This window comes from Oxyura jamaicensis, chromosome 22, assembly GCF_011077185.1.
Source record: "Oxyura jamaicensis isolate SHBP4307 breed ruddy duck chromosome 22, BPBGC_Ojam_1.0, whole genome shotgun sequence".
NCBI lineage: Eukaryota > Metazoa > Chordata > Aves > Anseriformes > Anatidae > Oxyura > Oxyura jamaicensis.
The window spans coordinates 2,439,076-2,500,023 of NC_048914.1; the positions used below are offsets into that span (position 1 = coordinate 2,439,076).

A 60,948-nucleotide genomic window follows, 5' to 3' on the forward strand; every position below is an offset into this window, starting at 1 on the left:
CTTTTCCGGCATTCAGCAGCGTGGCTGCTGCAAGTTTAGTAGAGGAAAGGACAGAAGGCACCCAACTCAAAGCGAAGATGTGGGATGGCAGGGCATTACAGAGCTGGCCCAGAGCCTGGGAAAGCTTGGTCTCTGTCAACAGACAAGCTTTAGGGAGGGGAGGAGAGCAAAGGGGAGCAAACCACAGGGGTTCCTGTAGAGTCCTCTGGTCAACCCACAGCTCTGGGTCCCAGCCCTGACATGCTCAGCTAGGCTGAGTCCTCTGGGGTTTCACGTTTCTCTTTGACCGAGAGGTAACATGAAATGGCGCAGAAAGGAAGGCCACATCTAACCCCACAGTGATCCCACTCTTGACAATACTGCACAAAATTCCTGGGAAGTGGCAAGCTTTTGGAGCCAACAACCTGCATGTAGCTGATGAGCTGTGACACCTGAATGCCATCTAGGCCCAGCCCAGTCCCCAGTTCCTGTTTGTGCTGGCAGCAGACTTCTCCCTGTCCCAGCCAGGCAACACTGCACCAAGGTGACATCCACCTCCAAACATCTCCCATCCTGTCTGCCTTTGTCCTACAGGAAGAGAAAGCCACAGATAGATCCATAAATAAAACAGTGCATTTTTCTGCTTACTTGATGTCATTAAGGGAGAGAAATTTCATCACTTTTTGACGATCAGGTAACAAAAATCTTGCAAGAATCTGCAGAAAAAGCCTACAGGGTGAATCTGACTGAGCTGTCAGGAAATCACTAACAAACTATGCCTTTGATGCAGAACTTTGCATATGAATTTAAAAATGCAGTGAAAAATGCATGATTCCCTATCACGGATGTTTTTAATTTAAAAAAGAGATTATTTCCATTGTGTATGAAATTGAAATGCATCTACGTAATCAAGGACAAAGAAAAACATGGAAGTTTTTGGTGCTGAAAAGCATAACAGACAATACAAATGCCAAACCCTGCGTACTTTCTGTTTAAGTAGGTCTGCATCTGTATGTGGAGCAAGTAATGCAAACAGGAGGAGGAAATAGGCTCAAGGAATCAGGAGAAATGCAGCCTCTAAGTGTGTATCTGATGCCCTCTTGTGGAACTGCTCCTCTTCAAAAGAAAGGCTCAAATGCTCAGTAGCTTTATAAGCCTCTGGAACAGGGATTTTCTTTTTGGACTTACAATAGGACTCATAATTATAGGAAATAAGAGATCAGTTAGAAATCTAGCTAACCATTTTCCTACCATGTAATTTCATAAATTAGCAAGTGGGCCAGTTCTGTCATTATTTGAGTAGCTGTGGTAGTCACCCCCCAGTGCCACACCACCTAACTGTTAATGCACGAGACCGCACCGCGGCTGCGTGCTCTGGTTGCTGCTGGGTATTTTAGGGACTGATGGAGGAAGACGTGGCTGTCGCACAAGCAGGAATGAAAGTGGAATCTAAGTGTGGGAGCTCAGGAAGGTTTATCAACACCTGTCTCTGAAATAAATGAAATAAAAGCAGAAAATAGGACGGTTATGCTTTGGAACTGAAATTCAGAAGGCAGAACAAGCTACCACCTGGCAAAGCTGCCTAGTGAACACAGCTCTCTGACCTGTTGTGTTTAGTCTTGCATTTGCACTATTTAATATTGCAACTTGTAAAAGGTCCAAGGCAAAATGAGGCTCTTCGTTTTCTCTCTTACAAACAGAAATCCATAGCCAAAGCCTGAAGAAGGCAGGCTCATCGGTCAGATCCTTCCAGTTTTAGAGGCGTTATGAATCCTGTATTAGTGATACAGTCTTGCAGCAATTTGCTCTGGTGTGACTGTAACTCAGGAAGATGAATAGCCAAGGGTCAGCAAGGGGAAGGCATCGCTGCCTTCATCAGCACACACCAGGCTGGTTAGGCTTATAAATAAAATAAATTTGCGTGATTTTGGTTGCAGATGTATTGCTCTCAGCACTCAGCAGGACGTGCTGCATCTCTGCTGCAGGTCGTGGCAGGATGGGGAGTGGAAAGAAGCCAGAGCCCCACTTTCAGCTCAGCTGCTGAGCCACCCGGTTTCAAACAGTGCTGCGACCCCAAAGAACAGGCCCACGTAGGGCTTAGGGGGATCTTTGTTCTACTGTGGGAAGACGTTATAGGAACTGCTGGAGAGAAATGCAAGGCAGGCCAATTCACAGCAGAAATGGGGAGAAAATTAACCATGAAGATGGTTAGCCCATGGAATAAAGGAGCAAAGGGTTTTCTGCCATTCGAGGCTTCACAAGTCAGCACTGACAGACTCACTCTAGGGCATTTGCCAAGTCTGACTGGTTAATAGCTGAAAAAAAAAAAAAAAAAAAAAAAAAAAGGCTTGTGGAAAGAACACCACACTCAAGAACCCAGTGGTAAATCCACAGTTAGAGTGCCAAGGCTGCAAGTCCATCACAACCTAGCAGGGAGCAAAGGGCAACTTCTCTGGCCTGTTATATGGGAGAAGAGCAGATACTTTCCTCTGACCGTGGAGCGGTTAACTGGCAAAGTTTGCACTTTCACAAGAAAAAGAGCAATTGGAGGGGCAATAGGAAAGAGGGAGATGATTCCCCTGCAGGTATTAGCCAGCAGCTAGCTCTTGGAAAGAGAAAGGGGCACAGCTTAGCCCTGAACAGAATTAGTTTTGCTTATTTTCAAGAAAGAGTTTGTTTTTCTCTGGCTGGTGTTTTTATTTTGTTTTCTTGGGGGAAGGGAGTGCTTTTGCTGCTACTGGTAAAAACAACACAGAACAAAATTCTGCATATTTTTCAGGTCAGAAAGGAGGAATCCGTAGGGCTTTTCTCCTCAATGAGAAATGAGTGGGACAACTAACATGATAAACCAAACAATTGCTCATACTTGCCCCCTTACTCCTTCCAAACCAGGAGTTTCTTTTGCAGGGAACAACTGCATAAAGCCAAAACAAAACAAAACAAAACAAAACAAAAGCTGTTAGCCATAGAAGAAGGGCAGGAAATGGCAAGGAAGAAACAGAACCATTCCACAGGAAGGCAAATCCTGCCATCTCTTCAACTCTACCTTGTCTCTGCTTTTGGACACCACAGTTTTGTAAAGAAAAGACAGTGTCTGTTTAAAAAAATAGGCTGTTTTTGTTTGTTTGTGTTGTAACTAGATTAATAGATAACGTTTATGGCTCACTCCGTATTTTATTACAGGAGGATGTCCTGAGAATACATTCATATCCCTTTAACATTGAAATGCTATCTGATAATATAATAGAGAGGATATATGAATATGTCATCTCTGTGTCACAGTAATCACAAGCCCTGTGCATGCTCTACATTTATTACATCCTCCATCATTCCTAAAATGATCCATGTGCCTCTAGGGAGCTAGATTTTTATTTTTGTGTGTCCTGCTGCCACCTAATGGTAGTGAGCTAAACTGTCACATTTTGTGTTAAAAACAGGAGAAAACCGCTTTGACCCTACAGCCTGCACCAGAGGAGATCAAGCAGGTTTAATTTTTAAAATGTTTAAAAAGTCATAAAAATCTTGGGAAATTTAAGTGAATTAAACTTAGTGTTAATTATTTTTGTCCTGGAAAAGCTACCTAGAGTCATAAATAGTACCTCAGTTAGGGGCATGAGACTGAGACTGCTGTCAGGAGCTGCAGTGCCAAAGAGCCCCGGGGCCTATGCACTCAGACACCTCCAATTACTGTGGTGGAAGGTATTAAGCTGCAGAAACACTGCTTTTAGCCTGCAGGAAATACAAAATAGCACAAATTAAGCTTGTCTGCTGCAAAACTGGTTCGGTCAGAGAGCAGCACACGGATGTGCTTCTATGTGTGTAGATATAAAGGAGCCCTGGGTCACTGAAGCTTTGGTTTGGAAAATCCTGGGGCAGGTCCTGGTACACGCTGAAGCAGTGCAAGGACTGGTGACAACTCCTGCTCCCAGCCACCCTTCCACTAAGCAATAAATCAAGCCCCAGTGTCCTCAGCACTGATAACCCATCTCTCCTCGCTAGCTGACAGCTACTTTTCCAGGTCACTAAGTTAAATTCATCTTCCACTTCCTTTCTTCTGCTTTTAGCCACTAATTCTGTTCCAACTTCAAGCTCAGATTAGCCCTGTATTTGGTCCTATACGCATGGCTGCAGACCAGTCTATGGGAGGCCTGCAAGGAACCAAATTAGTGCATACCTAATGAGCTGGATCTCAGTGCTGCCAGCGTAAGGAATTACCTGGATTAATGAGTTGATGAAATGCAGCTATTCCTGTGCTCTTCTGCAGCAGCAAAGCAGCATGGCCCCACTGACCTGAATCTCTCTCTGTGATGTCTGACTGCCTCTGCTCCTCAGAACATGTTAAGATCTGGCTGTTGATTGCTTCTTCCTGACCTCAAAAACTCTACGTTTCAGTTGGTTTTTCCCCATTCTGATGCTGCTGCTCTTGCACTGAGTCCTGCTCAATCACAGACTGGGTTCACTGGGTCCCTGGATCTGATTTCCTGGGGAAGACCTTTCTTTCTTCCACTTGAGTCTGGAGGAAGAAATAAAGATAGAATAAAAACAAATGGAATCTCCGTAGATGTGTATTAACTAAACATCAGTGCCTTAATGTATGTGCTAACATCTAAATAGGCAATTAATTGCTTGTCATTGGTAACGGAGTCAGGATCCCATGCTAATTAAAGTATTTTATTGGTGGATGACCACTGCCGTGTGTTTCTCATTAAATACCAACCAAAACTTTGTTCCACTTGTTGGCCGGCTGGTGGGTGTCCTTCCAATTTGGCAAAACTTGGTAAAATCCTACATTCATCAACATCCATAACTCAGAATCATAACCCTTGAGCTCAGCCTGCCTCAGCTATCCCACGGTGCTGCAGAGGCCATCGCTGCGCTCAGCGATGCAATTTTCTAGTGAGGACTTAGCCCACAGCTCCTCTTCCCAGAGGAAAATTGAAAAGCTGCTATCCCTTCTGAGCAGATCAACTGGAAACGCTCTTAAAACTTTGCACTGGACAAAACTAACAGATTTAAAGCTGTGTGGAGAAAGCTCATTGCATTTAACCATTTGGTCGTAGGCTCCAGCCGTGCTCAGATTCGGGGGAAGACCACCGAGGGGGTTGTCCTTGTGGATGTATGGATGCAGCAACCAGCAGTGTGAGCGGCTGGCTGTGACATTGGCTGGTTCTGAGACCTTCCCACGAAGGAGATCTCCATCCCAGCAGCTCTGCGGCAGTGTAAAAGCCAACCACTACAACTGAAAGTGTCACTGGCATTCTTCCAGCCAGCTCTCACACTCCCCATTCAGTTAGCTGTGTGTGGCTTCTATTTGAGGCTCTACTTTCTCGCCCTGCCTCCACCGCTGTTATGAGGGTTCAAGTAGAAACACATGGGAGGGCTGAGGACTATGCCAATCGTTTTAGCTTCTTTTGCGTGCCTTTCATCAGTGATCTCTGCTTTAACCACGCAAGGTAGAGCCGGGAGCTTACAGGCAAATGTGTCTGCTTTGCCAAATGCTGCCTTAAGGAAAAAGCTTCCCTGAGAAGAGGCTTGGTCTCTCTCTCCTCAGAAGGAAACTACATTATGGACCATCAATTCCTCTTTACTATCGTCACCTTCCAAGGAAGCTCTGCTACTGTATATCTCACTCCTACACAGGACTATCATCAGCCTACGTTAGCAGTGATCTGAGAGCCCAGGCTGCTCTTAGCTGTTGAAGGCACCAGCCAAGGTATGCAGTTACACACAACACGTATCGCCTCGAGACACAGATGCACCTAGTGAAACAACAACATTTTGTCTTTATTAGGAGTTCCCATGGTAATATAACACAGAGTTCTTAAGGAATAAAACACAAGACTTGGGGTTGGGGTGGGGTTTTTTTTTGCCATTGAGACAATGGTCAAATATCAGTACTTCTTGTTGTCTACACACATGATCAGCTTTAGCACTTACAGCTCCTCCACTCATGGTTCACAATCACAAATCCAAGGGTTAAATCCAGCTAGTATTAAATCCTACTTCTTTTTTTTTATTATTTTTTAGAGCTTCAAGTCACTGCGGTTAATTAATTAAGTCATCGTCTTTTTTCTTTAAGCATTTACATATGACATTCATTAAACAGACACAAAGCGGACGAGCTCTCACAGGAAAAAACATGCTTACATAGCCTGCAAAAATCTTTTTTTGTGATTTTTTTTTTCCTTTTGAAGAACAAATTAAAACTAAAAAGTCATCATGAGTCAGTGAAGGAAAAAAAAAGGAAGACTTAAGTGAATACTGAAGAGCCGCAAGTGTTTCGTAGAATTGAAACGGATCTGCATTTCTTTTTTTTTCTCCCCAACTCGTTCAAATTGATTTTAACATACAGGTGAAAATAAAATGAAAGTAGCTGCAATATATATTACGTTCACGGATTACTTCACAAACAAAGTGCAAACTCTTTTATGCAAAACTAAAGAGCCAGGAGTTAAACCTAAACGCAAGATGCATGGATGAGGATGGCAATGTTTTCCTGAACTTTTATGTTCAAAGGGGCCTAAAGGAATCAGGTGCTGAAGCTGGGAGCGTTTGGGTACCTACAGAGCTTCCAGATCCTTTGAAAATCCCAGCGTTGATACGTCACAACAACAAATTTGGTAGTTGCTTCTTAAAAGCCTTCATATACATAGTTTTTCCTTAAAAGAACCTGTAAACACCATGTAAAAATACTCACAAATACGGCAAAACAAGGTCAATGTACGTGGTGAAGTACAAACAGAAGAGAAAGCAGAAGATGCAGCCAAGTGCCAGGGCGTACAGACAGTGGAGGTAATGCTGTGTTAACTGTGGGTGGAAAAGCTCTCTGTGCTAAGAGACAGCCCGAGTCCTCGGGACTGCCGAGCCCTGCAGCTAAGTGTAAGTGGGACTCTAATGGTGCAGATTTATTCTCCGTGTCCTGAAAACGTGAGCCTCCAATACTAGGGCTAAAAGACCTTCAGACCTGGAAGATATTTAAGTGCCCAGATCCCGCTGACTGCTGCAGAAGCTGCGGCACCTAAGTTCATTCCAGGATCACTCCATGCCCTGTGGTTTCGCAAACCTGAGGCAACAGGAGTCTGAGGAACGGCGGGGAACGACCAGGCCTTCGTATGAATATTTACACAAATGCAGATTCCTGAAGGAGTGAGGGACTGTGAAATTTGCACCGTGGATGAGAGATTCTCAGCTGCTGTTGACCCATCGAGCTGCTCTGAGGCTCCCGGTTACAACAGCTGGGCATCTGGACTCTAATTGGAATTGCCACGGATGCTCAGGCACGCACTCACCCGACCGGCCTTTCGACGAGAGCTAAAGATAAGCTCTCGTAAAGTTTTAAATAACCACTCATAGATGGCCAGGCAAGGGGACGTGGCTGCTACAGAAATCTCCCAGGCAAAGTATTGCTTTGCCTGTGGCCCCCTGCTCATTGATGGCCACCTCCAGGAACAAAAGACTAACTGCTCAAAGCTCCTCAAGAGACTGTCCCAGCTCCTCAGCCGGCATCTAGCCCTGTTGTTTGCACCAGCTCAAGACCCAGTATACTGAAGTGAAGATCATAGCTTATGAACCTGCTTCGCGACCTCCTATTGCAGCTAAGTGGCAAGCATTAGCTGGAACGGAACCTGGGGACACCCGAAGTACCAGGGTGGCAGTGACATTGGCGGGGTCTGTAACTTGAATGAGACTTGGGAAGGACCGGGGAGAACTGGGAGATGCCCAGTTCTGAGATAAGGCTTCGTAAACACAATGATACAAACATATTAATAACATACACAAATGTTAAAAAAAAAAAACCCTCAAGGACCTAACTTGCAGCAAAATCCAGAAGGAAAATAAAAAGGAAAAAAAAATAAAACTAAACAGAACGAAAAGTCCCCAACAATTCTAGCTCACCCGATGGGAGGGTGCGATGCGTATTCCTAGCGCTGGGTCCTGTTTCTCTCTCTTGGCAGCAGACAGCTACTCAGGGACCTGAAGGCGGTGGTGGGGAATGGTTACTTGCTGAGACTCGTGCCCCTCCGTGCTCGCCTAGCTATTCTGCTGGAACACAGAACCCTAAAGAATATCCAGTTTAAAACCCTTGAACTACTCTTCTGCATGACATTGGAAAAAAAAAAAAAAAAAAGCTATTTTTTTTTACATTTATTTATTCCTTTTTTGTCTGTGTCTTAAAGGCAGCTCCCGGGAAATTCACTTTATCCTTCCTTCATTAAAAGAAAGATGCTGAATGGGACTGAGGCCACATATCTCAAACATCCTCTTTACATTTACTTTTGCATGTCAGAGGTGTCAAAACAGGGTTTGTTTCTTTAAATGTGTAGGGGCTGATGGGGAAGTGAGAGGGGTTGGTGAAGATGAGGAGGGAATCTGAGGGGACTGAAAGAGGCGCCTTACTTCAGCCCCCCCTCACTGGTTGCCCGCAGTAACTGTCACAGGCTCTAAAAGAATCAAAAAGGGTCTCCAGGTGCCCCCGTCCCCTCCCCTGGTCCGCTAGGCGGGCACAGAAGGGGTCCTTAGCCCAAGCTGGTGATGTTGGCACGTCCACCGGGCGGTGCCACGATGCGCTGAGTCGTGCGGCGTGGGATGTTGTCGTCGATCTGTGCGCCTGAGGGAGAGAGAAGCGATGTCAGTGAACACAAGCACCCTGTCCTCTACAGATCAGTGGCTTTCCCTGAGCGAGCCTTTTGCTGTTTTCTTCACACACTTCCAGCTATGCTTTTTGCTGAGACCCTCGCCCTGCCACACTCGGTTTTCTGATTCCAGTTGTCCTGGCTCTGTTCAGATCCTTGTGCCAGCCGTAGCTGCTGAGCCCATCCACACCACTCCTCATTGCAGTGAAAAGGCACGCTGTGAAATAAATCTGCTGCATACCGGGTCTGCAGCTGGTCTCAGCTGGCAAAGTTCCACTGGTGTTGGTGCAACGTGCCCTGTTCAGACACCCGGTTGAGGATTGAGCCTTGGGGTAACTCAGTGTTCATGACACGGCATGAAAATAAGCAGGACTCTGTGATAGCTCCTACGCTGTTCTTCCTTTCTAAAGGAAAAACCTCCAAGCTACGAACACCCCACAATCTCTCACCGCCTTCCAACTTCAGCAGAATTCAGAGTACGGGAGCATAAAGAAGACACGATTTCAAGGTACTACAGCCCCACAAAAGTACGTACCAGACAAGCTAAACCCAGACTGGTGCAGGTTCCTCACAGGTGGGGCCTGCTGTTTGGCAGGAGATGTCTTAGCTGAAGACGCCGGTGTGACGGTCTTCGGCGTCACCGATACTTCGCAGACAGGCCCATCGTAGAGGCCTCGAGGCACACCCCGCAGCTCAGCCAGCTGCAACACACAGAAGCAGGGAAGCCCTCAGGGTGAAAACAGCCTTCAAAACAGACCTAGACAGCTGGCCTGATGCTGCTAAGCCAAAAACACACATCTCAAGATTCATCTTTAGCGAGAGGATGTGGAAGCACACAAAACCTCCTCCGGGCTGGTCCCTGGGTGGTAGCTGGCCTCTTAAGCAGCGTGGCTAAAAGGAAAGATGTTTGGCACTGTTGTGGCCCCAGCTCAGTGGTGTTTGCAGCCTACAGACAGCCCCAGCTCTTCCCCTGCACCTCCACTTCTTGCCTTTAATGATCTCAGCCTACCTGTTGCTGTATTAAAGGCTCCTGACAACTCTCAAATGAATCTTATTACTCACACCCCAAAAGGAAAATGATGCTGACCCAGAGCCAAGGCTGCACAAACAAGAATCGGGCTAGCCTCACACCTCTGGCTTCAGAGCTTTAGATTGGGTTCAATGCAATTATTCCAGCTGAGATGCTGCCCAATTGGATTTATAGGTCAGAGACACTGTTCTGCGGGAGGCCAGGACACAACAGAAACCACGGAGCTGTTCTCTGCAGTGCTAAATGATTTGTGTTTCTAACACTGGTAACTTGTAATTTCCTCAGGAGAACAATTACGGAAAGATCATTTGCAAGGGACGTGTCGGCTACCTATGGTCAACAGAACTGGAACTGCTCTGGTTTTCTCCAGGAGAGGGCAACAGCGCAGACATCAAAACATCTTTCTCCTCAGGAATCTGGCTTCATCTGGAAATAAACTTCTTAAATCCTCTGCAGCTAAGTTGCAGCCAAGTTCGGCATCACCTTCTCTCTCATCTTTTTACCAACTAAAGGCATTTCAAAATGCGGTTTCTGTTTTGATTGGGTGTATTTTACCAAAATGCTCTTCCGGCAACTTTAGCCTCTTAAAAATAGAAACATTCCCACTTTCATCCAGGCAGTGGGCCGTGCCTCTGACTCACCAGTCACCAGCCAAGAGCATCTGACAGAAGGGAAAGCAGCCTAATACATCTTTAACAATAAATGACAATTCTAAGCTGTTGCTGAGAGGTTTGATGTATAACTGCTATCGGTGAGTTCTCTTGGTGCTCCTGTGGGAGGAGAAGCCTGCTGGGTTATCTGCAGATTGACTCACGTCTAAACCAGACAGTTCTCACTCTGTCCAGGTGCCACCAAGATACAGCACAATTACAGAGCAGAAGAAGAAAATCTGCAGCAAAACCACGCTCAAGACAAAGCATACTCCTGTAATGACTCAAGCGAATAGCAAAAATGAAAGAGGAATGAGATAAACGTGGCTCCTATCCAGGGAACATTTTCTGGTGCCGAAGTGTGTGTGTTCTGCGAGCCAGGGGACAGCATCTGTTTTCCACCCACTTTAACTCAGGAGTTTCAGAGAGACTACAAATGTGTATCCAACCATTTATACTCACCCTGCTCCTTGCTTTGATGCGCTTGTAAACGAAGTCAGGGAAGGGTTTCCTGGGGATATACCGCCCAGAGCCCTCGGTCACGTGGAGATTCCCGTCCTCCAGCACGATCTTCCCCTGGCTGATAACCACCAGGGGCGACCCACGGCACTCCATGCCCTCAAAGATATTGTACTCCAGAGACTGGAACAGACAAGAAGGCAACGTGATGCAAACATGCACGCCAGCAAAACCTGCCGCGCTTTAACTAGCCATCACCAGCCCTGCTAATTCCCCAAGTTTTGAGAATAGATGCAAGCAAACCCAATAGCGCTTAAAGTTACTGAGGATTTACTCATGCAAAACGTTCTTTGTGAGGATCCTTACAGAGCAAATCCAGTTTCAAATGCAAATACTTTGAACCGTACCTGTCGAAATGGATTTAGGCACCTATCCTTCCTGAGAGGCATGGGATTTAAGAGCCAAATAAAGCTTTATCTGAGTTTCATACTAAAAGTTACGGTAATTTTTTTTAAAATGTATTTCAAATGTTGTCAAGAGTTGGACTTGATGATCCTTAAGGGTCCCTTCCAACTCAGGATATTCTATGATTCTATGAAATAAGCATTTTGCTGACGGGTCAGGGACCAGGCCAATCTTGTTTTACTCTGATGGGATTGCTCATCCTCAATTAATAGGATTTGAAACGTCACCGCATGGAAAAAAAGAGAAGTTTGAAAGGAACGGCGGGTCAATGTCCCACCCAGGAACATCCTGCAATGAGATGCACTCCGACCGTGTTATTTGGGGACTCGTACTCTGGTGCTCAGCTCTGAGACAAACCCAGGTCCTTTTTACTGAGTTAATGACAGAGTTTGATCTTGAAGTGTGTTATAAGTACGGGTAGGCTTGACTGCAGATTTACAGTTAGCTAGAATGGCGGTTAAACCAACAGCAAACCGGGTCCAGCAAGAAAAAAGCTGTGGTGGCAGAGGAGGAGGTTTGGTTAGGAACTTATGAATTAGGCTGTTCCAAGAACAACACCGTCTCCCTCTCCAGCTCCTCATGTTTCCTTGCCAGACAGTGGCAACAGCGGTGTGAATTCTTGGAAAATGTTCACATGTTGCTCTAGCATTTAAAAATGTTACAATCATCTGATGCCACATAATCAGTACGTAGCCCTGTGTCGTAGCAACCGCTCCGCCTGCCTTTCAAAGGGCCTTTTGTTTTCTTCTTGATCAAAGGAGGATGCCCTGACTCTCTTGGCATCCCTTGTATCCATTTCTTCTGTGATACAAGGCTCACGTGCAGTGTGAGACACAGAAACACCCCAACAGGTGCAATGCCAGGTGTAACAGGCAATGCAGTGAGAGAGGTGAAGAGGTGAAAAGCTGGACCTGTAAGAAAAAAGTTGCTGCTTGTTCAACAGCCCTTCAGGCTCTAACAAACCACTTGAAAGAGAGCTCTTCATCCTCCCCAGTCTTGGCACCATGTTTGAACTTGCAGGAGCCCCAGCGGAATTGCAGTCTTTAGCCTAAAACCGTTTCTGAGCAGTGACTCCAGGGTGGATCCAGCCATCCTTCAGCCTAGCTCTGAGACCTATGGCAAAACCTGGAGAGGGCACACAGCCAGTCCTGACTGTACCGGGGCACACCCCATCGATAAGGGCTCTTTGAGCTGGTCAGTTCCCGTAAGCACAAACCCAGGTTTAGACGCTAAATTCAGCACCTCAGAGCAAACAATTCAGCTTCCTCTGCTAACGAGCAAGCCATTCCTTTCCAGACAGAGGTGCTTCCAGACTCATCACCTCCAAAGGTGATTAAAGCAACCAGACTTCTCCGTTTGGATGCCTCTGCTCAAAGTCTAAGCACGGGCAGGATGAATCCAGGCCATCTGTGACCAATTCTGACCCAGAGTTAAGTCACAGGGAAGAGAACCAAACCTTTTAAAAAAAAAGTTTCTTTGTGAATGTGCCCAGGGATCCAAAGTGTGGAAGAAAATTGTGCTCCTTCAGCTCCAGAGTGAATGAAAGCATTCATGGAAAACAGAACAAGGAGTTTTTTCCAGGGAAACATTCCATAGGTTCATGGCCAGCAGTGAAACAAGTTGTCAACAAACGCAAACAGAGGTTGCTTTCTCTGAGACAGTCCTAGAATGGCACGGGGAGGCTCCAACCAGCCCTTTGTGCCGGGACCTTTCTGCTATTTCACACAGGGTGGGAAGGCTTTTATCTGGAGGAGCCAGGTGTAAAGGGCTGGGACACTGCTGGGGACCACAGGCAAACAGTGTCTCTAACAGTGCTGCCACAAAGCCATAAAAGAAAGAGGGTCCGATTAGTGTGGGAGCTGCCCTGTGCCAGCTAACATTGGGATGATAATCAGTAAAATCCTGCCTGATTCCACGCACGTACCCCTGTGGATTCACTCAGCTAACAGCACCTGCAGCAGGTATTTCTCTGCCTCCCTTCTCCTCGTGGTTGTCACCAACTCCTGGGCCTCCATCACCCAACTAATCCTGCTCCTCACCACTGCCAGGGGGCAGGACATCTGCAGCAAAGCCTGAACATTGCCACAGGCCTGGAGCAATCAGGGCAGATCAGTACATGGTGTAAATCTACTCAGACTCACTGACCTGGATCAAATCTCCAGCTAAGGTGTCCAGAAGCTGGCATGCTTCACTAACTCCAACGAGAAAAGGCACAGTCCCATTCCCACTGCTAGTGAGCCAAAAGGTCATAAATGACACGTCGTGATAGGCCTCTTGGCATTTTAAGAGATTTGACGAGCTCTCTCCGTGCTCAGATCTGCACGTCTAACACTCAGGAAGAGCCAACAATCTCTTTGCTCCGAGGGAAATATCTGGGTGTTCATGTGATTGCAGCTGTGGACTCAGTCACCTCTGCGTCTGCACAGAACTGAGCTGTGCCGGGTGTAAGACCAGACAGGGCTTGGGGCATGGGGAAAAAAAAACCCTCAGCTGTCACAAGCTCTGGTTCTTGTCAGCATAGTCTAAAGGAAGACAGGAGGAAATGAGCAGCAGAGCTCATATCATAAAAAACATCCTTACTATGTTATGAGTCTTGGCAGAGATTGTCTTGACACTGTCAGGATCCCAGATAACCAAATCAGCGTCAGAGCCCACTGCGATACGGCCCTTCCGCGGGTACAGGTTGAAGATTTTAGCTGCGTTTGTGCTGGTCACAGCAACAAACTGGTTCTCATCCATCTTGCCAGTCACCTGGAGAAAGACAAAAGGAGGCACTGCATTAGCCAGATGGGGACCACTCCGAAAAGCCGATAGCAGGACCATCAAAAGTACATTCCCAACAAGCTCTGTGGGAGCAAAAAGCTCAAGTAAAGGGACCGAGCTTTTGCAAGGAGGTAATGACACACTGCTGCAGCTCTTTCAGATCTGAATGTTTGCTTGCAGAGAAGGAACTTGTCTCACTCACCCAGCCAGCTGCGGTGCAGCAGGGACCAGAACCAAACCCCCCTTTCATTACTCTACCCACTTGGCCACACCACTTTAACTCGAGAGAGTGACAACTCCTGCTCAATCTGTTTAGCAACAATATTTTACAGGTACCAGAAGAGATAACTGAACATACACAGACAGACTTCCAACTCCTCCTCACCAGACTGGTAATTTTAGGTCCGAAAGGAGACATGACACACACACACACAAAAAGGGAAGATCCAGACCTGGCACACAGCACTCTCCACTCCATTACCATTCTGCTACTGGCATAGAGGTTCAACCATTCACCATTTAAGTGAACATTTGCTCTATGCCTGCATGCTTTATAAGCTGGATTTTCAAGTCTGCAGAATCGTAGGTGGAAGGGTGGCTTAAGCTAAAGACGTTTCAGGGCTTGCAAGAGCTCCTCTGGCCACAACGCAACCAGCCCAGGACATACCACAGCCTTATCCCAGATGATGGACATCCTCTCTTCAGTCCCGTTGGTTCCTTCAGGGATCAGGGTGAAGTTGTCCTTCCCAACAGCTTTCTGAGCAGTGTTGAAGGTGCAGTGGGCACTGCCAGTAACTTGGAGGTCTCCACTGGAAACAGACATTGACAGCTTTTTAAGGTATCTTATTGTCACAGGTTTACCACTGAAGACAAAACGCTCTTTTGCTAGCTGCCAACAACAGCTAGTGTTTTTATAACCCACTTGTCTCAGGATGAAACATGTCTTGTAAGAACACAAAGAGCTCTACTCACCAGGACAGTAGTGAGTTGAGAAAATCAGGAGTGGTCGGGTCAGGACTCAGCGGTGGGGAAGTGACAAAAGCTGCTGCCTTGGCCCAATTCTTGCTCCAGTAATGGGATCCGTCAGTACCCAAGCTGGCTGTGATGGGCTCCCCGTACACCACAGTGCCTACAGGAGGGGGGGGGACACAAGCAGACCCATTGTGAGCACCAAGCAATGTCCAAAGATTCACTGTATTGGATCCTGGGCTAAGAACCTCATGGAAGAGCCTGAGGGGAACTGTAAGAGAATGAGGAGACACAGCATGGTCCAGAGGAAAAGGAAGAAAAGGAACGAACAAAAAAGGCACCTGCAGTATTTTTATAAACGTACAGCCATGAAGGATCTACCAAGGCTGGGTGGTTTTGGAGCAGGCTCTGTGCACAGACCAGATGCAACTCCTACATGGGAAGTTTACTGCCTGCAGAGAACACACCACTGAGAGGAAACGGCAGCGTTTCTGGTTCACAAATGCAGCTCAGGGAAGCTGAGTGATTTCCCCAAGGGTTCATGGTAAATCTGTGGCAGGACTAGGAAATGAACTCACATCTTCTGACTCGCTGTCCAGTCCACTAACCACCAGTGCATCCTTCCTCTTTATTAGCATTTTTGGAACCACATGAAGGAAGAGCCGATCCTTAAGGCCACGATGCTTTGCATGCTGGAATGCACCAGCAACATCTGCACACCAAGCAGCTGCAAGATGCTGCAACTTCAAAAGCGGTGCAGGCTGGCAGCCCCGCAGATCTGCTCACCAAATGAAACGCTCCCCAAATCGCCGTTAGGGGCCTGCCCAGCTGGCTTCTGAGCCCAGCCGCTCTGTGTACGCCTAACTGCCTGGAAAAAGGGTGGGTAGTTAAAATATTACTGCTAAATGCTTCAAAAGGAAAAGACTGGCAAAGGCAACGCAAGAGCCAGCCAACAGGGCCTTACCTCGCCATGCAGAGTACAGAAACAGGACTTTTCACCACCATGTTCAAACTCCTGCTATGTCTACAGGCTCTCAAGCAAGCTGGGAAAGAGTGTGTTTGGTGAGGCAGAACTGGCTCCATCACCGGGCTGCACGCTGCTTCCAGGACCACACCGAAGCAGGAGATGTCGGAGCAGCTTTATCGGAGGGGATCCACCAGCAGAGGAAGAGGCCGTGTGACATCACTTGCCACAAATAGGGTTATGAAATCAGAACAAGGCAAAACACACGCTGGCTATTAATGGGAGGCCTGTTGTGGGCCAATACATTGGGAGGATTGTTCTGCAGGGAGCAATGTTTTGAGCTCCCAGATCTGCCAATGACAGGGCCTGCAGGGAATCTCCTCCATACAAATGCCACTGGGAACATCTGGCTTTAAATAACAGTCGCTCTTTTCCATTTAGCAAATCAATTCGGTTTTGTTTTTGCTTTGGATGCCTTCAGCTCTGTTTCCTCTGTTGCCTGGGAGGGCAAGGATAGTGTGTGTGGCCCTCCTGGGCTACCCAGTTGGGTAATGCACAGCATTTAAATTGAATTACTTAAATAAAGGAGCAGAGAATGGTGTGCCATTTATACCCCAAATTCTCCTTATAAGGAGAAAATGCAATCTGAATGAGAACTGCACACACTAGTTCACTCAGGAAGCTAAGTGAAGTGAGCTCTGTGGTCAGTCATCTGGGACCATCCCAGCACCTCTCATCAGGCCAACCCCCAGCCACGTCAGATTGTTTTATGGTTTTCGTGATGAAAGTGTGCGGTCCCTTACCCTACGACTTCTCTCAAGCTAGTGGTCTCAGGACAGTGAGCACAGAAAGGTATTCTTGATGCCACATCTCTGTGGCGCTTGCGTCTCCAGTCCTTTATCTAGAAAAACAAAAGGATGCTTCCCTGGCTTATGGGATTAAGTTGTGCTGCAGCATCAAGTTGTTTGCAGGGGCAGTGCACCATGCAGCCACTTCGCCGTGTCAACACATCTCGTTTCAGCATCATCTCCGCTAACGGAGCTAGCAGAGGACAGTTTATCCCAAGCAGCTTGAGCTGCTTCCACACCACGAACAGAAAGAGATGCCTCGGAGATCGCTTTCCCTTACCAGCTCTGAACTCACTTAACAGGAATTATGGGATCAAAACACTTCTGAGCTAATACACAAACACGAGTCTGTTTGCTGCAGTAGGAAATTAGCTCTTCTAGCACCAAACGCTCAGATGGAAAGTGATGTCATTTGTGTATCTATTCAGGCTTATTTAGACTGCACCGAATTAAATACAACCCTTCTGTGGAAAGGAGGGGGGAAATGATCCCTCCTGCTTACTCACCCACCCAGAGCACTTTAAATAGAAATGAAGGGTTTAGTCACAGAAGTAGGGAGACAGGCGCTCTCTGTGCTTTGTAACCCTCGTTTCTTGGGGGCAAGACAGCACAGTCAGGACCTGGGAGAAGTTACTGCATCATTTAGAGTTACGCAGCTCCTTCAGACCTGACTGAGAGAGAGGAGACACGAGGCAGCAGCATCCAAGGCAGGTCTGAGTCTTGCTTCTTACAGCATCCTCAGGCAGAGTTTTCAGAAGCAATTAAAATTCTCAGCCAAACCCAGGTTAACGACCCTAATTCCTGCCGGGATGCCAGGCTGAGTTACAGCACAGTATCCATTGCACAAGCAGGGAGCACGGTGGACAGCTGGAACCAGTAACCACTTCAGCTCCTCCAACTAACCCCAGCAGGGCTCGTGAGCCAAAGACCTCAGTCAGGACTCTTAGGATCACTTCTGACCCTGGGAGCAGTTCAGCTCTTCCAAAGGAAGACCACAGCAGCTGGACAGAGGACACTGCTTGCAGCCTCCATGGAGATTTGTTAAGTGGAGACAGCAGGGAATTGCTCCGCGATAACACGAAGGCGCATGGCTCGATGTAGCGGGTGTGAAGAGAGAGCCTCCAGGGTGAACAAAAGGAACAGCTCCTGGCACCGATACAGCCACTGTCTGGGGGAGATGAGACAGAAGCACTCGTTCGGGACCTTTTGAAAAAGAGCCTGGACATAACACTGGAAAAAGAAACCTCTCCTGTAGGGATGAAGCTTATGTTGGCAAGGAGTTGAACAGAATGAGCGAGTAGGGTGCTTCCACCCAGGGGAATTAGCTTACCCTTTTTCCTGGCCTGAGCAATGACATCAGCGGCACTTTTGCTCATCACCTTGGTGATATACAGGGGGCAGTTGGTCTGGTTGGCGATGGTTATTGCCCGGTTCACAGCTTCTGCCTCCACCTGCGAAACAAAGTCAGCAGCAAGTCAGTGGTAGCATCCTCCTAACTCCCCCAATTCTCCATCCTCCTCCACGGGGTCACACCTTGTGCTTTCATGGGAAAACAGGGTGTGCAGGGTGAGAGGAGAGTTTCCACCTCTCCAAATCTAAGCTGGAAAAATGTTCAGTGTAATTAGGATAATTAAAATGGCAGCGAGCTACAGTCCTGTCTCTCTACTACCTTTTCTCCCACGCTGCTTCAGAGATTCCCTGCAAGCAGTCTAAGCCCTAAAATAACGCTCCAGGTGCTCGGGGTCAGTCTGATGAAGCCCCTTCCTTAACCTAGGCAAAAATAAACAACTAAATGTTAACTCAGCAGAACTATTTGTGTTCCAGCCCGCACGGAAGGGAGATGCTGTACCATTCTGGTAAGCCACGCTTGCAAACAAGCCCTCTAAATTGTACCCTCCACCACAGCATCTGGCTTGGGATCTGACAGAGTGTGAGCCACCCCATAAATCAACTATTTTTTCTTGCACGTGTAGAGAGAGAGCCTCAGCAAGACTGAGACACTGCTTTCTAGCTAGTCTTCGAATGAACAGGATCAGGACTTTCGGAGATCACATCTAATCAAAGCCGTCCAGCTGATGAATTTACCAAGGGAGTAATGCTCATCATGCCTGTTGCTATGAAGAGCTGCAGTACCACAGACGTCTTTCGAGAGAACAACAAAGGCAACTGAACCTCCAAGCCATCAGCCACCCGATTTCCAAAAGCAGGAGGTTACCAGCACCTCCCACAGGCCTGGCACAGCCTCAGCACTTCTGAAATCTGCTCTGCAGTGACTTATCTCAGGCCAAGTGAAGCAAACCAGCACCAGTCCCAGGATCAGGACGCGCTGACTGCTGGCTCCTAGCTTGGTGTGCTGCAGGAACACCTGAAATGAAGGACCTGTCATCTTAGGACACCGCACTTGGCACACAGATGCCCAAGTGCCCAGAACAGCTCTGCTCCCACCTGGTACTGCTCTGCTGGCAGCAGAGGAAAAGAAAACAACACAAGGACTGGGAGGGTTTAGAAGAAAACCAGCCCCCAAACCCAGCAGGTTGGTTTCAAGCTCCAAAAGGGTTAAAACCCTAGCCTGTCACCACCCCGGGGCTTGTGACTAACCCTCCCCAGGCAGTGGGGACGTGCCACTGCCAAAATGGGGACATTTTCTGGCCCAGCTGCCCCACCCAAGTGGAAAAGGCTGCAAGGAAGGGAGTTACTCCAGGTTTGACTGCAGCAAGCCACAGTCAGCAGCACTTGCAGGAAAGAGGGAGGCTGAAGGGAAGAGCCAAGAAAAGCAAAATTGTCCCTCCTGAGCGGCGAGGAGAGAAGTCAGCTGGGGAAACGTTTCCAGGCAATGGCATCAGTTTGCCAGCTGCCCATGTAAAGCAGGCACACGCAGCTCTGGCCATTTCCACATCATGCCTTCGTTTCCTCACCTCCAAAGCAGGGATAGAACAGTCTGCATCTCCAGGCTTTTGCCCAAAATGCCTTTAAGCAACTGCTATAGCAGGAAAAGAATATTTTCTGTGCAGAAGGAGGCTGCTGAATTCATGCCTTGTGCCCAGATGCTATGGTGACAGGCACATAACAATAACCCAAGGACGAGTCCGAAGGGGAATGTTTGCAATTACCAGCATGCATCAGAAGCCCTAGCACAGCAGTTCTCTTGGAAAAAAAAAGACGTTTCCTGGAGCACTTGGACTGCTCGGGCTTTCAGCGTTTTTGTGGCTAAAATAAAAACAAAAAAAAAAATGACGGATCACGCTGAAAAGTCATCACAGAACGATCTGTGCAATGAGGGGGAGTTTTACAGCAAGCCATGGGTGATGCTGCCTTGAGATGGTGGCCTAAGACAGCCTTCCTTTGCTGGCTGGGACCAAGTGCTGAATGCTGTCACCTTGGCTAAACCCAGGTTACTGAGGTGAGGTGAGGCAGCAGTGAAACGTAGCCTGAATTCAGGCCTTCTGCTCAACCCAGCAGTTAGAAGATGTGCACGCTCCGAGTGAGACACAGACGTGGCCAGACACGGCATGCTTCACTCGGACACGCATCTCGCTGCATTCGGCGGGGGGGTTGATTTAATCAACGTCTTGGTTTTGTTCAACACGGCCCGGACGCAGAGCTCTGCAGAGGCAGTGGGAGCAACTCCTGCTGCTGCGCTGTAGGGGAAGCTCTGAAGGAAGTGCATCTTTAGTAAGACGACAACCACCATGAAGTCCTTAGGACGGGCTTTACATGCCGTAAGGGGCAGTGTGACAAGCCAATTTAGTGTGTAACAAGACTCCAGAGGAACAGCAAGAAACATCGACTCCTCCTGAAGGTAAGAGGAGTGATGGAGCTGCTGCCGCCCTCAGAATCTGCCCTTTGTCATCAGCCAGCTTGAACAGAACTGCGTGGTTTTAAAAACACGATGTTACTCCTGCGTCGGGGAAAAGGAGGAGAGGGAACCAGATGACATCGTTTCCTGCTCTGTTTCCTGTGACTTTAAAGGAGGAGAATTTGGACCAAGTGCTTCCACTCCGGGCAGACAGCACAGCTGAGTTCAGCTGCACCGCGGCTGCCCAGCGACACTGCCAGAGGCTCCCCTGATCCTCACCACGTGTCCTCAGGCAGCCTTGCTACGTCCATGGTGAAAGAACACATTTCTGCCCAGTGCAGGAGACAGATGGGACAAACAAACAAAGCCAGGGAACCGCACAGTTCGCTCTTTAAAGCTCCCGCTCCGCTAATGACGATCTTTGATGGAGCCAGACAAGACTCGGCTAATTTGACAGCCAGACCCTTCAAGACAAGGAGCAGCTTTTCTTTGAAGTCCATGAAAGTTTAGGGGTGCTCCACAGATGAGCCCCGAGCGGCTAAGCGCCGTCTGTTCCTGCTCTCCTGCTGCATGCCGAAATGTCTGACAATAAAAACGCGGGGGTAGGTGGGGGGAAGGCTCCGTGCAAGTGTTCGCTTGCAACTTCCAGGAAGCAAAAACTCCCAGCTCCTGCAGCCAAACACAACTTCTGTGAGGATTCGCACACTGCCCAAGCCAAGCAGGCTTTTTTTTTTCTTTCTGCCTGCAGCAACGGAATGATTTATACTCCTACTGAAACGTCTCTGGATGCTGCTTGTCTGAATCAAGGGGAGGAAACGGAGAGGGAGCATGAAGGGCATGTGCGAATGATCTCACGCACTCAGCTTCCAGCAGGACCACATCTGGCAGTCAGCACAGCCCCGGGATCTTAGAGGAACAAGAGTAATTTCTTGTACATAACGGATGGACTTCACAAACTCGTGGTGCCACGGTGAGATGTCTAGCTCAAAGATACCGAAAGACAAGATACGAAGAATGCCGTGGGAACCAATCTCAAAGTTTTGAGCTCGTTCTTACTCGCAGGGTTCTTTTTAAGGGCTCAGGAGTAAGATAAATGAGCTAGGGGCACTTGACCATGGAGAAATTAATGGAAAGGATGGAGGTTAGGTATACTGAAATAATAGCCTAGGAGCTGGGAATTAGCTCCCCTCTCTGGTACACATCTTCTGTGCCTTCAGCAAATCATTCAGTCAAAAATTCAAAATTCACCAACTGTTCATCAAATGACCAAATACAATGGAAAGTACATAAGCACCTCAAACAGAATGTCAGGATTTGGGCATATATAAAAATCTTCCACTGATTCAGAGGAAACCTTGATAAGATAAGGACTAAGAGAAAACCAAGAGATGGAATCTAGGAAATAAAGTGGCAGAATCCTGCCTACGTAAACCCACATTCTGAAGTCTTTACTCATGCAAAACACTAAAAGTGATGGAAACTCCAAGAATTTTACAGTCTAGCTCTGTAAAAACCAAACCATCAGAACACGAAGTTCTTCAGGGACCCCAGCTGAGAGTGCTCAGTTTACCAGCTGAATCAAGGAACTGGGGATTCAGGCAGACTGTGGTCTTCCTGCTGCCATGTCTGCACCCAGGGGATCTAGGACAACATTTTCTACGCCCCCTAATGTACAAGTCCACTTTGAGCTATCAAAGGGCTGAACTGAAGATGTGCTAAGTACAACAGCTCTCTGTGTTTTGAGGACTCATGGGCTCTGTAACTCAAATTAACCTCTTTTTATTTTAGGTATCAGACGTGCAAGCAAAGACACACCCTTCTCCAACAACCAGCAGAAAGAGATGTCCATCTCCAGAGGATAAATGAAATCTTAGGGTGGAAAACTTACTTCCTGAACGCGTCCCTCTCTCCAGCAGAGAAGCCGAGGGGGTTCCTCAATTACTTAGAAGTAGCCATAGTGGTTACGTCTCTAGAATAGTTACTACTCAGTCCCTAGAAGTGTCTTAGCCTCTTCTCTTACCCCATGCAGCAACGCTGTTTACAGCCAGGATGAAATCCTGTTTCTGCACAAATTCATCCCAGTAGGAACTACCTGGTGGCAACACGGGAATGATACAAACTGGGGAGTAAATGTGAAGGCATTCTCACCTCTTCAGGTCTGCTCAACACATGCCCTTCAGGGCCTGTGATTCCCAGTTCCAGGATCCTTTGCTGCTCCTAAGGCAGAGAGAAAAAAGAGCAGAAGAGAAGATTTAAAGAAGCGTGTATTTTTCTTGCAGCAAACACAGCTGTTTGTAAGAGGTACAAGTGAGATCCTAGGCATCTGCGCTCGCTGACGGTCACATGGGGCTTTACATAAGGGCCTTAAAACCGGAGTTCTGTCCAACTTCCACGGCTGAGAATAACCAGAGCTCTACAGAACCCTTGCTGATTTGTTCACAGGAGGTCAGGGAAGCCTTTTATTTTGATTTGTTTCACATTGGGTTCATAGCCCCTCAACTTTCACTCCTCATTTGTGTCTATAAAATAATCTCTAAGATGCAGAAAAACAGTATCTCCTGAAAAGATCACCCTGCAACTGCAGGCAACTGGGCTCAAAGACTCAGGTGGTCTTTTCACCAGGCAGACGATGAAGAAATCCTTTGCAACACCAAGCTGTGCATGCTTGAGGCATAATGCATAAAATGATCTGGAGATCAGATTAAATCCCAATACCATATTAACATTCCTCATTGCTGTTTGAAGCATCCCAAACTCAGCATCCCCGATATTGTAGGAAGTTATTTTCCTTCCCACTCCCCTTGCTCTAAGTTACTGCCGAACATTTTTCTGCACGCAGTGGCAGTTGCACCCAGGCACAGACTTTCAGTTATGGACAGAGAGACAGAGAGGGTGATAGCCACCATAGGCTGAAAGCTGCCACAAAAACCTGAATTATGACTGCCAGTGAAGGGGATGACATTTGATGCACTGCTCTGCTTGCATCCTTGACACTGCTGCGCTGTGCTTTTAAATGTCTCCGAGATTTTCTGTTTGCAAAAAGGGATCCAGTGTTTAAACCCCTCCCAGCACTTTGAAGTTAACAATCCACAGAATAAACACGACATACCTCAGCAATGATGTCACCATTCTCAGCATGCACTTGAGCTGTCGCACCAATATCCCGAATTACGCTCAGGACCTCGTATATCTGGAAGACAGAAAATACACATCACAATATACACCCAGTGCACACTCAGGTCTCTACACCCATATATCTGATCTCCTTTAGCATACAGAATTGTGCAGAATAGAAAAGAGAAAGGGAAGCATTAAGATAAGATTGTTTGCTGGATAGTTATGATCCATGTTCCCCCCTACAACTGGATTTCCCCATCTTTGTGGTCAGATACTATTGATATAGCAAGAAGCACTATTCAAAACAGGATTTGTTTTTTTTCTAGCACACACACTGGAGAAAGAAACAGCAATTGTACAGGAGTGATCTTAAGGAGCTCACAGTGTTTTACTTGTTTCAAGCCTTCGTTTACTGGTGCCCAGCATGGAAAAATCCCTTGTGTCTGATTTCTATGAAGAACCTGTGCCCACCCTGCTCACTGCTGGGGTAGGCACTGATTTCCCACTCCAACAACCAGGTTGAGAGGACTCAGGTTGACAAACCCACAACCGATGCCTGCTCAGTCAATGGTCGCTCATTTAAATGCCTACCAGAGTCATTAGAGATAACTGCCACCGCCTCCCACGCTGCTCCAAATGGCTCCCAGGCATTCCTCTCCTCCCACCACATTTAGAAACATAAACTACCCATCTAAACAATTAAACGTGCTCAGATGTAGCCACTAGAGGAGCAAACAGGAGGGCAATTCCTTTTTAAAAGTCCCAGTGATTCTAAGGCTAAAGCCAGAACCCCTCTTTCTGGACCAGGCTCAGTTTCAGCTTACAAACACAAAGACAACTTATGCCAGAGATCTCTGGCTTGCCCTGTGTCAAGGCATAAAGCAGCAATGTATCAAACTGCCATTGCTTCCACACGAAAGGAGCTGGAATAAAACCTTAGCTCCCTCCAAGTGAGAGTTTTACCATTACTCTCCCCAGCCAAGACTTTCAGGGTTTTTTTGTTTCTTGTTTAAAAGAGTTCTTGGAGGCAGAGCTCTGGATACTGTTACAAGCCTTCGGTACTGTTACACATGCAAAGATTGAAACCAGAAGAGAATGTCAGATCCAAATACACTGAATGTAAACCCTTCTGTGGGACTAATGCACAGCTTTCGGCGACAGAAGGATGTGAACGTTAAGCCTTCCTACCTGAGAATCAGTTAGCTGAAAGCGATCTTTGAAAGCCATGTAAACCAAAAAGGAATTCACACCTGGTAGAAAGAGAGCAAAGGAATTATCTTTGACATACAAATTGCAGGCACACACAGACTACCCAACACCCCATTTCCCACAGAAAGGAGACATTTCCTCAATCAGCCCCCCAGCAAGCCGTCATGATAGGTAGACAAATAAATTACTTTAATCTGCTGCGAAATGTATACATATATGTGCACATGGCTAGATGCACACAGTGCTAACGAATCGCAGCGTCAAGCCAGGACCTCCCCAGCCAGCTGGCATTTATTAACACAACCGATGGGAACGGTGCAGCTCGTGGGGACAGCTAAACCCCTCGGCTTCCACTTAACACTGAAATTGGAATAATTCTGTGGATTCAGCACTGTGGGAGGCTGAGGAAAAAAAATAAACAAAATGCCTTGCACACAAAAGCAGAGACGGGGCATGTCTGTAAGATCTCCCACTCCCTCCTGCACCACGTTTGTACTGACCGCGACAAGGGGACTTCCCCCATGTCAGCTTTCCCTCTCCTGCCTTCTGTAGCACATGAACCCGTAAAAGCTCTTACCTGGCACTTATGGGAAAACGCTCGTTAGGATGTAAAAGGTTGGTTGGTTTTTTTTTTTTAAGCTACAAACAGGATGGAAAATTACTCTAGCCTAAGGATGAAACGTCAAGGAAATTAAAGAGGGGAAAAACCTATGAGGTCATTTTATTAAGCTCTTCTCCACCGTTAGTGACCGGCGCTGGCTTGTTCTTTCTGTGCCTGATTCTTCCCGTTTACAGCAGTTTAATGTCTGAAGCTATCACCTCCCTGCACTGATGAAAATCGAGCCCTCCACGTCAAGTCCTAGCTGGCAGGTCTCCACTGAACAAAGGGGCTTCCCTGCATGAGATTCACCTCTGTAAATCAATGCTCCTCCATCTAACAGGCTGCATCCCCCAAAGCCTTCTAAAATCGACTGTCCAAACTTTAACAAGAAGCCAGAGTGGGGCAAGATAACGGCAGGGCCCAAACACCTTTATCAGGAGGTAAGAATAAAATACCTCTGAGAGATCTGGTCTTGAAAAATAAGGGAGGTAACCCTAAAAAAATGAGGAAGGGAAAGGCTTCCTTGAGCTTTCTCTAACCGAACTTACCATGATCTTTAACCAGAGCTTCCATCTCCTCCTGGACGCCTTTATGCCACTCGGTGATATCCACATGCAGCGAGTAGTCGCAGCAGGACTTGCTGTCTGCCCATTCTCGCCACTGGTCAAATGCAGTCAGCAAACTGGTCCCCGGCTCCGGAACCACGTGGTCGACTGGGAAAGACAACAGAAGCATTGGTCAGGCTGGCTTGGGATCTTTCTGGGGTGTTTAAGGCTGAAAACGTGCTTTGCAGGAGCTGCTGCTGGAATAAAAGATATCCCCTTCACCTTAAAATAGTTTGAAGGACCTGGTCCTGGTTTCCAAAGCCCCACCTCTGAGATCGCAGCAAGGAAGCTGACCACAAAGCAGGAGCTGAAGGGAACAGTTCCATCCACAGCTTGTTAGCCTGCAATTGTTTCTAAATGAAGCAAATGGAATTCCTAAGGCAGCAAACACACAAAGCGCTGCCAGAGCTCCATAAACACCCTCCCCTCCTACCTAGCAGGGTGACAAATAAACAATGACACGGGCAAGATCCCCCGTGAGGATCCGCCAGCAGCTTTCAGTGCTCAGCGCCTCGTATCCAAGCAGTGCCTTTGTCTGTTCCTCTGCAGATGCTACGAAAGGTACCCAGAGTGCCAGGACACATTGCTGCTGGCCATAGAGTGGCCACCAAAGCCTCTGTGATTTCGTCCTACGCATCCCAAACAAAAGACTAACGCATCAGTCTAACAGCAACGGGGTTCATAAGCAGCTGAAGAATATCGCCACCAGTACTACAGACGCAGAACAGCACGTGGTTGTGAGATCTGTACCTGTAGGTTTGTTGTTCATCCCAATAATCTGGGCAATAGTCAAATTATTTGAATGCATGGGATCTCTGAGATCTCCACCAGCCATGGCGAAATAAAAGAACCAAGGCAGCACCTGAGGCACTGAACGTCTGCTGGGAGAGTAGGGAACGTCTGCAAGACTTCACGGGTCATTGGGCAGACACTGTCAGGGAGGAGGAGAGCCCTGGAGCCCTGGCTTAAATTTTATATCATATCACCCAAAAAAAAAAAAGCTTCAATTATTGAACAAGAAATTCAAGCCATTCTGGGCTGCCAGCAGCTCAGCAATTAGCTTTACATCTCCACTAGGATAAGAGACAGAGTCCTTGAGCCCTACTCACTTTCCAAGCTTTGTGCCTCCCCCACGCAGATGTGTCGGCCGAGATTTACTGGCTTTGCACCACCGTGAGAAACAGATTTGCACTGGGAGCTCTTGGACTGCTGCAAAAGCAGTCCTGCTCTCCTGAAATACCCGTGGGCTTCAGCCACCTGGGTCACTAACAGCACCTCTGGTGTCTGAGGTGTGCAGAAACCATACCAAGGGAAGAGGATTACCCAAACCATCCTGCAAAGCTCTGCCCACCCCCTCTGGCTGGCACCAGAGCAGGGATGAGGTTTTCACCACCCTCGGGAAAAGCAAGCTGAATTCCACCAGCCGATCAACTGTCCTGTTCGCCAAAAAAACCATCCCCTTGCTCCTCCATGAGCTGTAACGGTCAGGAACCTTCCGCTGGCTTCCAGGCTGAATTGTTTCTTGGCCAGGACGCAGCCCATTGTCACCCTGCCAAAGTTAATCTTTAGCTTACACAGTATGAACAACAAGAAGAATAACATTCTTGCTGCGTTACCAAAGGGACACGGAGAAAACCCAGGTTTTCGGGAATGGCCCTAACACAAGAGCTGTCTTCCTCACTATTTAAGAAGCCCCCAAATCCCCTTTAATCTCTATCACACCATGGTCATAAATCCATCTCGGTTTAGACAAAAGGTGCCAGAAGAGCTCCAAAAAAACCAAGCCGGCGCGTGGCTGGTTGGCATCGGGGAACTCTGCCTAAAGACACCGAGGGGTTAAGGAGCCCCAGGAATGACTCCGGTTTTTAGGAGCAGAGCTCTCTAAGCCCCCCCCCATTTCATGCGCTGCCCAAGGATGACTAATGGGAGTTTGTGGGAGTGGGAGAGGGGTAAGGGAGCTCTATCAGATCTCTGACAAAGTCAACCCACAGCTGGTTATAATAAGGATAAGGACGGAGGTAGTGGTGCATATGTGCCTGAAAGCCGGCTCTGGGGATTAGGGATATCTCATATGGAAGCTGTGCTGCCGACACAGCTCAGCACAGCTCCCTCGAGCTCCCCGAGAGCCAAATCGCCCATCAGCCCCGTCCAAGCAGGACACAGCAGCTCTCTGCCAGGGAAGTATTACTAACCGACCCCGTCAACGTATCCACCTGGGAGGACTCAGCAAGAAGGCGGCCCGAACGTGCACCCCCAGCCTTCAAAAACGTGGGATTTCACTAGTCCAGAGAGAGCCGGGGCAGCAGCGCCAGGGCAGAGCAAACCAGGGGTGCCCGAAGCCAGAGAGAAGCTGGGCTGCTGCAGGAGAGGCAGCAGAAGCAGCAGATGCTGAGCACATCCCCATTCCTCCTGTCCTGTAAGCCCAAAATACCAGTCCAGAGGTAACTCAGACATGTGTAATGCCTCCTCCATGTTACCACCGCTTGTCAGAATGGAAGGGGTCAACTACAGCGCAAGAGCATGGCCTACATCCCTACATCCCTACGTGCTAGGGCTCATGAAAGGGGTGGGCTTTTCATTCATTATATTTTAGTGAAAATGTAATAGCCACAGCCCAGATAAGCAACAGTGAGGCTGGATCCTCTAAAGGACAAGAGTCAAGCCTGATTCTTGGCCTGCTGTTAAAACAACCGAGCGTTTTAACTCCTTCTGCTTGGTGCTAGGGGTAGGAATCGCCCACGCGCAGCTTAGAGGAAGTTCTCCTTCCAGCCCTCAGGCACAGCTCAAGAGCTCGAAGTAAAACAAAAAGCTTTTTCTTTATGTCCCCGTGCTTCAGAGCGCTACAAAGCAGCCGATGAGAGCTCCATCCACTAGGTTCCCACAGCCCGAGGCTCCCCAGATGACCCCTGGGCATCATCTGCCACAGGACCACGGCCACGAGGTCTTCTGAGAGCCTCCGGAGCACGCAGCGGTCCCAGCCGTGCACATTACCCTAGAGGTTTCCCACGTGAAAAGCAGCCGTGCTATCCTGACCTCGCCAATCTGCCTTCTCCCTAGGGAAGCCCACGGCTTGCTGCCCCGCGTTGCGTTCCTTCCTCTCCCAAATCAAACCGCTCGGCTCCTGCGGCAGATGGAGTGGCCTCAGCCCTGCGGGACGCGCTCGAGACAAGCCGGGGCGAGGCAGACTGGTGTCACCCCTCCGCTCTCCAGCCCCCCACAGCCTTGAGCTCGTCCTGCTTCCAAGCCCAGATGTTTTCTTCCTGTTGTTGATTATCGTTGTGCAAATGATGTCAGCTGCCGAGGTCTGAAAAGGAAGTTGCCAACTCATTTTAAGCTCAAAGCTTGCTCCAAAAAAAGAAACAAAAGGAATAAAAAGACAGAAAAGGAAAAGATCATTTAAGTATCACTTCATCAGTGCTGAAACCTTCAAAGGAGGAATTAAATAGCTGTGGTCCTTGTAGCAGCTCCCTGAATCTCACTGAATTTCGGGCTTAATCCTAGTGTTTCTCTTTATTTAAAATACGCTCTCAGCAAGCTAAAAGGCAAAGCTGAGGTCAGGATTACAGTGGTTTCTCAGCTATGAACAGCAAGGATTCGCAGATTTATCTTCTAACCTTCTGAGATACAGGATCCAAAATGCAACGGCCTACAGCTTAGAAGGTAGCAAGCTGGTTTCCATCAGGAAAATAGCTGCTTCGTGGGAAAAAAAAAGGAGGATGCATTTTACAAATCTAATTTTCCCCTCGGTAAGAAGCTGATGAGATTCCCAAATTACTGGATAGCCTGTTTGTCCTTTTGCCAGCCAAACCAAGAGCTCACCACCCTCTGGAGCGCAGCGGGATCTGAGCACCTGGGTGCCCACGTGCCAGGACTGTTCCAACCACCAGCAGCAAGATTTCGTCACCTCGCTGCTGTGCCTGCTTTTGCTCTCCCATCATTACACACAGCTTCACGTTGCTCACCAGGTGCATCTGTGCTCACTTCCAAACATTTCAGCTCCCACCAACCTGTCATCCGTGGCTGTTTTACTGTCCCTCACGACCCTTCGCTGCTCCTCAGGCAGATTAAAGAGCTCGAGATTAGAAGCAGAAGAAGCCGAGGTGAGCCACCGCCACCGACCACTGCTGGCTTATCTGCGTGGCTGTAACAGAGCAGGGCTGGCGTTCAGCCACGCCAAAACGCTGCACGTCCTACAAGCCCAAGAGGCTGCATAGGGCAGGGAAGGGAGAACCACCGGTCAGGCACTCCATGCGAAGTGAAAGGGGAAGGCAGAAACTTGGAGGAATTGATTTAAAGGGAACTTTCCCAGCAGAGGGGAAAACAGAGCTGTGCTGGTTTAATGTACGCTTGAAAACCTAAGTCGGGTAGAAGTGACAGCATCACTTTCATAAGGCGTGAGCATTTGCTACCGATACCGCTGGTCAGTGCAGGTATTAAGGGCTGCCTTTAAAAATACCTTTGCTCTTAATTCAGCTCCTGCATCCTCCCGCTGACCCTGAAGCCGTATCAGGCCACCAGCTAGCAGCACAGCACGCTTAAAATGGAGCCGATCGCAGCTTTGCACAGTGGCTTTGTTAAATGTTGCATCATTTCTTGGCTTCCTCTTCCAAACTCCGATGAGCTGTGGCTTTTTGGTCCTTAAGAGCTTCTGCAAAGCAGGGGGATGCCTGCAGCTCCTGCCCAGGCTCGGAACAAGTGCCAGGTTTGAGAACAGAAGCAGCTATGCTGCATGAGCACCAACGTGCAGACCAGCACGATTTAACCAACAGCCTACAGGGTGCTGCGAGACTGAAGCTATGAAACATCCCCTCCGAGATCTCTCTAGCACTTCGAAGCTCTCCAAATCGCAGTTTAAGAGCCCTGCCTTGATATTTTTGACCCCTCGCTACGCTCAGGAGAAATGACTGCTTTTCCAGAGCTTGGAGGGACGGCTGAATTCAGCTCGTAGCCTCGCGCTGCAAACAAACCTTGATTTTTTGGACGGCTGTCCTCATGGGTGGGGATTAATGGCTTTTATAGCTTCCTGGTATTGTGGCATGTTCAGTTTTTTTTCCTTTTTCCATCCTGCCTCATTTGAGCAGGCCTTGGCTTGCTAACAGCCTCTTCCTGGAGTTTCTATTAATAGTCCTTGCTCCCAGCTCTCCCCTGTAAAGAGCTTTTTTTTTTCCAACTGCTTTAATTATGTGTCACCTAAAGCACGCATTAAGTTTTTCCTCCATCTTCAGCTAATGAACGTTACTACCAGGAAAGAGAAAAACTTTGTGATATGGACAATATAAGAAAGAATTAGGGCCAACTGGCCAGAAACCCTGTGTATGTAATAAGGCCATAGATGCAGGGCTCCAGTCACTATTATAAACTGCAGTCTTACACGTTATTTCAGGCTCCTACTAGCATTAACCGTGCCTATTGTTTAAGAGGAGTTTATAAGGTGTAAATCCTTAACGTTTAAGTTTCTCTGTTAGCAGGCAGATTTCCCCAACCCCAAACTTTAAATAGCAGCTTGATCACTATAAACACATCTGCCTTTTTAATACTACTTAATCTTCACAGCCACCGAGAGCGATGAAATCTGGTGAATTTATTGAGCTGTACATTCTGTCACGAGCCATTTTATTGAGAGGTTGTAATTAAATTCAGCCCTGGTGATTGCACGGCTCCGTGCTCAGAAGTCGGGAGCTGCTGCTAGTCTGTGGCCGCAGCGGCGTTCTGCTGGCACTGGTGGGGACTGGGAGAAACGCTACGAAAGTGAGTGGAACAAAACCCACACACGTGAACTGCAAGTCAGGCCCTGGCCTGACCCAAGGAAGCTTGGCAGAAGATTATCCCATAATCAGAGACCTCGCTTCAGCCAAAGACTTCGAACTCGCAGCTCGTAGGATGCCGCAATCCCTTCTGCTGTAGTGAAATAGCATTGGGACCCTTTTAGAGGTCAAGAAGCTGAGCTACAGAGAGCTGCCTTGTCTGGTAACAAGGCTATTCCAAAGTCAAACCTCTCCGCAACAGGACTAGGGCTTGAAGCATCCAAGCACGGCTCCCAGCTCACCGGCTCCGCATCGATTTAGGCTAGAAAGAGACCTCGGCATTTCTTCTGAGCTCAAAAATTCCAAATCAAGGGACCTAAAAGAGGCACGCACCTCCTGTGTTCTCATTTCATAGCCAATTCTTCCTCTAAACCGCAGTCTGGGGCGTGTTTTTTGATCTGGGACGAGGAAGGACAGCTACAAGACAGCTTTAAGGTTACTGGTTCGTGTACTGGACGTAGGTACGAGACCACAGGAAAGCAATGAGAATATAAATGAAGAATTTTCTTAACATCCTGTGGATAGAGCAATCAGATTTTACTTTTGCATAGCTGGGAGTTTTATCCCCACATTATTTCCCCCAAGAACAGAACAGATCATGCTGAAGGGCGAGAACTCTGCACCGAATGGCGTTCACCACGCTACCACCACTGCACGGAGACCGCTTGTACGCGACTGCCAAAGCACCAGAGGAAAAGGCAGGCTGAATGACATCACATGTTGTTTTCTGTCAGTTCAGATCCAGTTTATTAGCCTCCATGCAGAGAAAATCAGAACCTGGAGCAGCCTCAGAAGAACGGGATGTATCTGCGCTATGCTGATTACATTTGCAGACTGCAATGCTCCGTTATTCCCCCACTGATGTCATGCAGATATTTCCCTTGTCTTTTTAGCTGTCTGATGAGATCCAAAATATGATTAATAATTTCATGGCTTTTGGACACAAATTTAAAGACTAGGAAGCTGCATGTCCAAACAAGAATTAATAACCTTCTTCAGGAGTTGGAATGACCACGTATTTAGATCAGATCAAAAAAAAAGGCTCCGTTTCTTTCCAGCGCAGGTTTCTTGTACATCCAGGCTAGGTTTGTATCTCAGGGGGTCACCATGGTAAAGGAGGAGGGGAGCCAAGTTCCAAAGGGATACTCAAGTGATTACAAGCCTTGCTCTTTCTTTTAGGCACACCGCACACTTCAAGCCCACGAAATAGATGTGCAGGACTTCAAAGACTTCCACAGAAATTGGCCCGTGAAGCTTTAGGGATGGGACTGTGGAAACTGCTGCCTGTAGCCATGGGTTTCAAGGCAAAACACAACTGCAGCAGCAGCCAAGGGGCAAAAGTCTGATCAGAAACAAGAGGACAAAAGATCAAGCGCCATAAGCCAGTTCTGTCCCTCTCAGGTCAGCGGAGCTACCCTGCCCGCCAGGCTTTTTCCACCAGCTGCGGAGCTGGAACAATTCTGCCTTTGCATCACTGTCACTAAGACCAGATTTTGGTCTCTCAGCTGCATTTTGCTGCCCGTGGTTGTCTCAGGGGGGCACTGGAGATGAAGAGGAACACAACTGCAGCACCAGAACTTTTGCAATGGAAATTTGCGATGGATTTGAGAGGGTTTCACGTGTTCAGGACCACAGAGATTTTTATTTTCCTCAAAAATAAATAATAAATAAAACAAAATGCAAAGAGTTCTGATTCTATATAATCACTTTTTCTTCTTTTTTTACACTGCTTATGAGAGAAATGAGGGGGAAAAAAAGAGATGTTCTACTTGGTGAATCTGTCCCCTCCTCCTGTGCATTTGCCATATAAACACCTCCCCTCACTGGACAAGGACCAGAGCTTTCCCCTGCCCCTGGCTCTGATGAAATGACATCAGGCTTTGAGGGAGAGGTTTTCATCAATCTCCATCCCACCACTTCCACTTCTGCTAAGAATCTAGAAATCTGCTCCCAGTTAAACCGCTCGCTTTGATGGCTGTCAAACTGTTACAGGCAAGAAAGCGAGGTCTGAGCAAGGCCCTAACATCCCTGTGCAGAGGTACAGCTGAATACCTTCTCCAAACCTCTCACAGCCCAGAGATCGAGCAGCACGGTCACACCGCACTCACCCATTTTCCCAACACCTCTGGTCTGGCCATCTGCTTGTTTCCTGCTGACTCCGTAAGCCTACCAGTGCCTGTAAAACTGCTGCTGAGACTGCTGCAGTAATAACCTGTAGGAGGCACTGGTTAGATCAGCCTTAAATAGAGAAATCTGGGACACAGCCCCAATAAATACATTTCCTTCCCTCGGGTCTCAAACAGCCCCACCAAGCCTTTGCAGGTAACTCTTACACCCAACACCCAACTTCATTTCCTGCCACAAACAGGAAAGCCAGACTGATCTAGAACCTGAGCTGCCCCTGGATCCCCTCAGCGGGGCAGCTCGGTGTGACTCATTTCCATACAGCTGCCATGTTCCCCTTTCACGGGGTGTTTGCATTGCAAAAGCTCCAACTGTTTCACCAAGCAGCAGGAGCAAATGCTGGTACCATGGCCAAATTCTGCTTCAGTACGAACATCGCACACATCTGAGGTTTTCTCCAGCTACGGCAGCGCTACAACAGCTTCATAAAACTATTCTAGTTCGTGGAGGATAAAGAGTCTCTGTACATCAGTCTGAAAAGCAGTTTGTAACCCATCAGAAGCTGAACTCGTCTCTTTGGACGCTGGTACAAATCCTGAAAAATCAGATCTGAAAGAAATAAAACTCCGCTGGGAAGAGACAAATCAGTTCCTGTGTGCTGAGCTGGGAAGAATCCCCAAGTGCCGTGCACTTCTATGATTTTGAAGCTCTGTCGGGTTACACCACCTCTTGCTGTGCAGTGCTTTGGGAACTCTCCCCCTTCGCACAAAAGCGGCGCTGTGTAATAATACGGGATCGTTCTCAAGGAACTCCTTTACCAGCTCACGGTGCCTGCAGGCCGTGCCAGCGATTTCATTCATATGTAAAACACCACCGAGTCCCCCAGCTTCCAAAAATACACACGCTGCACATATGTACGTGCTTCCAGGAACAAAGCAATCTGGTGAAAATCTGCCCCAGAAGTGGCCAGGAAGGGGAACTTCCAAAAGCACGGCCCTGCTTGATGGGCTTTGCAAATTCACCGTGAGATTTCCCCGTTCACATTTGCATGGCAAAGTCTGGTGGTTCTTCCTATTGCTTAAATAGGCTTTGGGGATCTGGGAAGCCAGAAGGGCTCACCTCATCTCCTTCTCCCACAGGTTTTTTTCCTTTTCTTCACATCCCGCCAGCACCAAGAGCTGTGCATTGCAGGCTGCAGGGTCTGCACCTGCACTGATGCCAGCTGGGAGGACAGGGGCTCACTGCTAGGTGGCTCCCAGCACTCCCAAACCATCAAAATAACCTCTTTGCACTTCTAACTTGTCTAGGTGAACTTGAATTAAAGCTTCTAACCCCTTGGTGACAAAACTATCTCCTGTTATGGACAGCTAGCATGGAGAAATCAAATGTTGTACCCATTGTCACAGAGCGAGTGCCAACACTCACCGGGGTGTGTCAAAGGAAGAAAAAAGTCTTGCCGTAACTCCGAAGTGCCCGTCCCACATTCCTTACAGATGCACAGGGCTGCCATGGGAGTTAGGGTCGTGCAGAGAAGCAGGCACGGCCCCAGGCTGGTAGTAACTGGCAATCTGAAAGCATGATTCGAGTATGCCAGACAGGAGGAGCTCATCTGTATTCCTTGCACGTTTCTCCTTCTCACCAGAAAGATTAAAAAGATTCAGTTTCTAAGAAACGGGTGGCATCGATGAACTGAAGGCGAGTGGCAGAGGGAAAGATGGAAAAAGACTCTGCTGACCCAAGGCATCCAGCTCCACTGCACTGAGAGCGCTCGGCTGAATCCTCCCCAAGTGAGACACAGCACATTTAGTCGGAGCCCTCATTTCTTTCAGGCATCGCTTGCTTCCTTCTCTTGACAAGCAAAGCTAATTCCCACTGTGGAAAGTCAAAAGTTCCTGTCTGACAAGGATTTCTGCTGAGTCAAGCTCACACAAAGGTAAAGCCAAGGGACTGAACACTGGGAGGAAGGGAGAAATGCAGGCTGCGAAAACCCTGCCAAGAAAAGAGCTGGAGGCACCGTTTCCTGCTGCTTCTTTCAAGACCTTGTCTCAACTTGAAGGAGATTAAGCCAGGTTATCTGGCAAGATTTAACACATGCCCTGGAAACCTATCTCAGACAGCAAATGAAGTTACTTTAAAAGCAAAAATAGCTACCAGAATTAACGGACTGCCTTTCAGCCTGCAGCAGCCAGAGGACCCAACTCGTACACCTGCACCTCCCAAAGTATCGCCTGCCTTTTCCACTACGGTGCTGGGTAAGGGAAAGACGCCTGGGTCTGGAGACTTTTTTTCCTTTTCTACTGCAGTTAAAGGAGCTTCACCCCACAGGGGCACCAGTCCTGGAAAGATGCCCACGAAGTCGCTGCAGCTCCTCGTGAAGCCAACCAGCTGCGGTCCCAGCCACTCTGAGCCAGCACTGGCCTCCTGCTCCTCACGTTCCTCCTGCCTTCACCTAGCCTGCAGGATTTGGGGGGCAAAACCCCTTTGTGTCGGGTGTGCAGGCAGCACACGGTTTGACAGCATCCTGCTCACGGCTCCCAGACGTTCTGGCCAGACAGCAGCGGTCTGTTGAGGCCAGCTGAGGATCCGGCTCAAACTTGGCAGCACGGATAACGCACCGTCAAGTGATTCCCGTCAGGTCTTCACTCCTGATTGTCATCCGCAAGGCACGGGACTCGGGGATGAGAGCACTGGACACATGAAGGGAAGCGTTTAAAAGCAGCTCTTCAAAGGAAAGAACATAAACCCTGCTCCATGCAGAGGGAATGCAGCACGAGTGATTCTGACCAGGATATGGAATAAGAGGGATTAAGTGCTATTGCATAAGCAGACACCATTGGTTACTTCTCCCGAGCGAGTGCCAAATCCCTCTCTTTGGATGCATGGAAAAATCGAGGTCAGTTCCATCTGCAGGAAGACGGCTGCGCTTGCAGTGGCGTTGCCATTTCAACATTCACTCATTTGGGGCTAAACCAGAGCATCCAGGTGCCAGCACGTGCGGGACGGCCGGCAGCCACTCCTTCCTCTTGCTGCGACAGGGGTGGAATGGGTCCAGGGCAGGATGGGGCAAAACAGAACTGGTGCCAGGGTCCTGCTGTCCTGCCCTGTTAAAAATCGGTGTTTCCAAAGAAGCAAGGGCACAGGGCAGCTCTTGGCAAGGCAGAGGATGGGAAAATAGTGGAAATCTGCTTACAGGCAAGCTGTGCTGAATGGCAGTGACTCCCCAGGACCATTTCCCAGGCCCAAGATCGCTGATTTCACCGTTCAGCTCTCAGAAGGGAAGACAGCCCGGGCAGCATGCAGAGCCCTTAGGGTGAAGATGTGACAGGCACGGTTAACGCCACTGCCACACCACAGGCTTCCTTCACAACCTCAGGCACAGCTACACAGCTCCTAAGGTCCTCTACTGCTCCTCACAGGAGCCTACTCCCTCAGTGCCAAAGACAAAACAATCATTGCAGCCCAAAGGAGAAAAAAAAAAGAAAAGAAATCCCCACAAGTATGCTGAGGACTTCACAGCTGTTTCCTACCACGCTAACTGGCAGGAGACATCAAGGGCTTGGCAGATTCCCTTTGTTCGCTTCCAACGAGACCCCTTTGGAAGCCCCATCACCAGAGATGTGATCCCACCCAGCAGCAAGGAAACGGCGCGGGGATGGTTCAAAGCTTGAGAAGCACAGCTCATGATGGAGGAGTCCCGCCTCCATTTCTGGTGGACTTTCTCATCCGTGATTTTACGCCTGCTCTGCAGGAAAGCAACAAACACGACGGCAGGAAGCTGGGAGTCAGTGAAGCAAACGAGATTTAGCGTGAATCGGTGCAGAGGCTGAACAGTGCACGGGTATAAAAGGCACCAAGGGGAGCTGGGGAGAGGAGAGAAAGGGCCAGAGGGACTTTGCGCTCCTGTGTGGTAATGTCATTATCTTAATAACAGTGCTCAAGGAGGCCTCGGCCCATATAAATCACCAATGTACAAGCTAGAGGACGTTTTCATTAGATTTCTAGAGAATTGGACGTTTCTCTGCTGCAGAAGAACCGCTGCCAGCTGCTGGAAAGTGAGGCAAGCCGTACGCCACAGCTCCATGTGCCCAAAGCGCCAGTCCCCTGCCGCACGGTTCCTCTTTTATCTCTGCTACTGGGGTGCAAAAAGCAACAAAACTGAGGCTGCTCTCTGCAGAACAACGCGGTGCTGTGCTCACACAGCCACAGAGACTTGGTGAGACGCTGCAGCCCTGTGGTCGCTGCCCTTTGACTCAAAACACTTGGTTTGTGCTTCCAGCTCGGCCACAAATCACTGCACGGCCGCTGCTGCGTCACCTCCCTCCGGGTCTCTGCTTCTGTCCTCCTTCTGCCCACCAGATTCCTGCTCTCCACCAGGACGGGACCGGCCCTGGTAACAAAGGAGCAGCAGCCGGGGGGTAGGAGATGATCTGCTCTTCACTGGTGGTGGAAATATCACCCCGTGCCAAGCTGCCCCTGCCCCAGCACGCTGCCTGGCCCTTTCCTGAGCCCTCCCCCAAGCTCACCCTATTGCAGTTTTAGGCTCTGATCTCGTTTGGGGTGGCTCTGTTCTCTCAAGTCACATTCAGTTCAAAAACTGAGAAGTGAGGAACCGTGCTAGACTGGAAAGACAAGGTGCTAAAAGCCGAATGCTGAGGTGGTGATAACCTAGGAGCCCTCAAGTCAGCTGATTTAGGCATGGAGTGGAGCTGAGCAGCCAACACCCCTGAGACCCCTGCACCCTGCACGTGTACCCTGCTCTTAAAGAGCAGGGTAAAGCTCTAGGAAGCAGAGTGCCGTCCATGTGAAGCTCCCCTTCGTGTCCTGAGCCTCCCAAGACACAAAGCTCCCATCCCCAGCTTACATTCTCCGTGTTATTAGGATAACTGCGAGGCGAGTTCAAAAGGCAGCTGGCTTCCAAGTCACCAAGCCAAAAAGAGCTGTAATTTCTTCGCACTGTAATTTCTCTCTGTGATTATAACAGTGGTCGACTGAGTCAACACAGGCGATGTCAGCAAGCAATTTCACTCAAGGACGGCGGATACCCGGGAAGAAGCACAGTCGGTGGGGGCGGGGGGGGGGCTGAAATGTGGGTGGGAGCTGGCCTGGACAGACGCCGTTCTCGCTGGGACGTTAACCAGGCTGGAGGATCAGCGCGCCAATAAATACACACAGCTTAGCTTTGTCCTCTGAGAAGGGCTAGAAGCAGAGAGGGGAAATCCTGCCTCTGCTGAAGTCAGGGGGAGTTTTACCACTGATGCTGAAGGGGATTTCACCCATCACAGCTAATAAGCAAGTAAACGATCACAGGACTTCCAGAGACCACCCTGCTGTTAGCTGCAGCATCTTTCTTCTCTAATAGCTCCAGGAAACGTTTGATGTCCTAGGGCATCACCTAGCTCAAGCTGGGACAAAGGGGGCTCAAAATTGCCACCTTTTGCCCACTAGAACTGTGGCTCCAGAGGCTCCATGGATGAGAAAGCCTCTTTGAAAGGCCAGCTTCAGGCTCAAAACTCCGGAAGGACTGTTCTCTTTTCACAGAACAGAGGGGATCTCAGCGAAGCTACCCTGAATGAGCCACAGCCCATCTAACGCTCCCCCTCTTCCAAAGCCTTCTGCAGATCATCCTGGAATCCTCCCCTCAACGCAACGCCCAAACGCCGCATTCTGACATTTCAAAAGGGCAAGAATCCAAAGAAGTATTCTCCTAGGACACACACGGTGCTGTTCACCCTCTGCTGACATGCCCACAATAACGGCGTTTGAACGCAGGGACAGGGAAAGGATCGCGCCAATTACTGTTTCAGAAGAACAATCGCATGGCAGCACCGCATTTCACCCCGCAGCTCTGCACAGCACGCCCAGCTTTATTTTTCATACATTAGCCAGGTCGGCTGGAGCCTTGCTACATGCCTCTGGCGCTGAAGAGGGCAGAGACAGAAGGATTATAGCTGGAATTCCTGCTCAGATGGCGTCCATGGAACGAGAAGCTGGAAAAATAAATGAGCCCTAACTTGAGAGAGCAACCCAAAGGAGGGCTCAAAGACAAAGGGCAGAGAGCCCTACGGAACTGCTGTGATGTAGGCAGAAAAGGGCTCACTCAGGGCACACCACTGCTAACCACTGACCCTCGTTCCAGATCTGCTTCCCACCAGGATAAATCTCCATGGGTCCCACAGAGAAAACGGGGCTGCTCCGTTTGACACTCAGCAAGAATCCAATTCTACCTCGGACATTGGAGCAATGAAGTTGCATTGAAGGGGAACGGAAGTAAAAGGGAACAGGGCTTGGAAACAATAGGTTACATCCTTGAGCTCCTCTGCGCTTCCCCTGGATGCATTCGACCTGTGAATTAAAGGGACAACACTGAATTTGATCTGAGCTGCAAAGAGTTCAGTGAAACCAAAGCAGGCACACAGGGCGGATTCCTGGCACTGCTGAGGTCGGTGACAAAACTCTCCCTTACTTTGCCGAAGCCAGGATTTCACCCACAGCTTTTATGAAACCAACAACCAGCAGAAACCTATCCAAGATTCTTGTTTTAATTTCACTGGAAAAAAATGTACATAAAACAAGTATATCGCTACGATGGAGGCTGTAAACAGCCTTAAAGTGCCCTCCTGTGTGAAAAGGTGAAACAAATTGAACCACGAGGCCAATTAACCTCTTCTGCCCAAAACGCAGGCTCATAAAAGAGAAGAATGCATGGAGCAAAGGCATTTGTAAATTGATAATACGAAGTTTGCTTTAAACACAAATGAAGAATTGTGGGTGTTTTCCCCACAAAGCCCACATCCATGGGTGTTCCCAAAAAAAGCCTGAAGAAGGGAGGCACACAGCTACACACACTTTCATGAGGAGCAGACTCTGTGGAGAAGTCCCAGGCACAGCATTGAAAATGCACACCAAACTCTAGCACACTGTTTTCAGGCTGCAATTTGCTTGTGATGTTATGAATTTAGTTCGCTAAATGCTGTCCCATTTATCATAACAGATTAAATCCTGGAATCGACCCTGACTCCCACCTGCTTTGGGAGCAACCAAAGGCCACCCACCGAGAACACGTTCACGCGGGCAGTTCTGCACGCTTCCTCGTGCAAAGCCCTTTTTGCAAACGGTATAATTTCACTAAGGAGAGAACAGCTGAGCTGACACAGAGCGGTCTCCAAAGCTTTGAAGTCTAGCTGGATTATTTAACCCACTTTCCTACGTTCGGTTCCAGTCGCTGGTACCCGCCCACCAGGAACATCTCCTGCGTCCTTAACAGTCTGATCACCTCACTGCTAGGCATCAGGAAGCCATTTGATGTTCAGAGGTGACTGTGCAGTTTGGGGTCCTAATCCGAGACAGGAGGGCAGAATGGCAGAGTGGAAAGGGGAACACCATTTTCCAGTTTAGCCACAGGCCCGCTGACCAGGGGCAAACCACGTAACCTACACTGTGCCATTTCTCATAGCTGTAAAACAAGGAGGAGTTATAAGATGGAGGATTCCTCCGACTTCCTAACTCGGAGATGTGCTCTGAACACCATTAGTGAGATAATTCCGATACTGCAGTCATAAAGACAATGTACGCAGAGGTCTAAACACTTCTGAAGTACGAGGCTTTGCACGAGTGGAACTGGGCGACCAAAGTGAAGGGCTGCTTTAGAAAACTTGGCCTAAGCCATATCTGCTTAAAACATTTTTAAAAGTCCCCTCAGGGGAACTAGTGCTGTTGAAAGCCTACATGCAGGTGACAGAAAACATGATTTTGGTCTAATTCAACTTAACAGAGAAGCACAAAATAGTGATGCAAGTGGACAATGTGAACCAGGTGTACTGGTAATACACCAGCAACCAATGAAACAAAGCTGAAAAGAAAACGTTTCAGTGTTATTAACTTAAATTGACAGCAAAGATTTAGAGGAAAACTGGGTATTAGTGTCCACACTGAGAATATCCACAGCTACGTTTCCAGTTTACATTCTGTGTGGGTGAGGTTATCTTCACACTCAAACTTCATACTCCACATTGACAGCACTACAAAAAATAACTTCCCAGGTTACTTCAGGACCGAGTTCATAGGCCAGACACCTCTTTGCGAGGTCCAGGCCCAGAAAAAGATCTGTTTCTGAAATAGGGTAGCTGTGCTTGGACCCTCGGCTCCCCCTCCCAAGCCCCATGTCAATCTGAGTCCAGCCACAAGGCCAGAGATCAAGGAGAGCTCACGACATTCTCTAAGAGATGAGGATGTTCTAGTTCATAAGCCGCTGGGTTTGAACCAAGGAGAGTTAGGCTGATCCCTGGCTGTGCTTAAGATCTCTTTACAAACCTGGCCTGGACAATAGACGACAGTACTTATTCTGAACCGTGTTCTTTCATTCCTCTGTACCTCAGCCCCCCTCCTGTGAAATGGCAGCACCTCAGAGTACATGAAGGAATGCCAGATGTTCAGATACTGCGCCACATTACACCTTTATCCTTGACTGCCACATGCAGCAACAGACTCCAGGGCGCCGTGGTGCAGCTCAGTTAGACGTGATCAGCAGCACTGGAACAGAGATTTTTTGTTCCCAATTATTATTTTATTTTTTTAACCTCCAACTCAAAGAAGGATAATAGTGATTCACTTATGGAGTTTTGAGGTCCTGGCTCTGACAAGTCAAGCACCTGTAGCCAATGTGAGTGGTGCCAGCTAGCCGGGAAGTCATTTATGAGACATTTTGGAGCCAGAGGGGAACACTAGGGGTGTCTGATCCTGCTATCAGCAGGAAAGTCAGTTTGTCTGTGTTTTTATTTGGAGACATTTTCACTTCCCAATTCTTTCTTCCTCCAAAAGAGGATATGAGCAAAAAAAGGAACAACGCTCAATTTATTATTAAAAGCTCCTGGTGCCAAAGCTGCATACATACAATTGGGCATGTGTAAATCCTTATTTAAGTGGCCCAGTTTTCAAAGACGTATAGTACAGGCCAGCTGCTGTGCAGGAACTGCACAGTGGCACCTATCCATCCTCAGACAGCTCTGGGTGAAGCAGCTGTCCTTCCTCTCTCTGCATGTGCAGCAACTTACAGATGAAAGAGCACAAGCCTCCTGGAGTCTCAGGTGTCACGGAGAAAGGGAACTGAGGCGCAGGGGCGTGGAGAATCTGCTGCTCATACTGGAGCCAGAGGTCAAAGTCACACTGGTTTCAGTAGGAGCAGACCTACGGAGAAAGCGGCAGAGTCACACAAGGACCAAAGAAAATCCGGCCAACGGGGAGGACAAGAGTGTAATGATTGACAGCTGCAAGGCACGGAAACCCTGGGGTTTCCATCCCTTTTCCCACCCCTGCACATGCTTTTCTCAGCAACCTGACCAGACACCAGAAATCCCCACTGTTGGAACCTGACGCCACTTGTACAGTCCACCGTTTCTCTCTTGCTACTAGAGAAAAAGAAAGCTTTCTTGGAAGAGAGCAGCAGCAAGCTTACTGATCATGGTGGTGCCCCCAGCCAGCGCAGCCTTGGTCCCTTGGAAGAAGTCATCAGCAGATGTCATCCCCTGTTCCGGCATCTGGAAGCGGGTGTGAACGTCAATCCCTCCAGGAATCACCATCCTGCCATGGGCTTCGATAGTTTTCACCCCTCCTGGCACAATCAGATTCTCTCCTATTTGCCTGGGTAAACAGGTTCCAAACAGCAAGTCAGACACAAACAAGAGATGAGGCACGCCGTCTGTAAACACACACCCTTGTGCTGCTTAACCTTGGGTGTTTTCTTTTTCCATATAAAGCGATGTACAGGATCAGCATACATAGCTGATAACATGTTATTCTTCCCCTGGAAGCAGCTGCATAATTGAGAGCAAAGCGTGCAAATGCTTCAGGACCTAGGGGGAATGTTAGCCTTAAGAGGAAGACAAGGAAGGAGCCACGCTGGCAGACGGCTGGAGAAGGGACTGTGCAGAACACATCGCTGCACCAAATACAACAAAAGCAGCTTTGCTGGGACTGGACTGGGGTTGCCAAGTGGCAGCTGAGCACTCGATGCTAGGTATCTAACAGCAAAGCAGACATTAACCTTGTTTTGCGAACCCACAAAGAATTTTCGCCTCTATATTGTCTACTTTCTTTCCATGTATAAATTGTACGTGGTCTCTGCACAATATGAACCCATGCAGACACCAGTTACCAGATTCCCAATGAGACCCCAAAGCCCCCTCCAGTCCAGCTCTTCGCACAGATTTGTTTTTAAAAATGCAATAGTGGATGACACATTGCAATTAATTAGCTGTCTTTGGCTGGCTCCTCTAACTTTTAACCTTAATTAACAAAGCACATGTGCTGACTGTCTTAAGCCAGAGCAGGAAAATTCCTTGTTTGCAACCTCTGGCTCGTCCATTTTTTCCTAAGAGTAATTTTCCAAAGAAATCTGTAATATATTTAATGTGCCAGAAATGCATGTTTCAGGACTGAAAACACAGAAGCATACTGGAAAGAGGTCTGAACCTTCTCCTTTAAAACAACAGGATCCTTATTAACTTTAAGGGATTTGGGATTGATCCTTGTATCATGGAATTGCAGAAAACAGCACTGCAAGAGACCTCAAGAAGTCACCTGAGCCCAGTCTCCCGCCCTAAAACAGCATCAGATGTGTCAGGGTACTGAACTCTGGATTCAAAATATCTGAAGTCATAACTTGGTAAAATGTTACAACACCCAGATAACTTCAAACATGTGTGTCATCTCAGCATGGGGCTAGTCGCATGGCTACAATTAAGCACACTTAAGCACCTCCTTCCACTTGGGCTTTAACAGCAATGGGGTTTGGGGCCATTTGCTTTTTTAATTCAACGCCTTGTTTTTCAAGATCCTCCATCAATGCCAGCATGTGTGTGAAAGACACACTTTTCTTTGCAGCCTAACGTAGCACACAGAGTAAATTATTCCTTGCTAATGTGCAGTACGTTTCTCTACGTTTCCGATCACAACGTGGTATCACACTTCACTTACTTTATCAACCCATCTTCCATGTAAATGTCGGCATAGAAAGACTGGTCGTCATTAACTATTTTACCACCTTTGATCAGAAGACGATCGCTCTGCAACAAAGAAGCATACAACAATACGTAATTATTCTGTGAGAAAGCTGACAGTCTGCAGTGTCACTTCAGAGATAAAAGTAGGGATGGAAACAAGCTCTGCATTATTCAGAAGCGCACGTCAAAACACCAGTCAACTGCTGCACTTTCAACTGGAAAGATAAAATATTTTATTTCATCTGCAAGTCCTTTCATCACGCCGATGATCCAGAAAAAAAGTCAGAATGGAAAAGGCAGCGGGTTCCAGCAGCCTCGCCTGCTTGGCAGCTTCACTCATACCTGCAGCCTGCTAAGACAGCACACGCCATCACCTGCAGCAAGAGCATTAAAGGATATTCGAGGGATGCATAATAGCCACGCGCCTGTTTTCACTGCCTTGGTCGTATGCAGAATTTCTTGTATGCACCCACACACTGGAGTCACGACTTGGACAGCTATGAGTCAACTGCTGTCAGGGAAATGGACCAAAAGTCTGTTGCCAGGGGTTACACAACACAAACAAACTCGTTTTGTCCAACTTTGCGATGTTTCAATTCAGCAGATGCTTTTACTGCCCCTCCGGATCACTACTGCATAACCAGATGAAAAATAAGCGCGTATTAGCAAATTCACTTCAAGGGAAGGATTTTAAAACCCGTGTTATGAAAACGCCCTCCAATTAGGAGGCAGTTTGGCAGGAACAGAAAGGTAATTATAACGAGGCAGCTATCAGACAACGCGCTTTGTATCGCAGCCCAGGTCGCATCACGCCTTTGCAGCGATTTTAGGTCAAAACCAAATTTCTCTTTCTTGCAGTAGTCATAAACAAGAGCATAACACCTCTGCAGAGCTCTGGTCAGGGATAAAAGGTAAAAGCAACTGCTGTGTTCTTCTGGTTCCTTCACCCCCCTATATCATATAGGCATATATTTAAACCAAACCACGCAGAGGCAGCGTTCCATTTAACGCACACCTCGGCCCCTATTTCTGCACTGGTACTCCGATTGTCTCTCCCCCTCCCAAAGCGTCTTTGCAATGAGACAAAGCTACACCAGCACAGCCCAGCTGTAGGCTGATGAAACCAAAAAGCTGACTTCAAAAAGGGGGAGAAAGCAGGACTCGAACTTTGGGGTGCCTCGAACCTACAGCAAGTGACAGTGACAGCAGTGTTCAGAGCCCCTATTTTCAATGGGGACTCTAACAGAATAAAAGAACCAAGCATTTTCCAAAGAGCTTTTAAGAAAACCGAAGAGCTGGAGCAGCAGATGTTCAAATGACACGGCTCTGAACACCAAGAGGGCTACACGAATTGCATCAGTTACCAATTTATACCTTTATATCCATCTTTTATATAACCGCTAAAGATCTACAAGGTATTAAATGCCTCTCCTTCCACCCCTCCCCTTTTTTTTTTTTTCCTTTCTCCTTCCTCCTACTGCTGCAATGGAGAGCTTCCACAAATAACGCCACCGATCTCAAAAACAAAGAAAAAACGCAAGATTTAAATTTAGGATCTGCCATGAATGCCAATAAGCCTGAATGAATTAACTCAGGGCGTGAAAAACCCGCTCGTCTTTCAATGCCAGACTCTACAGCAAAACTGTCCTACATGTTTACCATTTCCAGAAACACTGCAGTATTTATGCCCACCTCTAGTGCAGGCTCCTTGTGCTATTAAAAAGGGTGGCTGCTATTGAAATTGGTTACTGCTTGGCCATCGATGCCACTGACAGCAAGTCCTAACGCACCGAGCATCCATTAGGAAAGAGAAAATAATATATATATAGACATATATACGTCGTGACGAGCAAAAATGCCCCCTGGACCGCTTTAAGGATGCTCTGAATGCTTCAGCTAGTAAACAGGTCTCCTGCTGCAGCTGCACGAAGGCTCTGAAAGGAGTGCGAATCCTGCTGTTCGCTTCAACCACCTCTGAGACAAAAGCAGAGGCAGTTCGGCACCGTGCAGGGGCCTGCTGCTAAATTTGTATCCATCGATGCAGTCAATTTGTACGCATCGATGTAGGCACAACAAGATGGCTAAACGCAGACTAGCCGCCGCCTTGAAGCATCAGCCTCGGCGGACGAATTTCAGGTTTCTGCAGCAGCAAATAAAGCCAGAATCTGATTCTTTTTCCTGTCCCTTATCCTTACAACTGCAGCGGGTGCACGTAACATAAATCAGAGCATTCGGTCACGAGCAAAATGCGTCAGACTGCTGGCCCCCAGCAGCGGTTCAGCAGCAACCTCCAGCGCCGTTTAAGCACGGGCATCTTTTTAGCCTCTGCCGTTAGACTCTTAGAGGAAAACCGGCTTTTCCCCTAAAAAAGGAGGATGCTGCGGTCATCACCGCGCTTCCCACAGGCTGTTTAAGGCAGATCCGAGCCCCCCTACACGGGTGTCACGCTGGCGAGCTCCGTCTGGGAGCTGGCTGCTGTGCCGGAGGCAGGAGGACTCGCCTGGGTGTGTCCGTGGGGTGCCAGCGATGAAAACTCTGTCAAAAAAAAAAATAATAAAAAAAAAAAAGGCTGGAGCAGCCCGTTAGAAAGGAATATTATCGAGCCTTACGTAAGGCGAAGTTAGCGCCCTGGGATCCGCGCTCCCTGCCCTAAATCTGCGGCCAGGCAAAGGAAATCGGGGGGGGGGGGGGGGGGGGGAAAGGCTGCTGCGGCGCTATTGTCTGCCGCGCTGCGAACGCTGCCCCGACCTCCCCTCCTCAGGAAGAAAGAAAAATGCGATTAAAAAAATCAAAATTAAAAAAAAAAAATAAGAATAAACGGTCCCCAAAATCAAGGGAATCCTAAGAAAAAGGGAGCAGGCGGCAGCACGGGGAGCAGCGGCCGCCCCTGGGCTCGCCTCAGCCCTTTCTTCCCTCAGCCCCAGCCCCGGCCGCGCAGGGAGGGGGCGAGCGCCGGCGGCGGCCGCCAATGCGCATGCGCCGCCTCCTCCTCTCCCTCTCTCTCTCCCCCCCTCCCCTCTCCGTCGGGGCCGCGCAGCTCGGGGCGCGATTGGCTGCGAGCCCGGCGGGGATGCAAATGAGGGGGGGGTTAAGGGAGGGGAGGGGCCGAGCGCTGAGGGGATGCGGGGGGGGGGGGAGCCGCCCCCCCCCCCCCCTCCCCGAGGGGCTGCGGCGCCCGTCAGGGGGCTGCGGGGGGACCGCGATCGTGTGAGGGGCTTGAGGGGCCCGGGGGTGTCCTGGTGGGGCCGAGCACCTGCGGCTCGGTGCCGGGCGAGGGGCTGAGAGGAACCCCGGCGGCAACGAGGGCGCTGCCCTCCATCTTCTTTGTGCCGCCCCGCCCTGCTGGGCGCTGGCTGGAAGGGAAAAAAAATAAAAATAAAACCCCAATTTTTCGCTTCGCGGCGGCCCCGCCTAGTCTAGAAGGCGCAGCGCCCAGCCCAGGTCCCCTCCTGCGGGCACGGAGCCGAATTTTGAGGGCTTAGGGGATGGAGGGGCCTGGGCTGTGCCCGAGGGTGTGCAGGTGCCCTCATGGCACCGCTGGGTGCAGCGCCTCAGGCACACGGGGGCTGTGACAGGGCTAAAAGAAAAAAAAAAAAATGGATTAAAGGGGATAAAGGCTCCCTCCTAGTCTGCTTGACCCGCTGCACCATGAAGAAACAGGGTGCCAGAAGGGGTGCCCACCAGCATGTCTGTGCACACCGACTCCTCATACATCAGTTTCCCCAGGGAACGGCACAAAGCACCCTCTGCAGAGCCCAGAATTTAGCCCAAATCCACTTCTCTTTGAACGTTACAACTGACCAGGTAATCACCAACACTTACCTCCTTCCCTCAGCCACTGAGGGTTCCACATCACACAAAGCAAACCGCCAGCTTCTGTCACACAACGTTGTGATCTTTACGCACCCAAGCAGCCCAGTGAAACACGCTGTGCACACACCATAGAAATTGAAACCTTCAGAAATACCGCTGCAGTAAATCGTTATAAAGGCAACATCTGCTCAGACAGATGACTAGCAGGACCTTTCGTGTACAGTAGTTCACAAAAGGCTATAAGGGAAAGACTAAGAGAGCTTTTCCTGAGTATAGGTGGGGCATCAGGCAACATTTAAATAGCTGATATGCCAATCAGTTAATATCCAATTAGTAGCAAGTGATAAAGTGTCTCATTATGACAGTAGCAAAATGATTAATTTGTTAGCCTGCTGGGTTTTATTTTGATTAGAACTGGCAATACTAAATGGGTTATATCCTGCGTCTTTCTGATCTGCACCAGAAGTTTTGAAACTTCAGCTTATTTCTGCTCAGAACATGGACAAAACCACCTACATTGTATTTCTGAATTTAGGCAGTGCAGCTGTACCTTTTCTGTCTTTAATGCTGGTTTTCCTCCTCAGCTTTTTATCTGAATGGCTTCTTGCCTTTGCTTGCCAGGTAAGATAGCACCTTCAGCTATCCAAGAGGAAGCGAACACTACCTAAAGGTTTGAGAGAGAGCATCAAGGCCCTTGGGCAGCTGATCTGAGATGTGCTAAGTCCAGCTACCATCTCAAGACCTTGTCCTGGGAGTAGGAATGGGATTACAGACAAACACACACAAACATGGGCACAGGAAACCTCTGATCTGCAGCACTCACTCACCTCCCTGACCTCCCAGGTCGTTTCTCCGCATTATGCTTTAAGCTGGGAAACCACAGCGCTGGTAGAAGAAATAAAGCACCTCTAAAGGAATGATGGCATCAGCACACTAATATTTCTGAAACTATTCTCACCTGCTCAAAGATACATATTTAAAATACTTTTTTGAAAAGGTAATCCTTACTGCACATGGGCAGGACATGGAGTTCTAATTCAGGACAGGAGTTCTTGAACTTTGAATATATTTGTTCCATAACTTGAGTCCAATACTGACTCGGTTCAGAAAGAAATAATGAATCTTCAGATGACACTTAGCTTTTCCTTCTCATCACCATGTTGCAACAACCTAAGTAGTACAGAACAAATTAAAAAAAATGAGAGATTAAAGGGCTGAAAAACAGGGTTGTTCAATATTAATATCAACATTAAGTACACAGCACCAAGTTTTAAAAACTTCTCTATGATTTAGTGTGTATCTAAAGGACCAGAACTGAGTTTCCAGGCACATTTTTTGTCTCTTTTATACCAACTGGCAACAAAGCCCAATTTTCTCTCTTGTCATAGCTAGAAGGTTGTCAAAAATAAAGAAGGAAATAAATAAAATTACTAATGCAGTTATAAACTGCCTGATTTAGCCTTGCTAAACAAAATCAGGGGATGGATAACATCTGCTGCATAAACATATGTGCGGTAGATATCCACTAATGATAAAGATGGGCTAGTGAAGCTAAAGGACAGCATTCAGATGAGAACACGTGGGAACAGAGTCTGGCAATACAGGGAGCCCCTTACAAAAGCTGATTCATTCTCCGAGTGAAACTATAGTTTATGTTGACCCCTCTCCATAAGTTAAAACAAAAAGGATAACTACTTATGAAGTGTCAATGGTAGGAGTCAGCTCCTAGGATAAAGGAAGCGAGTTGAATGTGCTCAGTAAATCCCTGCAGACTCGTACCCAGTCCAGCTGTCACACAGCAGTGCCGATACCTGCCAAGGTATTGCGGGAAGTGATGGCACTTCTAGATAACACTGATGCACTTTGTCTTCCATAGGTCAATCAATGCAGGCTAAGCAGGCTAAAATTAGAAGGTGCCACAGAGAACGAACACTCCCAAATCTTCCTTGCCAAAAGCTACCAGAGGAAAGAGACAAAGGACGGCCGGCCAGCCCATCCCAGCTCCCTGACTGCACCACTACGACAAGACCAGCAAGGTCACTGCAGCCAAGTCACTTCGGAGGCGGAGGAAGAGCAAAAGAACATAAACATCTTTAATGATGCTCTATCAGCACAGCTGCAGGCCCTGGCAACATTCACCAAGTGGCAGAGCAGGGGAGGAAATGCACAAACCAAAGCATCACACCCATGCCTGCACTGCCAGCTTGAGGGTAACTGGGGGCTATGTTGGCCACTGGATACGCGAGATTGCTCCCAGCCATTTCTGCACAAATATCTGGTATAAGATATTTTGTGCAGGGTTTTTTTTGCAGCAGAAACATGTTTCATGTTAAAGGAGTGTCTATGTCTAAATTTGTCTTCTAGAAAGGTCGAGAGAGAGAATTGCACAAGAATATAAAAATCTCTGTACAGCAATAAAATAAATCATCACAGGCATCAGTGGAAATCGGTCTGCATCAGCTCTGAACCTTAACTTTACAGATGCTGTGGAATACCATGACACGCTTAGCACGGAATTGTATTCCCACAGTGCAGTTACTGGACGGTTGGAAAGAAAATATCAGAAGGGTCTCTTTCCCTGTGGAACTGCGGTGTAATTGCAACCAACCCCACAGAACCCCTGCAACAACCCATTGCTTTTACTCCTACTAAATTCTTAAAGGTTTATCTACAAGGACATTTTGCTATGAAATTTTAAAACCCGCAAATGGAAATATGTGATTAAAATAGGGATCAGAGATGGATTTAAGGCATTGCTGGAAGTATCTGATATTCCAGCACTAGTGCATCAACAAGCTCTAGATTTCCCCTAGGCTTGTTAGATACCAGTAATCCCCACTCCCTCATGGGGAATCACCCACTGCCAAAGTCAGAAAGGCTCTTGTTACTGCAATCAGAGGCAGCAGGACTGGGCCAAAAGAGCTTTCAAGAGCTCACTGATCAGGACCTAGTTTTCCGTCCTGGTTCTGCCCATGCCAATTGCTCCATCGGCTCCTCGTCTCTGAGACTTAAAAGGAGTTTCTTAGGGCTACAGCAACCCCCTGAAGCACATTAGGTGTTGGGAAGGTTAAATACAGGCTTGTACAGGGCAGGAGTATATCTGTTCTTTCCAAAATGTGATGAAAGAACTCTTCCTTATTACTCACTATAAATCAAATTACAGAGGGGAACTACCCTTGCCAATAAGCATCTTAGTTTTAATTTTATAAGATAAACCAAAGTGTCATTCTATGGAAATGACCACAGAGGTCAAACATGGTACTATGAAGAGGTAAAATTCATACAAGCTCTCAGAGAAGTAGCCTGGCTTTATTTTGAATACAAACCATCTGAGTTTGCGAGGGGAGCAATTCATTTTCTGGCCACACAAACAGGTCAATAAAAAAGGCACAATTGATCTACAAATTAGAATTAACTGTCCAATTGATTTTGTTTCCTTTAAAATCCCAAGAAGCCTTGATAAGGTTGAGAAATAACTTTCTAATAAGACTGTTAGTATTACAGTATGTCTCTTAGAGGCAATGTCCTGAGCATTTCAGATGCACTACAGTCTTAATTGTCCTCAGAGAAGCCCATGGTGCTGCCCTAGAGTTAGTGTACTACCAACTCTTATCACTGAGAAAAGTCAGCCCTCTTCTGGGCTTTGAGCAGGGGCTGCTCTGTCATGGGTAGCACAAGACATAGCAGAAATGTGCTCTCTTCTCCAAAGTTTACACTCGTGCTTTGACCTTTACAGTACTAAGTACAGCATTCTGGAGCAAAGGCATGAGGCATTTGGGCATCCATGTCATTGCTCCTCCCTTACTTCCTGTGCAAAGAGATGAGTATCTCCTGGCCCACAGGAACCATGGGTAGGATCCAAGAAACAGCTATTTTCACAGCAATTTACACTGTTTCTTAATATTATAATCCATTTTCCATCCCCCAGACCTACAGACCAAAGCCTTAGGCTCTCAGAAATCATTCTCATTGCTTGTGTCAGCCAGCTTTGCCTACCTGTAACATACCAGACAATCATTACTCCAGACGAGGAGAAAAAAATTCTGACCCATCCCAAGTTTCATTCCAGCTCTCTGGAAGGTGAAGAACACAATTTTGCACTTGCGTGCGAGTCTTGCAGTAATGAGGTTTGATTTTTGGTAGTTTGCTACAGCTCTGCTCCCAAACACTGCCCATTTCGCAGAGCAAACAAACTCCACTTGAGCTTTGCTACTGAAGTCTTTTCCCAACTTTGTAGCAACGCCACCAGAGACAGACTCAGATTTTATGTGCCACAAGATAGACGAGGGATTTGGGGAGTCAGACGTGGTGCTGTAGGTGAAGAACTTCAGGGCAGACCTAAACAAGTGCTCAGCAGAAGAAACAAAAAGGCTCCTGTCAAATGACGCCAGAGCGCTGGCATGAGGGTGGCATGCACAGCCGCCAGTCCCCATCTCTATCCCCGAGATAAAGCCTGCTCTGCAAAGTGCTGCCGAAAGCCCAGGCCTCGGATTTGGTTCAGCTCCAAAGTGGGTGGGGAAGGGTCTGACCCTAAGTGGTGTTTTCCCTCCAGTCTTGAACCCAAAAGAACTGGCCCTAGATCAAAGCCCTTTGCTCGTTTCTGCAGGAGAGGGGTGTGGTATCGGTGAATTCCTGACGTGACTCTACCAGACCACGATATGCTCCTTGGAGCTCCAGCACGTTCCAGCTATGCAGATTGATAGCTTTGAGAGGAATCTGAGAGGTCAGAGGAATTTGACATTTGTGTTCATTATTGTTAGTTTCTCTATTTTTTTTTTTCAGCAGCCAGACAAATTGTTATGATCCATTGGAAAAATCATGCAAGTCATCCTCCTGTATAATTATTTTGCAAGCAGTGATTGTCAAAACAAGGCTGGCTAAAGAAATTACAGGCATTGTAACAAATTAAAATCAGAACCACATTTCCAGCTGTCTGGAACAACTTTGTTCTAAACAACAGTTCCATTAATATTCCAGAGTCTATGATTTTTTGAGTGCTGAACAACATCTTGTTACTCATCGTTCCTCTCCAGGAATGAACAAGCACGATCCTGAGAGCTTTGAGGTTTTAGCAGGAAGTCCAGTCGTGTCAAAAGCTTCATGAAACTGTGTTTCTGAACAATCCTCTCCTGTCAATGCTAAAATAAAAACATTTTCCTAGTGTCTCTTTATTCACTTATCATACATAGCTTTGTTGTATTAGACCAGTGGTTTACGCTAATGCTATGAACTTCCTAAAGGTCCATGAACTGATTTTAAGGGAACCAAAAATGTAAAGGCAACTGCTTTTCTCACAAGGAAACCACCTGAATCAGCAGAGTAACAAGAGCATGGCCATGGGAACTTTAGCTAGCAACGTAAGAAGAGACCTGTGGTCCCAGGGCTTGTACTTGGGTTCAAGTGTCTTAGCATCTATTAAGGCTGTCCGTGCAAACTGGATTAAAACAAGCCAGAAGCTTGCTGTTCCCTCTTGCAATCAAACCTTACTTCTTCCTACAGATGTTTCCTAAAGGCCAGCCTCCGTCCTGAAGAACCTCAACAGATGAGAACGACTGAGGGAGCACTGATGATACGCACGGGAAACCAAGACATGCGGAGGAGTGACCCAGGTGAAGCAAGCAATGAACAAAAGGTCTTTCAAATCCCAGGTGAAGGCGTGCCTCTCCAGACCGTTCTCATACAGAATGTTGGATCGATGCCCTGGGAACTCATTTTATCAGCCTCCATCCTCTGAGAGGAGGCAGTTTGTAGCCTATGCACTGACTCCTACAAAGCAGCGCTATGAGTAAGTTCCACAGGCCCCTGAACACGTATCCCCAGGACCAGGCATTAGCAGCCTAACCAGGGAAGGTGACAAAGTTTAGGAGAGGAAATGGAGGCGCAGCCAAGTCTCCAAGGCTGACAGCTGCCCAGTAGCACAGCTTGCCTCCGACCTGTTGAATGGGTCACACTGTCTCCAGAGGCCTCGCTGTAAAGAGCTGCTTAAACTAAGATCGAAAGCCTTCCTGGTGCCTCTGGAGATGATCTTAACCCTGAATTATGAGGCACCATGGCCCAGAGGCAATAAAGCGAGGCTATGATAGATGCCTATAGAATACCCTAGACAGGATAGACATAAACAGATTTGATTACCCTTATCTTTGCCTGCAGAACAATATATTGCATTTTAATGTGGAATAATTACATTCCTTTCTTTATCCTCTGGACAGTTAAGACCTCAGAAAAATAAAAAATAGCTTGTCAATCTTGCTTTGTTAACTATTTCCACGGAGATTAATATGAGATCTTTCTATACAGTGACAGAAAGGATGACTGTCTTTCAGACCCACTTTGGATCCAGTCACTGACTAAAATACTTCTGTGCATCTCGGCTGGCTCCAGTTGGTCGGCACCCATTGCCGTCAGCTCGTGATGTGGTCGTTTTGCTCAAACAGAGGATGGACTGTCCTGTGTGCTCACTGTTATATGCACTTAATAACGGCTGTAGCTGTTTTCAGCCTCAAGCTAAAGAAAAAGAAGCAGTAGGATTTCTAGCCTACTGTGAAACAATTTATATAATTTCAAGATCCTATCAATTAGCACGCTGCTTCTTTCCACTGTAATTTCGATTCGTATCACATGGAAATACTGTACAGACTACACAGGTTTCAAAGTAATAGGCCAAATTCAGTTGCAAAACTTCAGAAGGCCTTTAGCATCTCAACTCCTACCTGCATTTATTTTAATGCAGTGTTTCCTTTAATGCCACTTCCTGCAATATTTTCTTTTTTTTCAGTGTGTTGATCACCCATAAACATGTTCCTAATAACTGCTCTGAAGTAAAGGCAGCTTTACCTGCTGAGGATCTAACCATTGATTCAAGCTATAGATGCAGTCAGCTGGAAAACCATCAAAGCTAAAACGCTCCTGCTATAAAGTGCCAATCCATAGCAAGACATTTATAATAAAAGACTGCACTTGCCCGAACGCACACAACCCCTCACAGCACAATCCACTGGCATCAGTGTAACACCAAGCTAATGAGAAAACTCAGATGTTTAGCACTCTCCCATTATTTCATGCCTTCATGGTTGATATTATATGACAACCTTTAAAAGTAGAACCCCAAAAAAATCACTTTTACAAAAAATGTGATTAATATTCTGCTTGGACGTCTGATTTTTCACGTTATACTTTTTAATATACTTGTACCCTTCAATAATTCATCTCTTCAGAATGAATAAATCACCTGTGTACATTTGTGTCTTGCAGGACACCAGCACATCAAATTACTCCAAATTAGTCCTGAAAATGCCCTAAACTGCAAACCCTTTGACTCCCCAAACTGAAAAGGTGCACGCCCTTCACTTCTTTGTTAGGCTAATTACTTGTGGAAAGTTAGTAGGCACGTAACATACTCGGATCAAGCCACGGACATTTGTAGTGGGAAACTTTAGTTTGACCTGCTATGAAGAGGAGTGGAGCGTAGCCCACTTTTAATTCGAGGTTGATGTGCAGCACTGCTGAACACCGGGGCCTGCTCTGTGGTCTCACAGTTACTGCACGTGTTGACACGTGTGAATGTGGCTGGACGGAGCCCCGAGGTTACTGCCCTAGGAGGCAGCAGAGGAGGGTCTGACCTGGGGAGGATGAGCCCCCAGAATTGCTCCTGGTAACATTTCACATTTCTGACAGCAGGAGAAAATGGGGAACGAGGCCGTGCTATAGGCTCCAGGCAGACTTCTGCCCTGTACACGCCATCCAGTCCACTCGTAAAAAAATCAGGAGGTCCGTCCTGGAAGCAGCTGCCAGAAGGAAGGACTGCTCTTTACACCCGCTGGGGGACTACTCACAGAAACTCTTTCCCAGTATGCTGCTAGAAATTTATCACTCTGCTGGTTGGTGCTTCATTCATTGCAGCTCTTCCAGGCTGAGCATAGGAGCCAGCATTGTCAGAGGAATACACCGAGTATTTCAGGGCTCGGAGCTGAATAAAGCTCGCTTAAATCTATTCGTGGAGGAAAGAAAACGTGCATGGTCAGCTAGACCTTTGGCGTGAATGGGTTTTGCCTCAGGAAAAGGACAGACTCTACTACACCATGACACACACACACACACAGCCAGAAAATAGCTTCAGGAGTCTTAAAGGACTAGGAGGAGCTCAGGGGGGTTTTAAGAGAACACCACATTCCTGTGAAAGTCCCAGCACATCTTCCTGAGGCAAAAATTCCCCCTGCAGCCACAGGCCTTCATCAGAGCAGGTACCGAAATCCAGCTCCCCTGGGTCACTCTGGAGCCTCTCCTCCCCTGGGAGCAGGGGTGGGAGTGCTTCCCGAGGTCCCCCTGGGAGAAACCCGCAGGGAAGGGGTCCCTGGAGCTGGAGGCTCATTGATGCTCTTTTGCTAACAATCGCGTTTCTGCTCCCGTGAGCTGCATTCACGAGCTGGGTGGGGCATTTCGCTACCGTTGTGCTGGGGAAATCGCCTAAGAAACAAAAAAGTCGGTCTCTAGCACCAAATCGGAGGGCAGGGCGGGGAAAGGGAGGGTGTCTGTGTGTGCAGGGGCTCCTTTCTTCTTCTGCCCTCCTCCCCGAGCACATACACACACCTGCAGAGAGCACACAGATAACATTAGAGGGCTGGCGAGGAGGCTCTAGCAGGGATGCTACTTCTCCGAGGAAGACACTGCCAGCACATACATACAAGTGACAAAAGCAAGGAACTGCAGGGTGGGAAGGATCTGTCCCCTCTGCAGCCTATCCATGTGCAAGTTGCACCTCACACACACACATATGTGCACCCACCTTGTCATTCAGGTTCTGCAGCGCCTCCTTCCCCGTGGCACTCCTGATCTCCACCTTTCTCCCGAAATCAACAGATGGTTCCCCTCCCTTCCCGCTCTGCCTCGAGTAGACGGACGGAGCATCCGGCCCCAGGTGGGCAACATCCTTCTGCTTGGCCACGACTTTGTTAGATCCGCGGCCCACCGACAGGGAGTCGAAGTCGATGGTCTTGTTCTCCAGGGAGCCTTCCACTGGGCAGAACATGCCACAGAATTTCTGCCGGGGCTTGGGACTGCCCGAGCCCAGGTTTTTGAAGAAGGCTGGCACTTCTTCCTCCTCGCCCTGCCGGCCAGACTGCTTCCTCTCAGCCATGGCTCAGTGTGGTCTCCCTGCTAAGGGAAAATAACAACAGCGGTAACCAGGAGGATCCTTCACACACACACGCACACACACACAAGCGAAAAGAGGAGGAAAAAAAAAAAAAAAAAAAGAGAGATCGCTCAGGGTCCTAGAGATACAGCAACATCAATTGCAAAGGGCTGTGCCTGGCAGCTCCCCTGCCCCCATTGGTATAATACAGTCTGTAGCACGCTCTGTTTTCTTTGATGCGGTGCAAAGTTGAGGGAAGGTTGGGGCAGATCCTGCTGCAATCAAGGGAGGAGGGTTCAAGTTCCCAGCATCCAGACGGGGAGGGAGGGAGAAGGAGAGAGAGAGAGAAAAAAAAAAATCCTCACTCTGCAGCAGAAACTGGGGACTGATCCGGAAGTGATGCGACTGGTGAATTGGCAAATGGACTCGAGCAGGTTGGAGCAGCAGCCCCCATCCATGCACACACCCTTCTCCTTCCCCTTCCCTGCCGCCGCTACTGCCGCGAGTCGCGGAGAGGCTGCCGGAGGCTCAGCACCCCTCGCCTCCAGCTGCTCCCCAGGCAGGGGAGAAAGGAGGGCTTCCTTCCTCCCCCTAGCCCCTCTCTCCTCTTCCTCCCCCAGCCCGCAATGGTGGCGGCGGGGCGTGCTGCGGGAATCCATCCTATTGTTCCCCACTTGCCTCGAAGCAGCGGAGCCGGAGGAGCCGAGGCCGCGGGGTTCAGCGGGGCTGGCGGGAGGCGAGGCTCAGCTTCATCCGGCTGGGATTTGGGGGCATCGCTGGTGCCGTGACTCCAGCAGTGCCTCTTCGGGGGGGGGGGACGGAGGTTTTGATGGATGGCCCTGGGGAGAGAAAGAGAGAGACGGGCAGCCTGGAGAGAGAGGGAGGCAGGCGAGCCGTTCACCGGGACTTACCTCCGGGAGCCCAAAGCAGTGGCCTCGCAAGTCACTGGAGCCTCTACAAGGCCGGGAGCCCCCAGGAGCCTGCTGGGGGGGCTCAGGGCAGGCAGCAGGCAGCCCTGGAGGAGGGGCTGAGCCGTGCTGAGCAGTGCCGAGCGCTGTCCCTTCAGCACCCCCGGCAGCCTCCCGGCCTCCCTCCGGGCCTCCCGACAGAGATTTTGCTCCCTTTTTCCCTTTTAGCACTCATCCCGCTGGGGATGAGTAAAATAAAGCGAGCCCACAGGTGGCCAGGCGGAGGGGGTCGTTCCCCAAGGGTTTGTGCCCGCGGGGTACAAGGGGAGGACTCGGCGAGGCCGAGGGAGGTTTTTATCACAAGGTAAGCGGAGCGGCACACAATGGGCTCAGGCGGGCCGTCTCCACCTGATACACACGTTATTAATACCGCCGGTCCTGGTCCTCGAGGCTAATCCATAGGCGGTAGCGCCCTGCCCCGAGCCCAAGGAGCAGGCTGTGTATCACCATGCATTATTCATGGGGCTGCATCTTCGCACATGCATACGCTAAATGCTAATTCGCGGGCAGCTGTGGCCAAACGGTTACCAAGCACCTTGGCAAGACTCAGGACAAAAAAAAAATCACCAAAAGCGATAAATTACTAAATTGATAAAAATCTCTGGGCTGTCTCTCCTCGCGCATCAACGCGTTTTTAACCGAAAGGTGGGGAGGAAAAAGGACAACCAAGCAGCCAAGGTCACAGCCAAACGAAGCCCGGTAATAAATGCATTAAGTCTCCAGCCTAAAAGGAAAGACAGAAGCCTGCAGCTTGGCCCTGAAGGATGGAGGGGATGTGCTCTGGTAACTAATGAAGGGGGGAGCAATCCGAAGACGGAGGCCCTCCAGGGGCAACGCTCCCCCCTTCCCCTTCTGGGGCCAGAGCAGCCCGGGTTGTAGCCACACTGATCTCAGGTGCTTTGTAGGGAACGGGAGGCCAACATATGGTCTCTCAGGTACCCTGAAGTCCTTTATTATTTAAGGTTTATAAATATTAATGGTCAGAGCGCTGCTGATCAGGCAGTCCACAGAAGCTGCAGAGTGCTGACAGGGGCTCCAGCAAGCTGAAAGCCTTGAAGCGATTGTGTTGACACGTTCTGCAGTTTGCTGAAACACACGCAGCTTGCAGGGGTAGCCTTAAATCACGCTCGTTCATCGCTTGGCACGTCCTTGGAAGACGCTCAGATGGCCACAGACAAAGGCACCTGGAAAGGGATGGAAAGAAACCGATCCGCCAGTAACGTGAGTCTAGAGGCTCTGGAGTGGCAGAGACAAGAATCAGATCCTGCAGCTTCCAAACGTCTCCAGCCTGTTAAAGGTCACTCCCAAAAGTTTCTTACCTTACAGATTTCTCTCTCCGTGTAAGCCCTCAAAACATGGGCAATCGCATATCCAACAGCCAGCTCCAAGTACTTCCCCTTTCCACGGCGCCTTGAGGACACGCTCAGCGATGTCTCCAGCTGTTTGGTGTTTGGCTCCAGGTGTCCTGGTGGGAAGTCTGGCAGGATCCTCACCCCAGGCTGACCCGCTGAGCCCCCAGCCAGGTTCACAGATCAAACCAATGATGACTTCTATCATTCAGGCATGAAGTCAGGCACTCCCAAAGAATCACAGGTCTATAAAACGCATCCCCTGTGATTATATTCTTTTACTGGATGCTTCCCAGAATGATAATATACACACTGCACTGTTATGGCCACTGAAAAATTATGGGGTAACTTTTATAAAGTTTCTTCTCCCACCTGTGAAACGCAGGTATCAGATCTTGAGAAATGCTCTCAGCTGTAGCAAACTTAACTCATTGTTAGACTTGAACTGAAACATTCCCATACATCTGTGTGGCTCCCTAGCTTTACTCCTCCTATATTCCTTTTCCTACAGAAGGGCTGCTGTCCTGAGTAAAGCCATAATCAAGCAGCCTGGGAAATTAGTCCCCCCAAATCGCCCTGAGTTTGGGACCAGCTGTAGAAACTTCTTATCTACATGAGTCCAGCCGAGCTTCTGTAGGGTCTGACACTTGGCAAGTGGCACAGGCCCTCACCTGA

General features: G+C 48.4%; 1 protein-coding gene across 2 annotated transcripts; it reads right to left on the reverse strand.

Annotated features, from left to right (window-relative positions):
- Positions 1 to 5,741: 5,741 nt before the first annotated feature.
- Positions 5,742 to 58,777, reverse strand: DPYSL2 (dihydropyrimidinase like 2). Of its 2 annotated transcripts, XM_035345025.1 has the most exons (15): positions 58,635 to 58,777; positions 57,609 to 57,979; positions 44,988 to 45,076; positions 43,468 to 43,652; positions 26,032 to 26,196; positions 24,862 to 24,923; positions 23,666 to 23,746; positions 22,705 to 22,773; positions 18,091 to 18,211; positions 14,952 to 15,108; positions 14,647 to 14,788; positions 13,797 to 13,967; positions 10,755 to 10,934; positions 9,148 to 9,313; positions 5,742 to 8,587 (listed from the first exon to the last, which is right to left on the reverse strand). In XM_035345025.1, the coding sequence occupies exons 2-15, from the start codon at positions 57,957 to 57,959 to the stop codon at positions 8,496 to 8,498; spliced, it is 2,031 nt and encodes a 676-aa protein (XP_035200916.1). In that variant the 5' UTR covers positions 57,960 to 57,979; positions 58,635 to 58,777; the 3' UTR covers positions 5,742 to 8,495. The 2 variants fall into 2 exon arrangements, with proteins under 2 accessions (XP_035200916.1, XP_035200915.1); XM_035345024.1 differs by lacking the exon at positions 58,635 to 58,777 and having other exon boundaries at positions 57,609 to 58,256.
- Positions 58,778 to 60,948: the final 2,171 nt, after the last annotated feature.

What these genes read in the sequence shown, in the direction of transcription:
- DPYSL2 (XM_035345025.1), bottom strand. Translation starts at nt 57,959, where the DNA reads ATGGCTGAGAGGAAGCAGTCTGGCCGGCAGGGCGAGGAGGAAGAAGTG. An exon ending in TTCAGCTAACTGATTCTCAG is followed by an intron (nt 23,747 to 24,861) that starts GTAGGAAGGCTT and finishes TCTGTCTTCCAG; the next exon opens with ATATACGAGGTCCTGAGCGT. An exon ending in CTGCCAAGACTCATAACATA is followed by an intron (nt 10,935 to 13,796) that starts GTAAGGATGTTT and finishes TGTCTGTTCCAG; the next exon opens with TCTCTGGAGTACAATATCTT.